We start from the raw sequence: 72,089 nt of genomic DNA, 5'->3' as shown, positions 1-72,089 counted from the left end.
GTTTTGTTTGTCATTTTTTAGACTATTATTAATCGATTTAAATTTATTGATAAGGGTAGGCGGTTCGTCCTATTCAGAAAAGTTATTATTATTATTATTATTATATTAATAATAATAATAATAGGTCTTTTATTTAAGGATAACCCTTCTAAAATCTATATGCAATGCAACTAAGTCAAAATATTACTTTGGTGTATGTATTTTCAGTTCGGTTGTTATTATACTTTTAAATGTTTAATTTTTAAATTTTGTACTTTTAATAAATCTTAAATTTAGTTTATATAATACTTCTTTTAAGTAGTCCATATAGTCAATTAATTATTAACTTTTTAATAATCATTATTAATATTTTCTTTTCAATTGTGAAAATATATTCATATAGTTTTTTTCTTACATGGAAATTATTATTATTATTTAACCAATTTTAATAAATTAATGACATTTTTTTTATAGAATATGAAAGTATATTCACATAGTATTTTTTTTTTCTTGTATGGAAATTATTGTTATTATTTAACAAATTTCAATAAATTAATGATTAAATTTAAGATTTATTAGAATTACAAGAATTAAATTTAAGAATTCGAAAATACTGACATTAAAAATAGACAATAAAATATAAAAGATAAAATAGAATGAAACCCAAAACATAGAAAGCAAAATGGTTATTGGATATTTATACTTCGAGTTTCGTTTACTTTTGAGTATCAAATTTTAATTATTCTTACAATCAAGTGTCGTTATAAGAAAAAGAATGTTGCTTTGGAGAAAGGTCCTTGAGGAAGTTTTTCACAATGTTTCCTTTTTGCAGTCTGGAACCAAGTTTCTTTTTTTTTGTGCAAACTTGGCGGTGAGGCTTTGTAAATCAAAAGAAGAGGTGCAAAGTGTGTAAGGCAAGGTTCGACGTTGTGCCCGAAGGGTTTCATTTTACAAAGATGGGATTTTCAGAGTGGTGGTGGAGAATCGGAAGTTACCATTTAGAGGTGGTTGGATTAGTGCTGTGATAGTTAAGGTTGATGTCTTAAATTTCGTGGGTCATGTAGTTTGTAATTGTAATATACAAACAGTTTATTATATTTTATTTGACATTGAGTAGTATTAACTCACAAAACCAATAAACTAACATCCGAAGTTATCTTCTGTAGCTTAAACATGTATGTAGATACATATAGGTGGATCATGTTTAAGTGATAACCTAAATGGACTGTATTATATGGATAAGGTTGGGTACCTTATCTTGTTGACACTACGTATACGACTCGCTTTGTAGATATTACAATTGTTGTAAAGTGCTACAAATGATCTAATCCTGATCATTCATGTAGAGACATGTGAGTGAGTTCTATATAAAGGGGTTTTATAAGACCAGACTATGAAATGAATAGTCTAATTATATAACACCGTTAATAATAGAGACTTACATTTCACCAGGATGACCATAGGTAACATGACCTAAATCCTGAGTGAATTATGAACTCCTGCCTATGAAGACGGTCATTTGATTTGTATTGGTGAGAGTGACTAGATCGCCGACTCAATAAGCCAACTATTTTGGGAATTCGTCTGATTGAGGAGCTGGGAACCAACTACACAAGATGAAATTCACTCATTCCCTAATGTCGAGGTAAGTAGATAAATTGCTCCTTTAAAGGCTGATTTCAAGATTTAAACAATGTAGCACCACACCCTCTCTTAGCCCGATATAGGTTTTGTCATAGTTTGACTATGACTTATTGTTCGTTAGAGAGATCAATAGTACTTAAGGAGTTAGATGTAACTATATGAGTGAAACGGTAATTTTGGCCCATTTGTACTTACGAGCAATTTGTGAAGGGTCACTACACTGTTGACTGGTTATATTCAATGGACATAGAAATATATATGTACTACGAAGAGTGTAGCCGTCGATCTTTAGTGGAGTGGCCAACAGTTAATGGATGTTGAGTAATTTAATTAAATGAGTTTAATTAATTGTCCAAGTACCATTAGAGCTTCAAATTACAGGTTCATAAGGTTCTCCTATAGCTCAACTCGGATTATTGAGAATTAATTTTGGATTAATTTGAATTATTCAAATTAATTGAAGGAATTAATTATATATAATATAATTAATATAATGTATTTGATACGTTATAATGTAAAGTTTATCTTAAGAGGAATTAAATATTTGAATATGATTCAAATACTAATTGTATGGATAAGATTCATATAAGTAAATTTAATATGAATTGAATTTATATTAAATGTCATGCATTATTGAGAGAAATACAAACTATAGATTATATTGTATTCGATACAATATTAAAACTATAGGTTTGTGTTATATTTGATATAGTATATAGTTTAATATATACTATATGATAAGGTAAATAATTTATTATTATAAATTATTTTTTAGTTAAATTAAATTAATTTTTTAAATTAATTGAGGAGGGAGTTATAACTCCCTTCCCATATTTTCTCTCAACTTTTATCGTGGTAGTGGGAGTGGTTTTACATCTTCTTCACAAAAGGGTGATCATAAAGAGTGGGTATGTGTTTTTTCTCCCAGAAAAATTTTCCTCTCAGAAATATTCTTCTCTTCCTCTTCCCAAAATATACAAAGCCTACACCTCCTATAATTCTCATCGGTAAGGAGAATACAGAGGATTACCTTTTACAAAGTTAGGTTGTCGTTTTTGCTCGTGACCATTTAGAGAAGAAATACGTGAAGGTTTTGGTTATTCAAGGATAAGTTATCTTCTAACCTTAATATCTCTTTCTATATGCATGCTATAAATTTTATTTGGATTGCATAATTTTTCTTTGAATTTGTATTCTACGAAAATTGGGAATTGGAAACAATCCGCACTCCACAGTGGACCTCACGGTTCCTTCATGAATATTCCCCCTCCCCTATTTTTCTTAGAATGAAACATTTTATTTCTTCGCTGGCTGATTTGTATGGTGGTTTGATGAAGGTTGAAGCTTTCAAAGAGGAGGATCGGTGGCTGAGAGAGTTTTGTTTTAAGGCCAAATGTAATGAGGATGACTTTATTTTGATGGTCTGCTACGTCAACTACAAGGACTTTTCTTTTCCGGTGAGACTTGGTGTTGATTGAAGTAGGGAATGAAGAGATTAGAGTTGTGTCTCAAGTCCACTGAAATTGGTAGGGGAAGTGTCCTTGACTCCGTCTTCTAGTCAATTAGCATAAGGGGAAAGCATTCATGTGATTAAGATGGGGAAGACGAAGGCCTTGGCAGTTGAGGAGTCTGATGGGTTGGGGACTAGAGACAGTGATGGATTGGGCCAAGTTATGAGTCCAAGCCTCGAGTATATTATGAATTCCTGTTCACGAGGGATTGTCCTTTGATTTGTATGGTGAGGGTGATCAGTACACTGACTCAATATGCCTACCATTTTGGGGACAAGATTGAGTGGGGAGCTAAGAATATAACAATACAAGATGGAATTCACTTTTTCCCGTCTTCAAAGTAAGTAGATGAGTGTTCCCTTAAGTGGTGTCTCTGGGATTTGAACAAAGGTCCCTACCCTCTCGTTGACCCGAGAGGGGTTTCTGTTTATTGGTTGGACTAGAGAAGCACCGATATTTAAAGAGTCAAAGGTAGTCCAAGGGTAAAACGGTAATTTGATCCAATTAGAGTTACAAACACTTGTGAAAGACTAACCTGCTGTTATTGGTCCATATCCATGGACACATAAATATATCTGTAGTAAGAAGAGTGTCGTTGTGGGTCTTTAGTGGAGTATACCCACAGTTAACGAATATTGATTAACTTGATTAATGAGTTTAGCCAATTAATCTTATATTGTTAGAGTTTCTGATCTACATGTCCCCTTGTTAACACATTAAAAGATACTAAAGAGAGATGATTTGAATTGTTCAAATCAATTTGAGGAAATTGTATATCAATATGATTAATATGTAATTGATAATGGATATGATCCTTAATTCAAATTAAACTGGAAAAAACATTTAAATAAGATTCAAATAATTAATTCATGTGAATTAGATTCATAGAGAATTAATTAATAGAGAGGTGTTACACATATACATATTATGTTTATGAAAATTAAATATATATTCTTTAGATTGGATTTATTGTATAAATAGTTATTTAATTAATTGTGCTAATTAATTAAATAAATATTCTTTAATTAATTACGCACAAGGAAAAATTGAAAAAAGACTAGGAGAAGGGGTTGACTCTTCTCTATATAAAGTCTTCTTTATAACCCTTTTGGAGACACATAACACACAGAACACAACAGAGTTGCAAACATTCATTGTGTAATTTTTCCTTAAGCCACAAAAGAAATCCTCTCTACTCTCTCAAAAGTTTTTCCTCTTCACCCTCTTCCAATAATTGGATACCACCTATCCTTTTATTGGAATTTTTTAGAATAACAAGGTTACTCTCGTGGTCATGTTCAAGATTTTTCGAGGAAACGTTCATGTTCAAGATCGTTGGAGGAGTCATTCATAACTTCGAGAGGACCGTTCTTGGAGCCTAGGAATCTACAAAGCTAAGGTTCTAACCTTTCCCTACAACATGCTATTTACATGTTTATTTTGTTTTAATTTACAGTTTTTGTTTATGTAAAAATCGATTTGCGGGATGCAAGACGCTCACAACACTTCCTCTGCAAAATCCGATCCCTTTAAGAAGAAATGTATAGAGAGTTCACCACTTTTTTTTTTTTTTTTTTTTTAAATTCATGTATGTTCATCTACTTACTAAGACCCTTTGTGATCCTATATATGAGAGAGATGAGGGAAGTTATTTTCGTAACTCCCTTCATCACGTAATATAACTTCATAACTCCCATAGAGTTATTTTAACTTAATTATATTAAAATAATATAATTAAATTAAAACATTATATTATATCTCATATAATAAAATCTATAGTTTATACTATACAATATATAATATGGTTTTTATATGAAACTCATTTATATAATTAATATTTGAATCATATTCAAATATTTATCTCTCTCGTACGTAATATAACTCCATAACTCCCATAGAGTTATTTTACCTTTAATCATATTAAAATAATATAATTAAATTAGAACATTATATTATATCTCATATAATAAAATCTATAGTTCATACTATACAATATATAATATGATCTAACTTTATGTTCTCTCATATAACCTATAGTTTTAATATGAATCATATTCATATTAATTTTAACCTATGGTTTTTATATGAATCTCATTTATATAATCAATATTTGAATCATATTCAAATATTTATCTCTCTCGCTAAACTTAATAATATAATATATCCATATACATTATATTAATTACATCTCATACAACTAATTCCCTTTAATTAGTTTGAACAATTCAAATTTAATCGAAAATTAATTAAATCTCATTTAACCCTTCTTGAGCTAGCAAGAGAGCCTTACAAATATACAAATTAAAAGCTCCAAGGATGTGAGAATAATTAATTAGACTATTTAATTAAAATAATCAACATTCATTAATTGTCGGTCACTCCGCTAAAGACCGATAGCTATACTCTTTGCATTGTAGATATATTTACGTGTGTATTGGATATAACCAATCAATAGTAAGATGACCCTTCACAAATTGCTCGTAACTACATGTGGGTTGAAATTATCGTTTTACCCCTATAGTTACATCTAACACCTTAAGTACCATTGATCTCTTTAATAAACAATTAGTTATAGTCCAACTATAAACTAAACCTCTCTCTGGCTAGTGAAAGAGTGAGACGCTTCATTATTCAAGACCCGGAATCAACCCTTTAAGGGAGCAATTCATCTACTTACCCTAACAACGAGAATGAGTGAATTTCATCTTGTGTAACTATGTTCTAGTTCCCCACTCGAATGAATACCCAAAATGGTAGAATATTAAGTCGATGAAACTAGTCAATCTCACCCATACAGATCAAAGTACCACCCTCATAGACAGGAGTTCACAACTCACTCAGGGTTAAGGTCAAGTTACTCATGGTCATCCTAGTGAAATGTCAGTTTCTGTAAGTAACGGTATTATAAAGAGAGACTAATCATTTCGTGATCCAGTCTTATACAAACTTTTTATATATAATACCATCACTCACATATCTCTACATGAATTATCAGGATCAAATCATTTATAACATTTTACAACAATTGTAACAATTACAAAGTGGATTGTATTCATAATGTCACCAGGATAAGGTACCCAACCTTATCCATCTACTACAGACCATTTAGGTTATTACTTAAACATGATTCACTTATATGTCACCATATACATAACCTAGGATCTTAGTTTTTAGATTTGGGTTAATGCAGACTAAATATCAAATAAAATAACACTTTACTTTATTAAATAAATAATTCATATACAAATAATTTAGAAACTATGAACCCGCAAGATTTAGGGCACCAACCCCAACATGAAATACCTCTTCTACACATCTTCTCCCAGTCTTGAAGAAAGGCAGCACGATCAAAAGGAGACATGATCACCAGTCGCCTCTACTATTCTCTTTGGACAAGGAGGATGGTGAGATCCTTTTTGGAAGTCAAGGAAAGGATATAATTTTTGTCAAATAAATTTTTATTTATTAAGTGTGAGAGCAAGAGAGTGAAAGAGATAGGTGAGATTTATTTTTAGAGAAACCTTCTGTATTGCTCAACCTTGACTCTTCCCCGTATTTAATACGTGAAGGGAGCTATAACTCCCCTCACTGTTAGGGTTGATGCCCTAAAGTCTCGTGTCCTGTAGTTTGTAAACAGTTTGTACGAACCTTGTGATATATAATATATGATATTTTACTCCACTTCTTGATTTTGCTCAATTGTTTGTTTTATTTGCTTTACCACAGACCAATAAACATAAAATCTATGGTTATCAATATGTAAATTAAGCATGTATGAGGTGACATACAAATGGATCATGTCTTAAGTGATATTCAAAATGGTCTATTGTATGTGGATATAGGAGGAAAACCTTATCCTTGGTAACGATACGGATGCGGCTTGCTTTGTGGAGTGGTCACAAGTGTTGTGACTTGTCATAAATGGTTTGATCTTGATCACGTGTAGGGGACATGCGAGCGGGGGTGTCCTATACAAAGAGTTTGTATAAGACCTAGGTACAAAGTGTTAACGTCTCGTTATATAACACCTTCATGACAGAGACTTCATTTCACTAGAATGACCATAGGTAACATGATCTCAATCCTGAGTGAGTTGAGAACTCTTGCCATTGAGGGCGGTCATTGATTTGTATGAGTGCAAGTAGCCAGGTCGCTGACTCAAACCTACCATTTTGGAGATTCATCTGATTTGGGAGCTGGGACCTCAGCTACACAAGATGAAATTCACTCATTCCCTGTAGTAGGGGCAAGTAGATAGATAGCTCCCTTAAGGGCTGATTCTAGGGCTTGAACGATGTAACGATATGGCGCCACACAACTTTAGGCCTGAGAGGTGTTCACACATAGTTGGACTATGTTGTACTGTTCATTAGAGGAAAGTCGAGTGGGACTTAAGAAGTGAAATGTAACTACAGGGGCAAAACGGTAAATTTGTCTAGTTGTACTTACGAGCATATGTGAAGGATCATCGTACTCATGATTGGTTATATCTGATGGACACATAATATATTTGTGGTAAAAAGAGTTTAGTTGTTGGTTTTTAGTGGAATGTCTGACAGTTAATTGATGGTGGATCTTGTGACTAAAGAGTTTAGTCAACTATTCACGTATCGTTGGAGCTTTGAGCCACAGGTTCATAAGGTCCCCTATGTAGCTTAGATAAAGTCGAGAATAAGTTTTTTAGTCAATTTGAAAATTTCAAATTGAAGAGGTAGTTCGATTATATATGATATAATTGAACTGGTTAATTATATATGATATAATTGACTAAATGTATGAGATACATTATTTTGGAGGAAATTAAATATAAATATGATTTATATCAAGTAAAGGAGAAATTATTATAGTAAATATATGATATAATCATATTAAGAATATAATATGATTATATTTATTTATTAATTAATTGGTTAATTATGTGATAATTGGCCGAAAACTTCTCCTCAATCGTGCATTAGTGGGAAAATCTTATTCGGTTATTGTAACTGAAGAATAAAATGAAAATTGGTTTTATTTTGCAAAGAGTTCAAAAAAATCGCAATAGGTGTAAAAACGTATCGATCGCTTAGCTAGGAGCCTATACGATAGTACCTTATTGTCTAAACGATCACACACCTTGCTACTAAACAATCGCACGCATTACGATCACTTAGCGTGTCGAGTTTTCTAAATGATCGCTTACTAATTACTAGACGATCTCTTAGTAAAACCTACACGATCGTGTAGCTTTCTCTAAACGATAAGCATCCGCTATACGATAACCTTCTCCCACTTGCTTGTCGTTCTACACGATCATCCCTTTCCTCCTCCCTCTACCAATTCCAGCAAAGAACACTCTTTGGATTCTTACTCCGAGAATACCAAGGGCTCTAAGTGGTGGTGTCGTCCCCGGTGCTGCTTGTTCGTTTGGTGCCGTTCGTGTAGACGATCGTGCTGCTGGTAGCCTACTGATTGCTGAGCAATAAAGAACGTAGAGGGTTGCTTCCGCTGGGCTGAGTTCAAAGTGAATACAGTTTTCAACTGGTACATGAACTCAATCTCTTGCATTTTATTTGTGAAAGCATGCCTATAATTAGTATTAAATTGCATACCTATTTGTTAGAATGTGTGTGTAGTATTTCGGTCATAATGAAATAGGAAAGATCCAAACACGCTCATGGATACTATTCTTTAAGAGTTCCTACACTCCCCACTAATCCACTCCCCTACAATGTAGATGAGTTTTTTTATAAAAAAAAAATAATTTACATAAATGTAATTTAATTAAATTAATTAAATCTAGTTTAATTAATCCAATTAAATATCATATAGTTAAATTAATGTACATATAAATCATATTCTAATGAACATAATCTCTCTTAACCTATATTTTTAATATAAGTCCCAATTCACATAATTTTAAACTATAGTTTAAATATAAATTTAATCCAGATTAAATTAATATTTAAATCTTATTAAATATTAATACTTTTATATTATATAGTTTAATTTGAATCTTAGTCAATATTAACTTTATAATATAATGTATCAATATACATTATATTAATTGTATCATATAAAATTTAATTCCCTTAAAAATAATTCGAACATTTTAAATTTCTTCCACTTTAAAATCCTTGTTGTAATCATTTGTGATATAGCAGAGGGACTTAATGGACCTACAATCATAAGCTCTTATAATAAGTGATTAATTAATTAAACTTTTTAATTAAATTAATCATCATTCATTAACTATGAGACATTCTACTAAAGACTCATAGTTGCACTTCTATGAAATGTAGTATATTTATGTGTCCATTGATTTAACGATATTATGTAAGTCAATTATTGATAGATTGTTTGCAATTACGGATAGGTCAGATTATCATTTTACCCCTGTAATTACCTATTGCACCTTAAGTACTATTGATTCTCTAATAAACCATTATATTTATGTCCAACCATAAACAAAGTCCCTCTCGGGCCAATGAAAGGGTGAAGCCTCATTGCTCAAGTCCTAGAGTTAGCATTTAAGAGAATAATCTATCTACTTTTACTAAAGTCAGGAATGAAGAATTCCTTCTTGTAAAGCTATGTTCTCAGCTCCTCACTCAGTATCGTCACCAAAATGGTAGGCATATTAAGTTGGCAGCTAAGACCACCCTTACCCATAAAAGTCAAAGAACGAACCTCCTGAGCAGCAGTTCATAACTCATTCAGGATTAAGATCGAGTTACATGGTCATTGTATGAAATATAAATCTCTTCAATTTAACGGTGTTACAACGAGAAATTATATTTTGTGGTTCGGTCTTACACAGATTCACTGTATAGATTCCCTCACTTACATGCCATTACATGAACAATTTTGATCAAATCATTTGTAACACTACAACAGTTGTATCAACAAAGTGGGTCGTATCCATAGTATTACTAGGATAAGGTACCCAATATTCTTCATATACTGTAGACCTTTTAGGTTATTCCTTGAATATGATCCACTTGTATGTCAACCACATACTGTTCAAGTTACATTATTGGATTTAAGTTATGCGAATAATAAATAACACGTCTATCTAATACTTTATTCATTCAAAAATTTGTTTACATTTTACAAACTACGCAATTTAGAACATAAATCCCCACGGGATGTTCGTGTTTGGAGTCCGAATCTTTTGGAGAGTTTTTCTTGTAAATCATTTTCTATGCTTTTTATTGGATCCATTTCCTATTGCTAAGTCAATTTTTAATGTTTTGTGGAGGATTAAAATTCCAAAGAAATTCAAGTTCTTTTCTTAGTAAGTCTTGCTTGGTCGTGTGAATATATTGGATGAGCTGGTGAGAAAGGTGTCTTCATTAAACAACTCGTTTGTTGTATTCTTTGTTGGAAGGTAGAGGAAACCCTTGATCACCTTCTATAGAAATGTTAGTTTGTGAATTTTGTTTGGAACGATCTTTTTCAAGAGTTTGAAATTTCGCTGGCTACGTAAAAGGATATTCACTTGATGATCGAGGAGTTCCTCCTCCATCTACCTTTCAAAGAGAGAAGCAATTGTCTTTTGTGGGAGGGGAAGTGTGTGGTTTTATGGGATCTTTGGGAGGAGAGAAACAATAGAGTGTTTCGTGGTATAGAGAATGACCTTAGGGAGGTTTGGTCTCTGGTGAGATTTCATGTTTCTCTTTGGATTTTGGTTTCGAAGACTTTATAATTATGCCATAAGCAACATCATTCTTAGTTGGAAACCCTTTCTCTAGTGGGTTTTCGTGGGTTTGATTTTTTTTTATATGTCCTTGTATTCTTTCATTTTGTTCTCAATGAAAACAGTTGCTTCTATAAAAGAAGATATACTAAAAAAATCAAGGAAATAAAAATTGATTATAAACTTAAATGAGTGGTTAAAAACTTAAAATATTGTTTTACTCGTTTTATTTAAAATTCTAAGGTTCAAAACTCGACCTTGATAAATATTTTTTTTTTTTTAAAAAAAGGTAATTACAAGTTTGGTCTCTCAAAATCAACTTTATGACTATTTCATCTCTAGAATTTAAAAAGTGTCTAACAAATTTATAAACTTTTAATTTAATGGTCAATAAGTCTCTCAAACTTTATAAATTATCTAACAAATCCTTCAACTTTCAATTTTATGTCCTACAATTTTTAAGGCTTGTTTGGTAACCATTTGATTTTTTATTTTTGTTTTTTAAAATTAAACCTATAACATCCACAATACTTACCATGATTTGCATCTTTATTAAATATAATGGTTGAATTCTCAACCAAATTTCAAAAACAAAAACAACTTTTCGAAAGCTACTTTTTTTAGTTCTCAAATTTAGCTTGATTTTTTAAACCATCGGTGAAAAGTAGATAATAAAGAAAGAAATTTGATGGTAAAAGGAGTGTCCTTAGGTTTAATTTTCAAAAACAAAAACAAAAAACAAATTGGTTGCCAAACGGACGCTAAATTTTTCAATTTTGTATTTAATAGATTCTTGTTCTATTCAACAACTTTAAAAAAAAAATCACAAACGAACTAAAAACAAAATTAAAAGTTCAAGAAGGCTAGTTAAACATACAATTCAACTATATATCTAATAGATTAGTTAACATTTAAAAGCCTTAAATATATTTGGGACCTATTAAACATAAAATTTAATGTCGAAAAACATATAAAATATATTTAAAATTTATAAATATATAAAAAACAAAATTAAAAGTTTTGAATCATACAAATTCATAATTTAACCTAAAATAAAAGTAATACAAAGAATTTAAAAGGAAAAATAAAGGGAAAATTATAAAAACCACCTCTCAAATATGGTGGTTGTTGTAATTGCACTCTCAAACTTTTAATTGTAAAAATTGGATCATAAATTTATAATAATTGTTGAAATTGGATCTATAAATGATAAAAATTGAACCCTAATATATAACCAAATCTTACTATTAGTAAAATTATGTAAATTTTAAGATTCAGTTTGAATAAAATTTAATATTTATATAAGTTTGAAGATACAATTTTCAAAATTGAAAATTTAACTGTATAATTAGAGATTACCACTATGATATAACGGTAGTTTTTACCATTTGTCGAAAAATAAAATAATAAACGGAGTTCAGAAATCAAGACGGGATTTAAACTTTTAATTATCAAACAAATAAACTAATAAGAAGAGGGAAAAAAAAAAAAAGGAAAAGGAAGGAAGGGACAAATCATGCAGCCGCATTTGTGAGAAAAGAAAAAAGAAAGAGAGAGCGGCTAATAGTATTCTTCATTTCATTCATTCATTCATTTGATTTGATCGAATCACATATTCTTCTCTCTAAAGCCTAACCCCAAAAAAAAAAAAAAAAAAATTCTTCTCTCTAAAGCCTAACCCCAAAAAAAAAAAAAAAAGGTTCCTTCCTCAAACTCTCTCCATCCATGGATTCCTTCTTCTTCCTCCCGCTATTTCCCGCTGTTTATTGGTACTGTTCTTTTCCTTCATCATCCATTTCATCATCTTCTTCTTCTTCAATTTTTTTTTTCTTTTTCTTTTTTCTCCGCTTCGCCGGTTTTATTATCCTTCCAGATTTCATGCTTGCAGGTCTCTGTTTGTTCATTTGCTCGTAATGTCGTGGATTCACTATACCTTCCGATTCTTCATCTGAGGGTAATCTCCTTAATCCTTTTCGTTTTTTTCCGTTTTCCGTTTTCCGTTTTGTTAATTTTTCATTCTTCTGGTTTTGTACTTGGATTCTTAATTTTTACCTTTTACTTCTGCTGGAATCGGAAATTATTTTTGTTCTACTTTCGTGTCTGACTTTGTGGTACTGTGAGGTTTTAGTTGTGGTTTTGGTTGAATTGCCTCCATCTGTTGGTTTTACAGGCATTGATGTGGAACTTCTTAGACCACATTTTGGTAATGATGTTGGGCTTCGGAAATTTGTGCCGCTATTGCTAAATTTTTGGATTGTAATTTTGTGTGTGTCAATAGTGGATATGATCTCTTTGACAATCGTGTCCGAGTTTTCCAGTTCTACTCATCGTCTTTCCCTACTCGTGTCGTTGACGGTTGGGTAGCTTTGCTATGTCCAATCATTCGAGTATTTTCGCTTCTTGGAAGATTAATTTGGCAGAGGAGTCTATAATTGCATGAGAACTGTTCATTGTTTGATTGCACTGTTGATTTTCAATCATAGGAGGGTTTTTGAAAGGATCCAAACGGGTGTTCGTTTTGGACTCAATCTGACCTAATTGAACCATGCTTGTACTTTTAGGCTGGGCAAACTTCAGGTTGTTCGAGTCATTTGTATAAATTTTTGCAGAAAACAGTGTAAGTTTTAGTATTTTAAGGAACCGTGTATATGTTTCCTCACAAGTTGGTAGGGTATTTTATTTTATGGAATACAATGATCCATGGATTTGAAGCAATTATTTCCTGGAAGATGTTAGAGTAGAACAACCTGTAAAAGTTATTCATCGGAGAATTAATAAGTCATGTGTATATATTAAGTAATTTCATCATAAGTTAATTGATTAAATATAATTTATAAATTTGAATCAATATGATTCACCCAAATTTTGGTTTACTAATCCATGCATGTTTATCTTATTCGAAGTCAAAACCAGTCTGACTCAAACCAAGCAGGATGGCACCTGGTACCTTTTTGACATTTGATTTTATGTTTTGATTTTCTTAACTCTGATGTACATCCTCGTCTATGTTGGTACTAGGAGCTGCTCTCGATCCATTAAGATCCAGTATGATGAGTATGGAGGAGAAAAGGAATTTGGTATATGAAATATCAGATCAGCCACATGCTTCTGAACTGCTTCAGTCCTGGAGTCGACATGAGATTTTAGAGATCCTGTGTGCAGAGATGGGAAAAGAGAGGAAATATACTGGATTAACAAAACTGAAAATAATTGAGAACCTTCTGAAAATTGTTGGTGAAAAGAAATCAGGGTCAACTGAGGATGTAACAGACCTCGACAGTCAGTCTTCTCCTTGTCTTTCCCCAAAGATTACTAAAAGGCAAAGAAAAATTGATCAGTCAGCAGGGGTACCTGTTCCTGTGAACCATATTCCAATCAGTAACACTAGGAATGACTCAAATATTGCAGTGTACTGCAGAAATTCGGCATGCAAAGCTACCTTAAATCAAGATGATATATTTTGCAAGAGGTGTTCATGCTGCATCTGTTATCAGTATGACGATAATAAGGATCCTAGTCTATGGTTAAGTTGCAGCTCTGATCCACCATTTCAAGACACTTCATGCGGTATGTCGTGCCATCTTGAATGTGCATTGAAACATGAAAAATCCGGGATTCCCAGAGGACAGCAGACTGGAATTGAAGGGACTTTTTGTTGTGTATCTTGTGGAAAAGTCAATGACTTGCTTGGGTAATTACTCTGACCTTTATATCTGGTTTCAAAATATTTTATATAAACATTCATTGAATTTGAAAGGATTTAAAAAAGTTTGCCTCTTATTTGATTGATCTTTAATTACTTGATTACTTTTTAAAAAAACATCGATTGATCTTTATTGAGATGAATCTAGTAATGTAATTTTAATATTAACTGCCTTAGTTATTGTATTGAAAGCGTCAAGCTATTGATTTTCATTCATTCTAAAGCCGATACCGAATCTGCCGTCACGTGAAGCTTTTGAAATATTCATGCTGCTGTTATGAGTTATGATGAATCTAATACTTAATATTTCTTCTTATCAAATAATAAACAAAATTATTTTAAAGAAAATATATTTTTAATCGTGTAGGAAAAGTACCAGAAAGATTTTTTTTAAAAAAATATTTTTATTGCTTCCCGAATAAAATTTTTGAGGGAAGTGATTAGGTCTTTTTGGATTGGATCATATAGGACAGCAAATCTTCTGGGTTGGTGGAGTTTGTTTTTGTTTTTTCTTTTTTAATTTGGACATGAGACGTGTGATTCTCTTTATCTTGAAGAATTGAAGTTGCTGGTGATTGTTGCTTCGTTTCCCTGGCTGTCGATGATTCAAGTTAAGAATTTAATTATGTTTCGTCCATAATGTATTAGAATTTGACCAAGTTTAGGCCGTTATTTCTACATATTTGCAGCCTTTCAGGCACTTTGAGATCGTAATGGAGTTTCACCTCGCCGAGATAATCTCTAATGTATCATCATAATCTTTTAACCATTTAGAGTCTGTTACTTATTCTGGGAAATGGGTATTTGATCGCATACCAACTGAGAATGCAATAAGAAGTCCTCTCCTCAAAGACCGACCAGTCCAACCCAAATGGAGACTATTAAGAGAGCTCAATAGTTAGATTGAATTAAAAAGAAGAAGAAGAATAGGAAGAACTTCTATAAATGCTGCATTATCTTAGAGTTAGAAAAAAGCTAGGATGCTATATGTCTTGCATCCGTCTAGACATCCTTTCAGCCATCCATTTTCTTCTTCCCATCCCCATGTAGTAATTTTGCCAATTGATAGGGTCTTAGTCATGCTGCTGAAAATCATAAAGGGTAAAATTTCGACACTATAAGTTCTAGTCAAACTGCAATGATCGAAGATGTAATGCTGGCCTTCTGCGTTATTATTGGAAAAGAGACCACTTTGGGGAGCGAGCAGCAGAGATGACATATGTCATATCAGATCTGTCAAAATAAGAAAATCAATGCAAAGGCATTATGTAAAACTAGACTTTCAACCGTTTTCAATTGTGAATTGGCATTATGTAAAACTAAGCTTACAAGGAGAAGAAGTCGTGAAGATTGCAATACTCATCTGTGGTTGTGGAGCATGATTTGAAGAGGTCCCAGATTGAACCATACAATACTCAACATGTCCTAATCCTAACTTTTATGTGCAAGTTCTATTTCATTTTCTTCTTCCAGATCTTTCAAAGTTTAGCCCTGAAATTTTTTTGAAATGCTACTGAGTGTTGTAGTTCACGAACTCTGTTCAAGGTCTTGCAACATCCTCAGATATTTCAATACCATAAATTGCCGGACTGCATTTGAATATTTATGTTTTACCATATCATGAATGACACTCAGATTAAAATTTCTAGGTGTTTGAGGAAACAATTGATGAAGGCAAAGGAAACCAGAAGGGTGGATATACTATGTTACCGCATCTCTTTAAGCAAAAAACTTTTGGGTGAAGGTGAAAAGTATCAAGACGTTTATCAGATTGTGGATGAGGCTGTGAAGAAACTTGAAGCTGAAGTGGGTCCCTTGACTGGTGTACCGGTTGGTACGGGCAGAGGAATAGTGAACAGGCTTTCTTCAGGACCAGAGGTTCAGAAACTCTGCACGATAGCCATTGATACACTGGACTTCTTGCTCTCCACGAAGATCTTACATCAGTTGCCCAGTTCCATGATACAAGGTAATTTATTGTATGTAAGGTTCCTAACTTTTTTACTCATCTCAATTTCTCTTTACTACAATTCTGGAATAGCCTCTATATGGCCACTTGGTGTACTCGTGCAGCTGCACTAAAAGTCTACAAGTAATTTTAGCGTGTAAGACAATTTTTCAATTGATTGCTGATACATTTTACTATCTTCTGCGTGCAATAGAACTAAAAAAGATGTATTAAAAACGATATTTGTGTTCTATTGTGCAGTGTGTTTCATTAAAGATTATTAAAAGAAAAATAAAATACAGTAAAAGTAACCTGTCTTTTGTCAATATTGCAGTTTCTAATTTGGTAGCTACAAACTTCTTAAGGTTTGAAGATGTTGATGCAACATTTGTTACGGTGGTCGTGGGCACTGAAGATGTTTCTTCTGGAAAAACTGCTGGTTACAGGCTATGGCATCGAAAGGCATGTGAAACAAATTACCCTATTGAACCAACTTGCACCTTGTCTCAACCCAATTTGAGGTTTGTCGTCCGAGGACTAACCCCATCTTCAGAATATTATTTCAAAGCCATTTCCTTTGATGGGACAGGAGATTTAGGGATGTGTGAAGTTCAAGTCTCAACTGCCACTGCTCGGGAGGACGACACAAGTTGCTTGGTGATTGAAAGAAGTCAGAGTCCTGTGACCAACTTCAGTGAGCTCTCTAATCCTTCTTCAGTAGAAGATGAAACTAACAATGTATTGCCCTGTAGCGACCAGAACGATTGTCAAACAGAGAGATATCTTTCTTATTGCAAGGATTCTAACAAGTCCATCACTGCTAACCTGTCTGAGGATGCAATAAACTGCACCACTGTCAGTGGAGGGGGAACAACAAAAGATTCTGTTTCTTTGTTGGATGAGGAACACGTTACAAGAAAAAGCGGCACGCTACCTGCTGCCAATGTTTCAAAACTTGAAGACAGACATTCTTCAGAGGTCCATATTATTGAAGATACAAGCATCAATAACGGGTCAAATACCGCCATTCAAAAAGGGAGTAAATGCACACCATTTGTTAGCAGCTCTGAGGCTGGATTGCCAGTTACTCCTTGCAAGATGGAAATACTCAAGGATGTTCTTGGAAGGAGTGGCCGATCAAAGTCCAGTGCCAAGGATCGAGATAATGGCTCGGGAAGAGAGGAACTCCGACATGGCAGCACATCTAAGAAGAGAAGTGTGGAGAGGCAAGATGCGGATTGTACGGCAAATGGTATTTCAGATAAGGATTTTGAGTATTATGTAAAATTGATTAGATGGCTAGAATGTGAAGGACACGTAGAGAAGAACTTCAGACAAAAATTCTTAACTTGGTACAGCCTGAGAGCCACGACACAAGAAGTTAGGATTGTGAAGGCCTTTGTTGATAACTTCATTGAAGATCCATCAGCTCTTGCAGAGCAACTTGTGGATACCTTTTCAGAATGCATTTCAAGCAAGAAAACATGTGCTGTGCCCGCTGGATTTTGTATGAAGCTTTGGCATTGATCATCTCGAAAAGCAACAAATTTAACAAGTCCTAGATTGGAATTCCATCAGTCGTAGGCATTCTTTAGATACTTTTTCTTTCATTTTCTTTCTCCATTTAAACTGTCATCAATTGAATTGGGCATCATCTGAGCTCTATTTTAGCATTTCTATGAAGATAAAATGTCATCCACATTCGCCATTTTAAACATTTCGAACAGATTTGTAGATGAGTATGATTTAACATTCTTACTTACTCATTGATACCATTTAGTAATTAATTTATGAAACTTGTTTATGGAGTTTTGAGTGCCTTCTCAATATGTTTATGATTCATTTATTTCATTAGACCATTAATTGCGAAAACGAACAGGCTTCAAATATTGATCATTCCAATAAAGGATCAAAAACCTCAAGACTCCCAATCACTATACGTCAAGACTAATTAAGAGGATGAACAACAAAGTGTCTGAATCAGAGTGCAAATTCTTATGCCAAAATTATTTTTTTTTTCTTTGATCGGTTTGGTATACTAACGTGTTGCCCATTTTCAGTTGTTTCAAAACGACCCTTCAAACTAACAGATTGAGGGGGTCATCAAATTGGGTGAATATGATTTGTGATCTATCTATCCAACATAGACGTGAGCTAAATCAACGTTTAAAATAGGACTCTCTTTAACTGAGGCCCCACCATCTCATTTTCATGCAAAAAAGAGCAATTACCATTGTATAATGATTCGTCACTCCTGCTTGTTCAACACTTTTTACAGTACACTAAAAGTTGTTAAGAAATTAGAGAGAAACAGGAGCACTATTGAATATGTCGAGAGTTGTTCCGAAACAAATAACCAATATTATTAGTATACGTTGGGGTATGCATTCTATGACAAGCACCAGGCACAGTGGCCTTGGTTTCAACTTGGCATCATCACTACTGTTGTAAAGCGATCGCATTTGTTTGCTGTAACTGACTGTAAGGATTCTCAGTGTCCGCACCACAGCGGGCCTTGGACCATCAACAACACTACGTGAAAAGCAACTAGTCTTAAGTTGGGGTACCAACTTCAATTCAATTGGTTTAAATTCAGTCTGTCAAAGCACCATCCATTTTCTACTGAGCTGATAGATGAAAATGACAAGGTTGTGAATACCAAAATAGGAAAAATATGCAATAGGGAAAATCCTCCAATTTCTACAATAGGAAAAAAAAATATTCCTCGTTCTATATTCGAACAATGTCTACAGAGTATCAATCAATCAACTCAGCACGACTTGCAAGGTTTCGTGAATACAATCTTACATACAGAAAATAGATCGGCTGGAGACTTCATCTGGGCTCTCCAGCGAAGTCTAGTAAACCCCATCCTGCAGAAAGCAAAAAGAGTTCATCTAGCTTCACATGAGTATTAACAAATTATAATAATAAATAAAAGAAAGGAACGAATAACTTCCTCCCCCCCCCCCCCCCCCAAAAAAAAAAAAAAAAATTCTATTACAAGGAACTGAGCTCTGATTGGGAGATGTGAAAGAACGTAAAGGGGCATACAAAAAAACAACCCACCAACAGAAAACTCCACGACTAACTACAAGAATAAACTCCAATCTAAAAGAATGAGACGATTAACAGCGGCCCAAAGATAGGATCTATTTTCGAACTCTTGAATCCTGCTATCGATGAACTATATTTGCGTAATCTTGACCTACACAAATATAGTTCGAGTAAGATCAACTCCCAGAAGTTGGGAACTAAAACTCTGCCTAAACCACTAGGTTCTCCCTCATGATACTCGAGCCTAGTATTTGGGATATATCAGAAACTTCAGATTAAGCCGGAAACACATCCAGTAACAAGATTCTATTACCAGAATATTCTCGAGCACATCACAATAGTCCGATCTGCATGCATCTCCCACCGCTCAATGATATCTCAGGAATAGTGTCAGTCTTGGTTGCTGCACTGAAATCAACGGGGAGACATACTCAGTTTTGTTATTTAACCATCCTTAGTAAGTTTTTTTTAATGAAAAACTAGATCATATTTCATATATCAGCAATTCTGAATATGTTCCTAAATTCATCACTTTTGAGCTCCCATCAACTGTTGGCTCAAATTACATAAACAAACATATAAGAAATTGACATGCCCAGCTACCATACACATAAGTTCAATGTAGGATCAATATCTTGATACAAGGAGCTTTGACCCTATAACACATCCAAAGAAGTACATCACAATGCTTCCTCAACTGGATTAAGAATTTTACGATTGTAGTTTCAAAATCTAAATGCCAAAATATGTTCAAAATCTAGCAAGTGGAGCATAAAAACACAGTGCACATTCTGCCTATTATGAGCATATGTCTTCTAGGGCTTAAGCAAGGCACAAGAAAAAGTGTTTTTTTTTTTTTTTGTGAGGTGCATTATACATGACAATACTACTTGAGAGAAAGCACAGTTGAAGTAAAAATATGGAAGGAAAAAAACCTCTAAACACAAGAAATTTTGCATTTAGCCTTACTAAATTTGATTTTTTTAATTAAAACAGAAGGAAAAACCCTAATTCTAACTACTTTTTAAAAATAATGAAAAAGCCCCAAAGGACAGGGCATTAAGTCGAGGCGAGCGCCAGACCTAAGCCTTGAGGCTTGGCGTGCGCCCGGGAGGATTTTTAAAACACGGCTAAAATCTGTACAAATACAAAAACACTCTTGTTCCAGTTGTTGCTCAAACTTCAAGGAAGAAGGCAGTGGACTAAGCTATTAAATTGTTGCAACAGTTCATTAGGTTCTTATCCACCCCAGTAATTACATTTGTTTTCAAATTGTAAGCGTAGCTAAGAAATCCCAAACACCATACGAAGACCATATGATAAAAAAATAATAAAACTGAGAAATAATACATCTACAATAGACTAACCTCGGTGACCTAGCCAAATCAATTAGCTACCGGGTCCGCTCGGCCGGCAACGGCCGGTTGAACCCGCCACGACGATTCATGTACTGCCTAGGCTGTCTCTTGGTAACTACCCTAACGCCACTCACATCAGCACCTGGGACAGGTTTGCCCTTGGTCGAATCGAAACCCACGGGAATACCTAATTTCTTCATCATTTCAATTTCATCCTCGTCAGCCATGGCCTCCTCCACTACTTCTCCGCCACCAACGCTATCTTTATTATTCTTCTGCTTGTGCTGCTCCTTCGCAATGCCATCAACGAAGTCAGAAACTGCTTTCTGCCGCTCCCTTTCATCGTCGGCAGTCAAATCCCGTCGATGACGCTTCCGAGCATGATCCGGGGAGGGCGAACGATGGCGGCGGCGATGTGAGCGTTCCTCAGGGGTACGAGAAAGAGACCGCGAACGGTGCCGGTCCGGTGAGCGGGTGCGAGAGCGTGTGTGGCGGGATCTGGCGCGGTCGGGAGTGTGTGACCTTTTACTCCGACCACGCTCCCTTTCACGTTCACGATCTTCTTGCTGTCTCTTATACACATCTAGATGTGTATAAGAGACAGCTTGAGGGCCAGCTGCGTAACAGCGTTGCAACGCTCCAACATACTCTCTGTCTCTGTCTCTGTCTCTATCTCTATCTCTATCTCTATCTCCATCTCTATCTCGCTCACGGTCGACCATGGCGGATTTGCAAGAATCTCTGATACTGTAAGGTCAGAGTGAAGGAAATGATTTGGCTATATGATTTGGGGTTTTGCAATTAGCGGAAAAGGCCCTTGGGTTACTCCAAAATTACCAAAGCAGCCCTTCGTTTGGTTCTCGTGTTGAAATGGGCCTCCACACAATTCGTGAGAAGGATTGGGCTATTTCCCTTGTTTCTGGGCTTCTCATTGGGCTTTTAGATGAATCGGAATTTGCCAGATCCAAATCCATCATACAACTCCGCTAACATGGCTGATTTTATCTAAACTATCTACCTTTATTTTTCTTTTTAATTCAAAACGACTAATGTTATAAGGTGTTCGCGAGCTGAGTACACTTCAATACTTAAGATGGTACATAGAGTATATATGAGGTTATTTATAAGGTCATTCATTTGACACTCACTAGGGATTACGTGTAATATCGATACTATCAAAATGGGTGTGACCCTCGAGGTTGTCAAGTGTCAATGACAACCCTTAATGTTTTCTTAACCAATTGAACTATGTTTAAGCTTTAGCTTTGTGTTAAGTTTTGAAATTATATTTAAAAATTAGTAAGCATTCTAAAGAAATCAAATAAACATCCGACACTTGATTGTTGTGAAGGGTTTTTTTTTTTTTTTTTTCCATTTCTTTATAGGTTAAGAAACCGTATAGAAGTTGAAGAAGAAATTTTTTTTTTTTTTTTTGTTCTCTTTGAAATCTATAGATAAAATCAAATTTTTTTAAAAAAAAAAATGTAAAATTTTAAAAACTAAAAATGTTGTGTAATTTTGAACAGGTAAAAGATTAAAAATAAAAGTAAAATGAGGAGAATTACCTAATTTAAAAAACATACCCAATATCGATAGAAAGCAGAATTCAAAACATACTCAATATCGATAGAAAGCAGAATTCAAAACATACCCAATATCGATAGAAAGCATGCCCAGAAGAATTCCTAACAAATAGAGAGAAAAGGAAATTGGACCTCCACGGCTAGTTAGTCTGCCCCGACCTCGGAGGCTAAAATCGAGGCCGATTAGGCCTTCACAACCAAAGAGCTCACCTCAATCTTGGAGGTCGAGACCAAGGCCGGTGAATCCTTCATAAGTGGCCAATCAGGATTGATCCTCTATTTTAGAACATCCCTGGTGGCACAAGTCCAATTCTTAAGTGTCTGATTTCCAAATAGGAAAATGAAGTGGAATCCTAAACCTAAAGGGATAAGGAAGACCCTTAAACTTCATTATAATCAGAGCATGACAGTATTGCAGAAGGAAAGTCCATCTCCTCCCTAAAACTGATTACTCTAATCTTTGTATTGAGATCCGACTTAAGTATAAGAGTATTTGTGGCAAACACCATAACAGTATGTTATTTTTCTTTTTTTAATTATTTTAAAGGTAAATTTTTCTCAAATTATAAATTTACTATTGGTGACATGTGAAAGTTAAGTGAGTTCGCCTGGTCGAATTTTGTCATCAACAATAAACAAATTAGAAATAAAACTCAGAATTGAGTAAAAAAGAAGGAAAAAAAGTATCATTATATGTAGGGGTAGGTTTATATGAAACAATGCCTTTAGATTTTTTTTTTTTTTTTTTTTTTTTAAAGAAAAAGGAAAATGGTGTATTGAAATTTGTATGTATATAAGTATGGGAATGGCCAAAGCATGCGTATACCGAGAATCGGGTAAACAAGGGCAGCTCAACCCCTACCCCATCTCCCACATGCTTGCCTTTTTTCTCCTTTTCTTTCTTGGGACCAAACCCAATAAAATTACTTTTTCAATACCCTAGAAAAATCTCTCTTACTTCTTTTTTACTTTTTTTTTTTTTTTTTTTTTTTTTTTTTTTTTTTTAAAAAAAAAGGGAAACTCATATATAATTAATTAAATATATAAGAACTAATTATGTACGTCATTGTTCGAGATAAATGTCCGACTCTATAATGTTTGATTATAAAAAAAAACTTGTAAGATTTTAATATTTCATGAGATCTCAAGTTTTTTATCTAAAAATTATCTATCTTCATAGTGTTTTAATGTCATTAGATTCATCCACGGTATCGTTTATCTAAATTTTAAACTTCTTTACAAATACTTCTACTTTTTAGTCAAACTAGAACTTTGATTAATGTCCGCATCTCATTATGAGAGAAGAAGAAGAATTATGGTATAAAAGTAGAGAACATCTTCATAAACATGAAAAATCTTATAGATGAAAATACGAAGAGATATATTGTCCTTGACCAATGATATTAGAGTAAAGAAGATGCATAAAATAGACGATTTTGTATTCAATGACCAATAATTAGATTAAGACAATAGAACTTTCTATTATTGAATGTGTGAGGAGTTCTTTGCATGTGAATATTCTACGACTAATTTAGGTGGAAGCTCTTAATCTCGTTGAGTATATGATTAAGTTGATTAAGAAATTAATTAATAGAATAAAGAAAAAGAAAAGAAAAGAAAGAAAAGGTGAAGTATGCATGGTGATGAGCTCGTGAAAAACTAAAAAAAAAAAAGGCTAAGGTTGTCACTTCCTTTTTCTTGATGTGTTGAAATTAGGTGTGTGTGTGTATAAAATTAATTAGTAGCATTCATTTTAAAAGGGTGAAAGGCTACTTTATCTTTGTTGGTGGGTGAGAAAAACATCCTTTTCTCTACCTTTATATCATCATATATTACTTGTAATTTTCATTTTTAGTTAATTTAAATACTATTTTAGTCTTTGTATTTTTTGTTTTGATTCATTTTGATTCTTATACTTCTTAAAATATTTATTTTCATCTTGTACTTTCAATTTTAGTTTATTTTAATCCTTGTACTATCAAAATGTGTTTTAGTCCTTATACTTACAATTTTTGTTATTTTAGTCCTTGAACTTTCAAAAAGTGTCTATATTGATCCCTTAAAAATGAAGTAAAAATGAAAATATTGAAAATATAAGGATTGGACCAAAATAAACATTTTGAAAGTACATGAACCAAAATGAACGAAAGTTGAAAGTACAATGACCAAAGTGAACATCTTGAAAGTATATGGATTAAAATGAACTAAAACTAAATATGCAGAGATCAAACTAGTTTTGTGTTTTTGCATTTATCTTTCTAAATAAATAAATAAATAAGTTAGTATATAGCTCAACGCTCATCGATTTGTACTTTTCTTGAGGTTGGAAACTCACATCTTCATATTTTTATTTCTACTCCAAAGAGAAAAAATGAAAATTAGTTAAAGTATAGTTTAAATCGATCGAGACATATATTCTTGACCAAAAGGTTAGAATTTGAATCTTCACTTTCACAGGTTAAGTTGAAAAATAAATCGAACAAAAATGAAGAAAACAAATATTTTATACTTAATATCCGGCGTCATATTTATTTATTTTTCTTTTTTCAATTTATTATACATGAAATTTTGATGGCTTTGATTCATATTTTTTTTTATAAAAAAAATGTAGGCTTTAAAAATCTAACCAATTCACAAAAGTGATAATTTTAAATTAATTTCAATATGATGTTGTGATTAAAAGATTTGAGGAAAATTTCCAATATATAATACAAAGGGACACAACTCCCATATATATATATATATATTCCCTAGTTTTTCATTTTTGGAATTTTCTAATTAAAGTTTTGTTTTTACAAAAATCAATTGAATTGAATATTTTCATTCATCTTTTCATAAAAAGACATTGAATAGGAACCCTATATTAAGGATCTTAAATAATTTGTTAATGTTTCTCAAAAACAGAATCATCCATGTGATATGAGTAAATAATTGGTTAAAAAGTGACCATTTCCAAATTTCCAAGTTTAGTCTTAAATCCACATGAGGCATATGGGCTGATCTGATTCTCATTAATCTACATAAAATTAACCTTTTTTTTTCCATTAAATATTCTACATAAGTTCAAGGTTTAGGTACTATGTTCTAAATTTAAATGTTTTCATCATTCTGTTCTATTGACCATAACCCAAATAGATTTGTATGATCCTTAAAAAAAAAATTGTCAAATTATAGTTTTAAATCGTGTCAATTTGAACATTGCTCTATAAAAATCTAATATTTATGTTTCTTTTGCGTAGTTTAGGTATTATGTTCATAAGAAAAATGACTGACATATTTTGATTTAAGTAGTTTAAGGATTCCATTTTGGTTTAGATCCAACAAAATGATTGATATATTTATAAAAAAAAATACATGAAATAGAAGTTTTAACCTTCAATCTCAAAAAAAGAAATATATGTCAATTACGGTTGAACTATACTCACTTTAAAAGATGAGTGAACTAATCCTAAAAAAAAAGTGAACTAAATATGACTAATTTTTTTTTTTATCTTACCAATAATAACATAGTTTAGCAATTTTTAATTGATTGTCGACATGATATAAGCATAACTCAACCGATTAGCCACATTTTATTTTAAAAAAATAGTGATTCAAATCTCTACTCTATTTCTAATTGTATGAAGTTTAATATATTATTCATCCTTGCTCCATCTCCTTATTTCTTTCTTTTCTTTATTATTATATTTGTTTCACTCTTGCTTTTTAAAAAAAATGAAAATTTCAAAAATTTAATAGTTTTTTTTTTAACATTTGGATAGAGGAATTTGAAAAAAAAAAAATCTGTGACTATTAATACATACATATGTCAATCGAGTTATATTTATTTTGATTTAAATATGAATGATTATCTTATGATACATGTACTTCGTTTAAAGTTTAAGAGTTTTCAATGCAGTGAAAAATAAAATTGAGATAAATACTATATCATATCAAATTCTAAAAATAATTAATACTTTATCCACTAACTAATAAGTCCAAGTAAAAACTGAACTAAAATTAAAATTAAATTAAAACATAATCAAGAAAGAGCGAAAGAAAAGGGAAAAAAATGGGTGTAGCAGAAGAGACAAAAGCAATCATGTGTCTAAAAAGTATATTTTAAAAACTAAATAAAAACCATGGAGAGTCCCACACGTACTCACTCACACCCATTATACTAACTCTTCATCAACTACAACACACAATACATTACACTTCTTCTCCTCCTTCTTCTTAAATTCATTTTTCTCAACCCCCAACTCAGACACAGAACACATCCACCATTTTTTTTTCTCTCTTCTTTCTTCTTCTTCTTCTTCTTTCTTTGCATGAACTCACACCATTCTCTTCATACTCCACAAAGAATGAAGTACATTAGAAGCAACAGCTTCAGACGCCTCTTCTCTCTTAAACGACGTAGTTTAGGAGACGAATCCCCAAACCCAGATGTCTCTCACAACACAGATTGCTTTGTTTCTCACCATTCTCCAAGACCCTTTTGGAAATGTTTCTCTTTTCAAGAAGTTTTTGAAGCCACCGATGGGTTCAGCTCAGGTACGGCCAAAAAAAGGGGGGGGGTTTTGGTTTGTGGGGGTGCTCTGTTTTTGGGTTTTTTTTCTCCAATCTAAATCGTATAAAGACTCTGTTTTTTAATGTGGGTATTAGAGAACTTAGTTGGAAAAGGAGGCTATGCAGAGGTCTATAGAGGAATTTTAAGCGATGGTGAAGAAATTGCAGTGAAAAGACTTACAAAAACCTCCATTGATGAGAGGAAAGAGAAGGAGTTTCTTACAGAAATTGGGACAATAGGACATGTTCAACACCAAAATGTTCTGTCTCTCTTAGGTTGTTGTATTGACAATGGCCTTTATCTCATTTTCCATTTCTCTTCAAGAGGTTCTGTGGCTTCTCTTCTTCATGGTAAACTTTTTTTTTTTCTTTTACATCCCCATTTGAAATTTTTGCCTTCCCATTTGCCAAATGAGCTTCAATAATGATGAAACTTCTGTTTTTGTAGATGATAATTTGGGTCCAATTGATTGGAAAACAAGGTTCAAAATAGCAATTGGAACAGCTAGAGGGCTTCATTATTTACACAAAGATTGCCAGAGAAGGATTATTCATAGAGATATTAAGTCTTCAAATATTCTATTAACTGCAGATTTTGAACCTCTGGTTTGTCATTCTTATCAATTGTTATTGTCTGAATTTAAGCTGCAATGTGTTCTTTTACATGGAATCTGATGTGTTTTTTGGTTTTTGTTTTCAAAGATTTCAGATTTTGGGTTGGCTAAATGGCTCCCAACTCAGTGGTCTCATCATTCAATTGCTCCTATTGAAGGGACCTTTGGGTAATTTAGCAGCAAGCTTTGACTTTTTTGGATCAAATTAATTGGAAAAGATGAAGTTTTGTTTTTTAAAAAAATAAAAAATAAATAAAAGGGCTTTGATTATCTGCAGGCACTTGGCCCCAGAATACTATATGCATGGGATTGTAGATGAGAAAACAGATGTGTTTGCTTTTGGAGTGTTTCTTTTAGAAGTTATCTCTGGAAGAAAGCCTGTTGATGGGTCTCACCAAAGCTTACACAGCTGGGTATGCTTAATTATTTGATCAAATATATTTCTCACTTTCCATTTTTGTGTTTGTTATCATGTGGATTCCACTTTTCACTATATATATATATATATTTCAAGTTTCATCTTCAAGAAAGAACAATCATTTCCTTGGCTTGTTTCTCAATCAAACTATTCGATCCAATTAAGAAAATGGTTATTGGTAGTCTTTGTGAGATTGAATTCCCTGTTCTTTTCTCTCTTTCCATTTGCGAACGGTTGGCAATCGTTTTCGCCTTTTGTTTTTCGAGAATATCCCTTCTCTTTTGGTTTCTTTAAGAGTTGAACTATATGAAGTTGTTGGTAATGTGGTTGTGCTGCTATAATCAGACACTACTTTTAAACAAACACAGGCCAAACCAATATTGAACCGGGGGGAGTATGAAAAGCTGGTAGATCCACGACTCGGGGGGGCCTACGACATTACACAGCTGAAAAGATTTTCCCTTGCAGCTTCTCTATGCATTCGAGAGTCTTCGTTGTGGCGACCCACCATGACCGAGGTAGCTAACTCTTTCCTTGCATCTATTATCAACCTCTTATGAAATTAATTGATCCTTGCAAGAATAATCTATATATTTGCAAGCTTGTCTTTTTTGTATTATAGTCATAAAGCTTTCTAATCATGGCCCTAAAATCATCATCAAATGCATCATCCTTCTCTAGATAATGTCGAAAATCTCTATATTATATCGTCCCGAAAGTGAAGTAGTTAGATGTTATAATTAAAATTTCTCTTTTGGACTCTTATAGGTTGTCTGCTTTCAAATTATGTAGTGAATTATAGATTCTTGTATAGAAATATTCTTCATTGACAGTAGTTAGGAAGTTTTGATCTTGAAGATCACAGCCTTCACAGTAGAAGGCAAAAAATTGGATTCCTTGTAGTGATGATTTTGAAGAAATATCAAGTGGGTACCTTTCATAAGAAATGAAATTACCCCAAGTAATGTTTCAACTATCCTACCTAACTTGAATTTCTAAGCTAGGAAATAAAAAGAAAGTAGCTTAATAAAACAATGCTTAAAATCACATTAATGAAAGATCTGATCTTGACTTTCATCCACATTCTTTCTCTTTCAACTGTTCATTAGTAAATGTGTTCTCAACCAGCTCAAAACAAGGGAAAAAGAAAAGAAACCGAACAATGCACTTTTTGTTAGGCTAGTCGTAGTTTCGTCACGTTAGCTCTGTTCATTTAGTTTCGAGATTTTCATAGACGATACTAAACCATAAGAAATTGGATAGCCTCCCCGACGCGATGATATAAGATTCTTTTTCATGGTTGTGCCAGCAAAGGCGAAGCCTAAGCAGAATGGTCTGTTTTTGAAATTGACAGGTACTCGACATTATGGAGGACCGGTATGTCGATACCGAGAGGTGGAAAATGCCAGAGGAAGAAGCAGAAGAGAAAGATGATTTCTGGGGGTTTGAGGACTTGGAATATGAATGGGACAGTTCCTTCTCTATTCAGTCCCCATAATTAAATGTAGGCCAGAATTGAAAGTCCATTCAGAGCTTGAAGTTTGATTAAACAATGTCCAAACCACACAATAGAGACAGTAAATTGTGTACATATAAAGGTAGATTGAACTGCTAATAATGCAAATCTTCTATTTATTAAAAAAGAGAAAAAAAAAAAAAAAAAATTGAGCACCTGCCAACTTGTTCTGCCATGTATTATTTAGATTCCAACTAGGACCAAACATGTCACACCATATTCTAAATTTAGAATTGGTTAATTTTGATGAATGAACTTGAACCACTTAAACCCATTTGTAGGTGGATCCATTCCAAGATTGAACACTAATATATATTTTTTTTAGTTCTACAGTATATGGAATGGGAGATTCGAACCTATGATTTTTTGTCGAGGATACGAGTATTCAAAAAATCTAATGACCTAAAAAACTTCATCAATCCAATTCAAGTCAACCGGTTCATATTGGATTGGGTTATCAACTCAATCTTCAAATAAATGAAAATTTTATGAGTTAAATTGGTTTATGAGTTTATTTAAAATAATTCAAATCAACTTGAGCTTAATATGATGTTTTTATTTACTATACAACTATTTTTACATATATTTATAGGATTGTTTTCAAATATAAAAAATGAACCAAAATATTTATAAAATATAACAAAATTTTAAAATATATCAATAATAGATAATGATAGATGAATAGACTTCTATCAGTGTCTATGTCTATTTATTTATCATTATCTATCATTGATAGATTCTAAAATTCTGCTATATTTTGTAAATATTTTTCATGTTTATATTTATTTTATTATTACATGATTTTTTTTTTGTTAATTTAATTTTTAACAACTCCTAGAAATAATATTTTAGCACTCTGGAAAGAAAATTTTTATAATATAAATTGAAATTGAGAGATTAATCTTAGGAAAATTATTTCAAATGGTAAAGTTGTTGAAAATATTTACAAGGGATAGCAAAATTTTATAACTATCAATGATAGACGTTGATACACATTGATAGACTTCTATCCGTGTTTATCAATGTCATAGTCTATCAGTGTCGTCTATTAACATTTATCATTGATAATTCTAAAATTTTGCTATATTTTGTAAATATTGTGGTTCATTTTTTTACATTTGAAAACAAACCTTAATCTTAATTCAGTATATAAAAATAATTAAATAAAAAAAATTACCTATTGATATTTTACTTATTTTTAAAACACAAATTTAAAGATCTCGTCTAATCCGAACCAACCAAACCCAAACGTTTCATGGTTGGGTTGAGTTGAGTTCATTATTTAACAAGAATTATTTGAGTTGAAATTTACAACTCGAATAATCGAGTGAGGTCTAAAACTTACTTCAATCTAACTTAACCCATGAATATCTGGTCAATGATATATATTTTATGTTAGTTAAACTATGTGAATTAACAGATTTTTTTATAAAAAAAAAAAAAAAAAAGAAAAAGAAAAAGTGTAGCTCATAAAGTTTTGATTTAGTCTTACCAGAAATCATTCTGAGCTTTGGAAATTGAACCTTTTAGAAATCATTGAAATGGATAGATGAAAACAAGAAATTTGTGGATGAAATTGAGGGCTTTCAGGCATTTAAGTCGATAATAATTGAGGGGTGGGGTTCATGGAACAAGTACATTTTTCATATAATGGATGTGTTTTTGCCCCCATCACCCACAATGCCTCTGCCTCGGTCCTAAACATTTTGAATTGAGTGAAAAAAATCTTTTGGTAAATTACAAAATAATACCTCTAAACTATGATGGTAGTTACGATTATCCCTTCTAATTTTTTATTACAAAAATTGAACTCTCAAATTTACAATAATTGTTAAAATTCATCCCGTTTCTAAGCTCCAATTTTAATACTTATATAACTTTAAAGATTCAATTTTTACAATTAAAAGTTTGAGGATATAATAACGACTACAACGATATTTTAGGGGTGCTATTGTAATTTGGTTTCTTTTTGTATGATTGTTTTTGTTTTTGTTTTAACAATTTTTGCATTCAAATCATTAAAAAAAAAAAAAAAAAAAATCAAATTCTGATGTACTGTTATTCCTGTGAGCAGGTTTAGGGCCCTACTTTACACAATTTGCAAATTGTAAATTTGTTTGCTTCTTCTACATAAGATGGTGTTATGATTTTCTCTATTTTTTAATTCATTATATAATTTATTTTATCTAGCTTGTACCTAAATTAAATATATAATATTATAACCAAATAATTTTTAAGACCTATTAGTTTAGATCATGTTAATGTTTAATAAGTTTCTTACTCATCACTCCTTGGTATTATTCTATCATTTGGTAAATTAATTAACATACTCATTGAATTATTGACCCATAATAGCACAATTCAAAACTGCTCAAATTATAATATTACTATCATTACTTATCCTAAGGAACTAACTTAATTATGGATTTTGAACAATAATACAGAGAAACAAATCAAATTCATCATGATTCATCTTATTCTTATTGCTGATACTAATCTTTTTTCAACTCAATAATTAACTAAAATTAAATTGGTGTGTCAAAATCAAATCTGACCCAGTTGATGTTAAATCATCAAAATGAAGTCATTAAAATGTATCAAAATTGGGAGTGTGATGGATTACCAAATGTACCTACATATAGAGACTTCTCACATATATAAAATAAGAAATTTTAAATTATGGAATAATAATAATAATAAAAGGGGAAAAATATGATAAGGCAATGGGTGGAGGTGGCATGATAAGGGTAGCCCTAGCCAACTCAACAACTCGGAGTTTTTATGGTATTTATTAAATAAATACAAAGTAGCTCTAAAGTTGGATGGTTATGGCCTCAAGTTATTTGTGGACAAAGTTTTTTATAGTTTTTATATATATGTATATTGTTTAATTTTATAGATTGTATTAAATATACTCACAAAAACTTTGGTATAAAATAATTTCTTGAAAAGGGAGGATTTTTATAATGTTTGTTTTAGTAGTTGCATTTTTGTGTCAAATGTCAGTTTATAATTAGTTATAATCACAAGCCAATACTTGATAAATAATGTGCTTGTATATTAGAGAAAATGAATAAAGATTCTTCTTCAATATGTCAAAATTTTTAATTAAATAATATGTGACTATAAGAGAGAGTTTGGCCAAGAATTTGTTTTGCATGTCATTAAATTTGTGAAGTTCAACCTACTAAAATGGTTTGCTTACCTTTATGAATTTGTTAAATTCATGAGTTAAAAAAAATCTAAACAATCGTGAGTACGAGCATAACCAAACTGTTAAAGTACGTACCTAATTTTCTCTTTGAAGCTGGGTTTAAATCCTCTCTTAAATTTGTTTTAAAAAGAATACTTCTAAAATTCACTCTCACAAAACTAAAAAAAATAACTATAAAAGAAAGAAAAAAATCTCACTCACAATACTTATCAATTATACCCTAAATAAATACACATGATTTCAAAAGTTGCTCGAACTAATTAAACAACCCCTCCCTCCATTGTCCTTTCGATATATATAACTTTTTTTAATAGTACAAGTTTTATATCGATTAAGTTACGTTCATTTTAACTTCTTTTGGTATGCATTTATTGAGTAGTATTTAACCCACCTTTAAAAATGAAATTAAGTCATTACCAGCCTTATTTTCCCTTGATACCCAATAGTTAGAATAAACCCTTTTGTTGTTTACCAAAATTAAAATAAAAGAGAATTCCAATTAAAAAAGTGGAGGGAGATCTTTTAGAGATGAAAGGCATGGGAGTAGTTTAACCTAAAAAGACAATAGAGGGTGGCTGGTCCAACGGCTACATAACAACATAAAAATTATAAAATACACAGAGGTTGCACTTGGCAGAATAGTGGAAAATTCCTTTGCTCAGAATTCAATGCAATTTATTGTTCTAAGTTGAACTACTACTACATGTAACATGGTTTTTAAAAGTGTGTTTTGATGACTCATTGATTATTGGGATTCCAACTGTTCATTATAATATCATTTTTAATTGCTTAGGAAATTAATCTTTCGAAGGTAACTGATATAATGAAAGTCAACCACATAAACATATGTAACATATATCTGAATAATGTGTTAATAATCATCACCAACCTTTGTATAAAATAGTTAACATTACCACTATAGTTATGTTTTATAATAAAATAATTATAAGATAAGATTCCGGATAATCTAAAGGGATAAATTAGCAAATTAAAAACACAACGCATACTAATTTACAAAATTTTCCAATACTCTTTCAAAATCCAAATTACACGCTCAAAATTGACCTATCTAACAAAAATTTCCGATGTTTCTTACTCTTCTGGAAGCAAATCCAATCTTTTGTATTGAAGATCTTCAAGTGAGCCAGAGAAGATGCTTCTTTTGGATTGTTTCACCTGAGGACAGCTTTTCCATCCCTGTTGTGTACTCGAATAGAAATCGGGAAATGGAAGGTTTCTGATTTGATGCCAACTGATTCTATCTTTGGATTGTACCGATCGAGTGAAATCCAGGAACTCGAGAAGCATATAATGTGATATGTTTCAGTTTATAGGATACCTGACTTGAAATTACTTGGTAGTAACGGTCCTCCTCTCCAATAATGATTCTAAAAATGCTGAACAAAGCTTACTCAGAGGTGGAAGTTCATGTGATGAGCCACTGAAGATGGTCTCCCAAGGCCTCTGTGATGGAATAGATGGGGCAGACATGGTCTGGTCCATCTTTGAGTCAAATTCTGGTAGTTCGCCATAGATAGCTTCATATCCAGATTTCCCTGTAATAATTTGATGCATTAATAATCATGAGTGACATGATTTTTCAAAATGAAATTAATGCTAGAGTAAAATATAATCTGCCAACTATGGGATAAAATGCGGAGTTTAAAATAATTCACTTAGAATGAAAATGGCACATGAGATCTCCTCAAGTCTTAACCAGATTCAAAGTAGGGATGTTCAAAACCCAATGACCCTAAAATCGATCCATGAAATCTAACCCATACGGTTTGAATTGGGTTATCAACTTATTTCGGTTGAGTTGGATTCGAATAAATGAAAACTTTATGGGTTGGATTGATTAATGGGTCACCTAAAATAACTTAAACCAACCCGAACTTGTTAAGTTTAAAATGTATATTTTTTTAACTTATGATGCAACTATATGTGCATATATTTATTTTAATTTTATTTAATTTAATGATTTTTATAGATAATGTATTCTCCAACAACTCCCAGAATTAATTTTTTAGCACTTTAGATAGAAAATTTTCATAATATAAACTGAAATTTAATGTTAATCTTAATTTGATATATGAAAATAATTAACAAAATTAATACATATTAACATTTTACTTCTTGTTAGAACAAAATATTTAAATAAATGACTCAAGTAACCCAAATCAACCTAACCTAAATATTTCATAGTTCGGTTGGGTTCAAGGGTTATTTAGGTTGAAGAAACTTACAATCCGAACAATTAAGTCGGGTCTAAAAAGTCTTTCAATCCAAACCAACTCAACCCAACCTAGAACACCCCATTTAAAGGTCCCTATTCCTGAAAATATATATTATTTATATATATATATAAAATTATACATTGCGCATGCACATTTACACAAAATAAGCAAACAAAAAACAATATCAGGTCAATGTGGGGTAAGGATTTTTTCCTAGAGAAAAGTGGATATTGTGAAGCAGACCTAGATGAGAAAATTAGGCCGTACAGCTATAGAGAATCACACTGTTGATACGATTGAAATAGAAAATAATATACCTCCTGTTTCTTCAAGGGCGTGATAACTTTCCCGCTTGGTCAAACTAAGCTCTTGTGCTTCTTTGCCAGATAGGTCAAATAGAGCATACTCGTGGTCACCATTGATATAGACAAGCCAAGGATGCCCAAATTTCCCATCTGAACTATTGTAAAATTTTTTGGATCGAAGAAAGGCAAGACCCCCTCCCTGAGCCTGCGGTGTACATCAAGACTAATTAATTATTAATTATAAATAAGTAATAATTAATAAGAGCGGGGGAAAACATGTAGAAAATACAGTACCTTCCTAACAGACCAGGTACTCTGGGGAACAGGATCATTGGCATTAAAATGCAATATCACTCCATCTCTCCCTTGGAATGTTGAGTCACTAAATTGCAACTGTACAGATTCGGGGATAAGGGCAAGTACAGCAAAAGAAGACATATCCACAGCACAGGCCAAAGCTGTAGATGCAAATCATGGGACAGCCAGGATTAGAATTTGGAACAAACTCTATGGTCATGGCTCAAATGTCCTTTAACCATAAACAAAAATAGATTTTTATGTAGATTACAGCTAACAGTTAATGAAATGATCAACATTCCAATGAAGGAGCTAACTGAAAGAAATGTATCTTCAATAATCAGGACCCATATACTTTCCTCATTCATTTTACAGAATACACACAAATAAGGCCACAAGGAAATGCTTGGATGTTTTAACAGAAGCCAAGTATTTCAAATTGCTCAAGAAAAACTTGAATCAATCCCAGTAGCCTAGCAGTTAGGTTCTGTCAAACTAGCATGTTTATAGTCCCAAAAGCACGCAGTTGCCAGTTAGTCGATTATCTGTCACAAGTTAACCTATTTGAATTCTTAAAAAGAAAAGTAGCCTTCACCCATTGCAGGCACTACACTGTTAAGACACAGCCTTTGGGGTCTAGAACTAATTAACATAAAATAGAAATAGAAACATGTTGTTTTGACATTATTAACATTCTACCTTCATCAAGAAGTTTTAGTGATAATTTTTTTCCTTGCTAATTTGTGAAATTAGTGTAGAAGTGAAGCAATCAACCAAGTTCGAGTTGAATTATGTCAATACTTAATTCAACTTAAAGGAGAAAAGAGATGAGAGCATTAAACCTTCTATATGAAGTTTGTATGACCAAGATATTGATAGTTTCGACACACTCCAGACAGACAGTTGTGGTCTTGAACCTTGTGAAACAGATACAAGGAACTCAGAGTCTCCCGCAAAGGAAAGATTCACGATCGGCTGTCCAAATTGAAAAAACTTGAATTCATGAGAGAGATGAATGCAGATGATAACATCGGAGGAGAGAATTTTTCTAATTACTAACATGGCACAGCATATCAACAGTTTAACTTGTTTCCTTTCTTTTATCATTAACGAAGGAAGTTCTTTTTTGTTAATTGATTGTTCAAATACAGTATTCAAGCTTTATTGACAGACTTAAAATGGAGAGAAGCTTCAGACCCACCACCAAATAACATTACACACTTGTCACAAAATGTAAATAACAAAAGAGAAGAAATCAAAACATTATGGATCCATTCACCTTTAGAGCTTTCAAAAGAAATTAAGCACAGGCATTTATGTAGAGAAACGCATGCTAAAATACTTCCAATTGAAATGCCGGCTGGACTAGGTCAAGTTTACCAGCTTATTGGGATTCACACTGTTATTTTAATGGGAATATAGGCAAATTCAAGAGAACTTTATGTACCGTAAAAGTCTCTCCAAGTACGGCAACGAGGATATTTTGCTCAGGGTCCCATAATGTAATGACAGTTTCTGCAGCAATGGCCAAAACAGAACCATCGGAAGAAAACGTGGCAGCAGTCATCGACTTCTTTCTGTTAAAGCGGAATCTTATATGAGAATTGGAAAAAGAACAACAAGCCATCACTTACAAACACCAGAGTAAAGTTTACATTACAATTTAGAAACATTTTAAGGAAGAAAAAAAATTCTAAATCCAACTTAAGCCTACATTTTTACAAATAAATAAAAGAAATATTTTGCCCCACCATTCAGAAAACAGAAAACCTAAGCAGAAAATAAAGAAATAAAGGAATCGGATGCATACTTGTAAGACCCAACTGAATGGCACATCCAACTTGAATTTTTCTCTCCCTGAACTTTCTGAAGTCCATCATTGCAAATCCATATCTAAACATAAACATAAAAATAAAATAAAATAAAATGAATTTTATTGCAGAAAATACTTCTGTGTGAAGTTATCTTTTTTTTCCAACGGTACCTTAAAGTCTCCACCATATGATGTACTGACAGCCATATGGCGATTAGGGTGGAAAGTGAGAGCAGAAATACCAGCATCCCTGTCAAATGGCAGTGCAAATTTCCATTCAGATTAAAGAACGGAAACAGCATTTTCTGCATCCAGCATCAAATACAAACGAGTGCTATGAAATTATGACCACAAGAACTTAACTCTTACGGTCTTACCATCATTAAGCTGTATTGACCAGGTATTAACTCATATAATAAAATAACCTTTGAAATAAAGTCTCATTGTGATTTTGGAAAAGGACCAAAAACAAACCTGTGTGGCTCATATACAACGGTTGACAAACTAAACCTTTTGTTTTCCAACTCTGAGTCCCAAAACTTGAGACAGGTGAAACCTCCAATACCACCCTCAGGACGTCTAACTTCAGCAGTACTCATTAAAGAGCCATCTAGGGAGAGAGCCACTACAGTAACAGCAACCTGCCACCCAACATTCAAGTATAATGATAACATCAGACACATAATTCCTACAGACATTATTTCCATAAAATGACACCAACATATAAGTTCACATACAGTGAGCTCTTCGACGGGTTGATGGTTCCTCTCACAAATTTGAACCTGCTAACATTATATGTAGAACAGTTAAGACTTAGATTTGCTTCTAAAATACTGTGACAAAAACTGAATGTTTTTAGATCTGAATTTGTATCTAAACATGAAGCCATGTGAAGACATATCTATGCGAAAAGAGCCACATCCTGTTCCATACCTACAACATTTGAAGTTCTGTACATGACGGCACAAATATCCGAGGTGCTGTTGGTTAGGCGACTCCTCACTTTGGTAAATAAGGTTACAAAGAACACTAAGATAACACTTTCAAAAAAGAGAATTACAATTTTCAAACTGTGTTGATAGTTCTCTTTCTCTATATTTTGTTTCCCCTCTCTTTCAGGCTTTGATAATTGGGATCTTTTTGTTTCTTCTTTGGCACTGGTGGATCAAGGTGAATTTAATGGCTTTGGTCCTTTTTATATGGGAACCTTTTTCTACTTTTGTTAGTCTTAATGAAAATGTGATTTTGAGACTACTAGAATATCAACCTAATAAAAAGAGCATTTCTGGTCTAAGAAAGTCTAATAAGCATATTATAGATAACATTGAAGGACATATCATTGCCTAATGAAACTCATGTCAATATAGATATTTATAAAGCGACACCACAAAAGGGATGCAAACAAATACATGTTAATACGTTATTACCCCAGTTTGTTAGCTAATTAAGTAATGAGTCATGTTATTACCCCAGTTCATTAGCTAATTAAGTAATGAGTACATTCTCACCTCACAAATTCCACAGTCATCAAACAGACTGTACAGTTGAATGCTATAGTTTTCTGAACGAAGGGCAACTAGACCACCATTTTGATTGAAGGCAAATCCATTATTAGAGCCTTGACAGACATCCAAAAACGAACAAGGAAGCTGAAAATAATGAAACACAATAAGTTGCAGTAGAATAAGGCTTGAAGAACATTTATAAACAAAAAAATAGCCATTATTTTCTAATAAGACTTATAGATAATGTGTAAGAGTTGAAATTACATACAGTTGTGCAATCATCAAACTTTATATGCCCAAAAAGAAGTAAGACACTAAGGCAATAACATAAGTGTATCTAACAAACCTTATAGAATAGTGAAAAGATTTCCTTAACCTACTTCAAGCCAGCATGACAGAAATATCAAATATCGATACGATCATATAAGACAACAATGAACTAGGAAAGCTACATTCTTCTAGCAAGGGCCACATTATTGGACATATAAAATCATAACGTACATGGAAAAACTACATACTATACTGAGAAAATGCTGATAAGAAGAAAATGTTGAAGAAAACAATAGTTTGTACAGAAAGACCCAGAATTGAAAGAAAATTTTTATATAGCTTTTCTATTTGGAGGCTTCTAAAGTGTATACCATTCTCCTATACACATCTCCATGGCACGCAAGGTGGCATAGTCAACATCTCTAACTCAAACAGTCTCATCCATTCCAACATTCGTTAACCACACACATTATGAACTATCAAGGCTGCTTCAATAAAAAGAGAATTCGTAGAAAGAATAAAAGATTGTTGAAACAAACCTTGATTCCAGATATGGACTTCAAGATTACCATAGAAGGCATTTTCAGTAAATGAATTTGATTGTCTGCACAAGATACCTAAAAACCTAGTTTCAGTTTCAAACAAAGGGACTAAAAAAAAACTGTGGCGAAATATACTTGGTTGTGAAAATAAAGATCTACTTACAGATGCAAGCAGAGGGTCTGGAGAATCAGTAAAATACAATAGTGGTGACCCAATTCGTGGCAGGAATTTTTTCTTCTCAGTGTCAAGTTGCCAAACCACAAGGACACCCTCCTTCCCACCTTAAATAAGATTTAAGAGTCATTAAGATCAAATCTAATTATGATAGGACGTAATAAGCAACCATTGTGAACAGATAAGAATAGTGGCATTAAAAGTAACATAATATGTCTACTTAGATTAATTCTATATCATCACATAATATCAAAATGAGGAAGATGATAGTGATTAAGACTTGCTAAATTACTACTCCCTCCCAAGATCTCATTGTCAAACTTGTAAATAAAATCACATTTTCTATTAAAAGTTCCCAGATGTATTCCCATTTGCAATTGTTATTTGTTAACATTTTACCTGAATAAAGATATGCCCCATCAGAGGAGAAAGATAGAACAATCACTTCAGAAGGATGCCAGTGCCGTGTCGAGCAAGAATCAGCATCATCATTTCCTCTTACTCCTGGTTTATCTTCATCACTGTCAAAGGATTTTTTGCCAGCTTCTTCACCGGAAACAGGAAATGTCCGATTACCGAACCCCCTCCATATTAAAATTCTCCCAGTCACATCACCTGCAGCTACTATTCTTTGGATTGGGTGAAATGCAAGAACCGTCAAGTCTTTTGTGTGATGCAGAGTAATTTTTTTAGCCCCTAAAGTTTCAGTCTCTGCTGCTTTTGGCACTTCCCATACGTGGATTTTGCGCTTATTTCGGATGCCAAAGAACCTCCCTGACGAGCTAATAGTTATATACTCAGGTTGATGAGTCTGTTAAGAGTGAGAACACATTACTCCAAGTGGAAAGTATACGTGTTAATAAAGTTCCAAACCTTTTGAAAACATCCATAGCACTCTACAATTTTATGCACAACTACTATGTTTTACACCCCAAATATACTTATGGATGTTTAACCCAATATAAGCACTAGCACATCTTAATGGATTTCACAGAACAACCACCCAACCCTATCATGTTTGTCCCAATTACTTCCCAAGCCAATAGCCTTGTACTTAAACATGTAGAGTAATACTAACATATACAAAACATATTATTTGAGTGAATAAATATTTGTTTTCGAATAAGCAACTATGAAAGCATTAGAGATAATGAAGAGAATATGAGTCAATTGCACCTCAGCCAAAATGACCCCAGCTGCCAAGCGAGACTTGGTTAAGTTACATTTAAGGAGTTGTCCTCTCACAGGCATTGGTTTCTGATCCTTCACTTGAATGTTTTCCACTGACACATACGCAAAAAGATCCTGAGACTTCACATCCTTCTCCAACAGTTGGCCTAACAAAGAAGGGATGACCTGAGGAAAAGAAAGCAAGCAAAATAAGCTATTCAATATTTAGTAACTCAAAGAAAGAACCAACACAGTTCGTTACAAAAAAGAGTATTGAGAACACACACATCACTGTTCCCGCCACACTTCATTGAACCGATATTACCATCCCAAGTCACAGATCATTGCACTACATATTGATTCTATGTTCCATCTCTAATTTTTTATAACCGCCAACTACAAAGTACCAAAATTTAAAATTAACAAAGTTCCATTACTTGTTCCAACTTCCTATAAGATATTAGGTGAAAACTGTCCCTAAAATATTCCGTATCATAAGCACGTGAAAGCAAATATTGTCACTTCTCTTAAGATACTAGGGAACAAAAAACTGTATAAAACAAGGTTCATTATCTTCTAATTTCGCGGAGTCTAGAGTCTAAAAGCAGCATCGTAGCATAATGAAAAGGAAAAGCTGAGAAACTCACTCCCCAACGAGCAGTTTTAAATCTAAATAATTTCAAAATCTAGACGTAAGTGTTTTCTTAGACCTTTTCCATACACGACACTGAGACTTATCAAATAAAGAACAAGCTAACCATGGAGTAAACAGGTAGCCGAATATCTACGGTCTTCATGAGCTCCGGCACCGAGAAATCCCAATAGCGAATTGTTCCATCGAGTGAGGTAGTCCAACAGAAGCACAAGATCTTACTTGCCGGACTAGACGCCGGCACCACGGTGACCGATGTCACCAAGGCCTTGTGACCCTCCAATGCAGCAATCTTAAGCAGAAGCAAAAGGGTCCAAAACAAATGACGTGTTAGAAGAATTGATATACAGCATAGAAACTGAGTACAGAAGCGAGGAAGAAGGTATTCACCTGCAAGCCAGTGGAGGTACTGAAAATGGAGACAGAGTTGGCGGTGCAGACGAGAAGCCGCTTGGCGTCATTGGAGAAAGCTGGAGAAGCTGAAACGTAGCTCTTCCCGCCGGTAATCATTGAACGGAGAGAGAGAAGCTGCGAGAATGACGATTGGTGAGTTTTCCTCCGCCAAAGCCCTAAAGCGACTATTAAACCTCTCTCTCTGTTTTCTCTTCAGCCGCCGTTGATGAGAAGTTTCTGTTGAACTATGCCCTCTTTTTCAAATTTACAAAAGAGACCCTTTTAAGTAATCTATTGGTTTCTCTCCCTCGTATATTTTACTAATTCCATACCAAGCTCTCTCTCTCTCTCTTTTTTTTTTTTAAAATAATAATGATAACTTCATTACATGACCCAATAAGTCGTCACAAACAAGGTACTAAAAAAAAGAAGAGGGAGAGAAAGAAAGAATGAACCCGACTTCGTTAAGAAGAGAGGACACCCAATTAGGATAATTAAAGTCCCAACAGACTTCTCTTGCAACCTCCCCATAAGTAAGGAGCCTGAAACCAAACCAGACAAGCGCAACAAACTTACAATAGAAAAAATCGACAAACACCCAAACCACAAGTGATCTCCAAAGAAGCTTCAACCACATTTTTTTAGTCTCAAATAGGTTAGTGGATGACTCGTTGAGAGTACGAATGATATTCATCAAGTTTAGCACCAAAAGATTATTCAACCTAGTGTAGGGAGATTTGAGCGATACATGAGCCAGGATTAGTGGTCCCCATGATGAAAGCTTGATTAATGTTGACATCTTAAAGAGCAGTGAAAGGAAAGTAGGGGTGGATTGGGTGATTTGTGACTCTCATAGCTCTCCTGTATGTGTTGGGAATAGATCATTTGATTATGAGCGACTCATTAAGATGTTGGAATAAGTAGTAGTTTTATACCTCCATCCATTGTGCGCAATTAAAATTTTCTTCTTTAATAATGATATATTATATTATATTTGGCCAAACATACTATTGCCAAATTAGAAGTGACACAATACATGTTAACCACCCAAGAGTTTTGTGATTTGGATCCTTCCACCTCCAATTGTACTAATTTTGACATTTCTCAAATCTTTTTTTTTTTTTAAATAAACTATTTCTCAAAATTATTCTTAATGTAGTAACAATTCTCTACCATATACATACATATATATAAAACAAAAAGGAAAAGAAATAGTACATATTATCGTGATGCTATGTAACACATAAAACTCAATTTCTGAAAAAAAAAAAAAAAAAAAAAACTAGAAAATAATAGAAAAGTTCACCTACCAATAAAACCTATATATCCCCCCAATAATTTAAGGCTAATTTTTTAAATGGTAAGACAATCGAAAGTATTTTCAAATATAGCAAAATGTCATTGTCTATGAGTGATAGATCGTGACAGATATCTATCAGACACAGATAGATTTCAATCTCGTTTTATCACGATCTGTCACTAATAGAGAGTGACATTTTGCTATATTTACAATTAAGTCAGTTTATTTTTCTTTATTTCAAAATAACTCGTAAATTAATAGCATATTGATTTTTTTATTGTTGAATATTAATTTGTTCGTGTAACAAAATAATTGAAATTTTCAATATCCATAATATATCTGAAATTTTCAAAAGATTAATGACAAAATTGATAATTATCTCAAAGATTGGGAGATGATTATGTTCCCCCTTTTTAGTTTAGTAAATCAAACTTGGTTTAATCATTATACATCTCACATTCTATTGCCTCAAACATTTTATGGTTTAAATCAAAGAGTTGTTTTCATCCTATTTGATGTTAAAGAAAAATAAGGTTTCATTTGATAATCATTTGATTTTTTGATTTTGAAAATCAAATTTTTAAGGCTACTTCCATCTATAAATTTCTTTGATTTGTTATATACATTTTTACCATTTTTAAAAAAAATCAAGTCAAATTTTAAGAACTAAAAGGAGAAACCATTTTTAAAAACTTGATTTTGTTTTTTAAATTTTGACATGAATTCAAATATTTCCCAAAGAAAGATGAAACCATTGTAAAAAAATTGAGAAAACAAACATGATTTACAAAAACCAAATAGTTATTGTATATGTGTATTTTTAAATGAACTATATTTGCAATGCTTGTAAAAATAAGACTTGTTTAACTTGATATAAATATACTACTTTGGTCTATTCCATAAATCTTGGTGATACTGCAATTTATGGTCTTGTAGCCAAACCTTACAATTAATTCTGGAACACAAATCTTAGTTAAAAGTACATCTTACCATTTAAGAAATGTTAAGACAAGCTTGTAGGATTACCTTCATTATAATGGCACATTTGATGAAATCTCAAATGACTTGGATGGTTGGAACCAAATATTGCCTTCAAACATTACCTTCACTATAATGGCACAAATAAACCGAAAAGGTAGCTCAAAATACATAAGCCAAAGGTTCAGCTTCAAAAGAACAAAAGAGAGATCAATGAGGGGAGAAATGAAGACGATGACGGTACATAACATTACATGGCTTACAACTACAACACGACCAAATTCTGTCGATTTTTGTATAAGGTAGATGGAATCACATTCCAAGAGCTGGCCACTTCATCAGGCATTGTATAAATAATCAGACCCACTTCCAGCCAATGCATAGATAGGTATAAATAGTTTCTCTACTGTCCAAAGATGGGGAGTATCCTACAAACATACAACAAGTTTGATTCTGGAAGCATACAAAAGGCGATATTAAAATAAAACCAAACATGTTGGCATGAAGAAATTAGTGAAGGACTTGGTTACGCAACAATATCACAAATTTTAGCACCTGTTACACGCTCTGGGCTTTGCTCGATGGTTCCTTTGCTTTCATGTCCCCATTTTCCTGGAGTCAGAGAAAAATGCTAAAATTCAAGATCTTACATACATATATATACAGATATAAGAAGTTGAATTTGATATAGAAAAATGCAGTTAAAGTTGAATTTGATATAGAATTAAATAAACTCTCATTTCACTTGGATGTGTGACGATATTGATCACGATCTGGTTAAACTCTAAAGGCATAAATAAACACCCTTTTTTTGCTAGACATTCAAATTAAATTTTGTAAGACCAAGTATTGAAGTAACTTGCAAAATTTTGAGATTGGTATGAAACAGCCCAAAATTTCTTTTTAAAAATCAAGTTTTCGATTTTTTTTTCTTTCATCATTACTTTTTCCTAATATCAAAAGTTTCCATGCTAACTTGTGCACATCTAGACAAGTCTCATGGACAACCATCTAGCCCTATTAAATTTGGTTGTAAAGGAAGCTTGTAGGATTCTCGGCCAATGGACCATGGTTTCTCACTCTAACTGTGAATGTACCAATTGCTCAAGGAAACTAAAACATGTTGCTTCAACAATTTGAGGCAGATGGTTTTGAGTTAAGAGTTGAAGTTGAGTCAGGCTTTTGGAGTTGTCCCTATGTTTCTTTGATTTGGTCCTGTTTCCTTCAGACTTTTGGTGTTAGTTGGCTCTGGAATTGCAAGTGTTTGTTGATGATGGAGGCAGTGCACTCCCCCCTCCCCTCTCCACGATAAGGGGCCAATCCTGTGGCAGTTTTCTTTTATCACTGTTATTTGAGGGTTGTGATTCAAGAGAAACAAGAGAATTTCTTGGGAGTTTAAGAAATCTTGAGGAGAGGTATAGTCCTTGTTACGTGAAACATCTTTCTTGGATGTCAGTAACTAAGTTCTTTGTGATCATTCTCTTAGTTTGATCCATTTAGATCGGACCCTTTTTTTGTATAGTTTTTTGGGTTGGGGGCATTTTGCTTCGCTGTCCTGTTTTCTTGTATGCCCTTTTGTGTTCTTCTTTCATTTGTTCTCAATGAAAGTTCCTCAATTAAAAAAGAAAACTGAATTGGTCTTTCCACCAAACTACCAGAAGTTGGAAATTCAATTTAAGATAGGTTTGGGGTTGTGTATGAATATGTCCAATTATTTTAGGGTTGAAAACATAATGGCTTTTTGGGATTTTTTTAATCAGAAAACCTGATTGAGATAATATGAAAGAATACAGAAGGACAAACTAGACAACTGAACAGAAGAAAATGCCCAGACCCATGCCTAACCATACAATAAATGGTTTATTGAGTTTTGGAATTGTGTAGCACAAGCTTTGAAGGTTTATTGAGATTTTCTACGTTATAGAACAGGGAAGTCAGAGTAAAAGCTTAGGTATAAGTATAACATCTAATCATAACTGATGAAAGTAAAATGCAAAAAGATGAACCAAATCATTTTGGGGAGTGGGAGGGCTTGAACCCATGCATATATATAATAGCTTTTTTTATATTTGGCAATCATTCGTGTCAACAATATCATAGGTAAAGCAATTATAGTTCCTTCTATTGCAAATAGAGAAAGGATACTTTACGAGTATACCAATAATGACATTATAACTACATTTAGATAGAGAAAAAAGAAATAAAATAAATAACTTAAAAGAAGACTTAATCTTGAAGGACAACCATCTCAACTAGTCTGGTATTTAATTGCTTGTTTCTTATTCATGCACCAAATTATACCATTTATCAAAGGCAAGAAAGAAATGTCCATCTTATTGTTTCCCTTTACTCTACAGAAGCATACAGGTTCACTTCGACCACAAATCTATAACACGGTTAGCCTCTTCGTCCTATTTATCTATCTCATAAAAACAAGAGTGGAAAGCAAATAAGTTCCACTAGTTAACCGTATGCATTCAATGAAAATAAATGAAATACTGAATGGAAAAGTAGAACAAGTTAGAGAGACACTTGACTTCAAAGTTACTTCAAATGTAAGTAGTGCAAGTTTGCTTCAATGCTACTTCATGTATGCGGTTTCAATCAATAACTATTACTATTTCAATTACGAATAGACCAAAATTATAGGCTAGGGATGAGAAAGAATAAGTGAAATGGACAATCAATGTTTTTCAAGATCAAACACCAGACCAACCTGCTTACATAAATAGACAAAATGGACAATCGATGTTAAGATTAAGGACAAATAAAAACACTAATTTAAAAAAACAATACACAAGAATATGTAATTGTACTAATAAATTTGAACAAATGCATACCATTCCCTTGCTCTCGTAATAATCATCTAGTGCCCACTGGTACTTAGATTGATTTAACCCGAACCAGCGTGCCAAATGGTCATCCAAGCTTGAATGTGCTGCAAAATTGCACCAAAACCTTTAATGTTTTGATCATTTACAAAAATAACGGCATGGCAGAAAATATTTGAATTATGAAGCAAAGTTTCACCACTAATTTTCTTCAGTTTCTTCTCTTCTTTCCCCCAATTTCCCAAACAATAACAGATTACTTACTTACAAACTAGCACACATTTAGCACAAGATGGAGTGGACCTTAAACAAAAGAGATCCTCCATCAATTTTTACAAGAAAACCACCTTTAAAATATCAACAGGAATTTCCAAAAAAAGAAAAAAGTATCAAATACAGAAGAACAAGACATGGTAGAGGAAATTCACAAGATAATACAGGGAGAAGAACTAACATTCACAAACATGTCTCCCCTGATTAGTAATAATGGAAACAATAAAATGAAAAAGAATAATAAAAAATATGACTATTCCATGAGAATCCTAGTCTAATTTCACATCAAAAAATAGGCTAAAACAATGCTAAACCCCCTGTAGCTACACTACACAGAATAAACTCATGAAATTTCATAATTTTCGAACTTATCAGCTTCCCTAGATAGATTTATCTCTACCACTATCAGAAAAAACAGAAAAATAGAAAGCGAATCTCGTTTTTATTTCCTGAAGCCCCAATATCCCAACATTAAATTCAAATAAAGCAAAAAAAGGAAACTCAAAGCAGAAACCCATTTTCCAGAACAGGACATCGCATCATAAGAATTACCATTCTGCACTTTAGAGACCGCATTTCTAAAGAATCCAGAGACGGACGCATTCCCATTAGGGGAAGCAGCAACAGAAACAGACTTATCGAACTGGTGAGGCGGAGGCTGAACCGGAGGCGGCTGAATGACCTTCTTAGGAGACTCAAACACCGGCTGCGGCTGAGAAGCCGGCGAAGGAGTGGCCGGTGGGGTCATGAAGACGGTATAGGGCCCAATTTTTCCGATCAAAGGGGGCGGCGTAGATTCGCTATTGATGGGCATTGTGGTGATTGGAAAAGAAAACGAGACGAGTGAATGGAAAGGGAAATGGAAATGGAAGAAGGGAAAAATCTTGGGGGTCAAGATGAAGAAAAAAGAAGAAGGAGCTTTTCGGAGTTGCAGAGAAAGTTGAAGAAGGAATTTTGCTTTACCTTGGCTTTAATTCGAGAGGGTATTTTGATTTTTTTGGCCACTGAAGGAACACTAACACAGAGTGTTCAAAGACTGGAGAACGGATCGCACGCAACCCGAGTTCAGTGTGTAAGCTCGTTGGATCTTTGTCTTTCTTCTCACTCTTCTCCTCGTTTGCCCCTCTTATTTCACTTAAATATCCCATTTGCCCCTTTCTTTTTTTTCTTTTTTGCTAAATTTTATGGAGTAGAAACTACACTTCCAGGGTTACATTTAACAATCCGTAATGAAAATAGATATAATTGTAACGAGATTTCATTGATAGATAAATTATAATAGACCACAATCGCAAATCTAATTAAATTGTTTTTATCTTTTTTATTTAAAATTATGAATATGTCATATTTACTATTACTGTTACGTTTTATGATCAAACAGTGATAGTAAATGTGATAAATCAATAATTCTCATGTTTGTAATGGTAACAATAACGATAACGATATTATCGTAGTTTTCAAACACAATTAGATTAAGCATCATTCGTTTATCAATCGATTTGTGTTTCTTTATTACAGATTTAGAGATAGACCTTACATGCCCGTACAATACGGAACACAAGCAAACAACACCATACATAATCAAATAGAGCCTACTTTCAGATTACCATTGATTTATTACGTTTTTCCTAAGGTAAATGTGGCCTTAGTTGCATTTGGGGAAGCGAGTTTTCAAACTCGACAATTTTACTTTTTAAATTTTTTTTTTTGTGGGTTTTTTTTTTTTTGGGGGGGGCTAATCACTAATGGCAAACTAACATGGCACACGAATTGTATTATAACATTATTTTCCCCATTTCTTTAATTAAACATTTTTTTTAAAAAAAAAATGTTAGTCTTTGGGGTTTTAAGTTAGTGTCTATTTGGATCATAAGGTTTCAAAAGAAACATTTTAGTCCTTAATGTCCATAAAATGGTTTTAAATAACCCCTGAATTAAAATATGGATAGCTCACTAATAGAGATGTGACATGACACTTAAGGGCTATTTGGGGCACTTAGATGATATAGAATGTATGGAGTTCTGATGTCTCGGGAATTCTGATGTATGAGGAGTTTTGATATTTGCTTTGGGTGTGTAGAGTTGTTATGTCTGAGTTCATATGTTTGTGTTTGGGTATGCAGAGTTCATATGTCAGTGCTATCTGGTTTAGTTTTTTGCACTATAAAATAATTTTCCTGTATGAACACTATTTTTTTATTCTTATAATTCAATCATTGTATCAATTCAGTTTTTTGTATTCAATTATTGTCTTTTAAATAATTCTTTATTATTGCTGTTAAAAAAAAACTTAGTCAAAATTTAAGATTAATCGTAAATAGTCTACGAAATACCAACATTTAAAAATAGAAATTTAATTCTAAGCCAGGGATGGACGTACCAATTTTTTTTTCTAAAACCTTTTTCCACATTTTAATTAATTAGTTAAATATATATAATCATGACTTGAATTTTGAAAAGAGTCTTCAAAAGCAAAATAATTAAAAAATTAAAATAAACGAGTGAAAGTAGTATTTATAAATTTAATTTTTAAAAACTATCAAGAACTAAATGGTTATGAATTGTCAGATAAATATTTTAGTTAATAGGCTTTTGAATAGTAGATTTTGAATATTGATGTTGTATATGAAGAGATTTTTTTATTTTTAAGAAATTGTGTACAAAGATTTAATCCAAAATATTGTGGTTTTTTTAATAGGCATTATACAAATAAATAATTGATATACTGAGCAAATAAAAATGAAAAATTGAATGACATAATTTATAGATAATAAATTATTGATACACTTTATCATAGGACACTGGAGGAAAAAATGATGTATGTAAATCAAAGGTAAAAATATGGGTGCATGGAACTAGAATGAAATACCATGGTTTCTTAATAAAATGAATGTAGTGGGGAAAAAATTACACCCGAAGTATAATGAAATAAACTCAAGAAAAGAATAAAGAAATAAAAATGTAAGTAGGTCATAGGAAGGGAGGAGAGAGTGATGAGAATAACGATCGAGTATGAAAAAGGAGGAGACATGGAAGTGGGGGTGGAGAAGGTTACTGTGCACATGTTAAAGAAGTAAAAGGGGAAGAAAGTATATTAGTGGGTCAAACGATGATATAGGGGTTATGAGCCCCCAAACAAACCCTTATTGTAGAAGTATATCAGCATGCAGCAGAAGCAACAAGGATCAATAAACATTATAATTCATTCATTTTGGCTTTAAATCTAAGTGTGCTCATAAAATACAAAGTGGGTTTCATGACATACCTTTTAAGAACACCTTGAATCACGATTCTCAGCTGCAAATCTTCTTCAAATCTCGTTGTGAACCACCTCAAGATCTTCCCTACTATTCTCTTTGAGATTTAAATTGAGTTGTGGGACTCAAAATAAGCTTGAATGAAAGAAATTTGGAAAAGAACTCATTGCTGCACCCACTTGAAGAACACATTCTTCAACTTTTTCTTTTCTTTTCTTTTCTTTTCTTTTTTTTGGTAAAAGTTCAACTGATGCATGCTACATTTCCACTTGAATCTTCTCTATTTATTGTAGAACTATCATGCAATGGAGAAGGCTGCATGAGGTGCAACTCATGCTTGGTGAATTGAAGCAAGAGTCTAGTGGATGTTAAGTGAGCTACTTGGCAGGTGAGTGGAGAAATCCAACTTTTTTCTTTTTTGTGTTTTTTCCAATTTTGATTTCAATTTTATTTTTAGAAGTTGATTTCCAAAATCAATTTTAGTTTTGAAAATTAAAACTTTATTAATTTTACAAAATTAATTTCAGAAATTAATTTTCTAATAAAATTAATAATAATTAATTAATTAAACAATTTAATTAATTCTAATGAATTTAATATCAAAGATTAAATTAATTTTACACAAATTCCACTTTCATGAATTTAATATTTAAATCATATTTAAATATTAATTAAATTATCTAATGATGTTTAATTCCAAAATTAAACGCGTAATTATATCTCATATAATTACTCATTCCCTTAATTCTAATTTGAACATTTCAAATTAACTTATCACACTACTTTAAAGCTAACCCATTTACGAGCTAGTAGGGAGACCTCGCGGATCTACAGATCATGGGCTCCAATGATCTAAGATTAATTGGCTAAACTCTTTATACCGAATTAACCTCAATTCGTTAACTAATGGGTCACTCCACTAAAACTCATAGTTGTACTCCCCTCACTGTAGATATATTATGTCCACTCAATATAACCATGATTAGTAAGTTAACCCTTCATATGTTATTCGTAATAACGACTAGGGTCAAATGTCTGTTTTACCCCTGAGATTACCTCTTGTTCCTTAAGTCACACTGATCCTCTAATGAACAATTAGTTTGTGATCCAATCAAAAAATCGAGTCTCCCTCAGGCAACGAGAGGATGAGGCCCCTTGTTCAAACCCAGAGTCAGCACTTAAGGGAACAACCTTTTCTACTATCCCTGAAAACGGGTAGGAGTGAATTCCACGGGTAGGAGTGAATTCCATCTTGCACCTTATGTCCCCAACTATGTACCCGGTCATACCCCTAAAATGGAGGTTTATTGAGCCGGCACTGTTGAGTCAACCCTCACCTATGCAAATATAAGGATAATCCCGAATAAACAGGAGTTCATAATTAGCTCAGGATTAAGGTCGGGTTACCTAGGTCATCGCTTTGAAATAGTCAGTCTTAAATAGTAAACAACATTATAAAGTAAGAGTGACTGATTTCGTGGTCTGATCTTATACAAAACCCATTGCACAGGACGCCTCCACTCCTCGTATCCTAACATGTACGAATTAGGATCATATCGTTTGTAGCACTTTACAACTCTTTGTAACAACTACAGAGTGTGCCACATCTGATAGTGTTATCAAAATAAGGCACCCAACCTCATTCATATATTATAAATCATTTTGACTATTTACTCGAACTTGATCCACGTTTATATCTCCACATAAAGTTCAAGTACTCATGTAATAGTCATGGATCTTTTAGTTTATTGGATTTGTTTCTAAAACGAAATAAGCAATACATATTTTCAATAACAACTTATTGAATTCTCATAATAAGTTTTATTGTTTACAAACCACGAGTTTTAGGATATAAAACCCAACAAACTCCCTCTTAGACTAAAACTCCAATGGTAACTTATATATTTAATATATAAAACTGTGTTTATGAGTTTTAAAGAGAAATACAATAAACAAGGGCATCACAAACCCATGGTTTACCATATGGTATCTCATACCCAATTTTTCTCCTACTTGCTCTAGATTATTAATCTAGTATTTCTAGTCTTACTAGGTGATTCTCAAATACTTTAGCCGAGAGAATCTTTGTAAACATGTTAATGTACAATAGACTTCTTATTAAACTACACGGGGAATGCATCTTATTCGCACAATATTTGTTTCTCAATAACGACGAGGAAGTCATACACTCCTTCCACTACATTGAGGTACTCAAGAAGTATTTGACTTGTCTAAACAACTTTTGTTTACAGTGTTAACTCGATAACTCTTTATTGATTTATGCATATTTTATGGAAACAAAAAATATAAGGTGATCTGGAACAACATTCCAATGATGTTGAGAAAACAATTTAAGGCAATTAAAAAGTTTTTCACTAGATTTCATGTTCTATCAAATAGATATAGAAATCTTAAATTTTCCATACTTTGATCCAATCGAAGTATTTTAGTTTTATTTTACCTAACAAGTTTTGTACACTCTGAACTTTTCAAGTGTTTAAACTTATCATTTAGGTTAAATAACTATTTGCTTTAATTGATTTCTAGTCGTTTTAAATATCTGAATATTTGCAAATGGCTTTTAACTAGGTTGATTCTTAACAGAAGTTGCTATGCGATAGAACAAACATAATTTTCGAAAAAAATGAACATTTCATTTACAACAAAAATATATACAATTTGTTCTTTACAAGATAACAAAAGCAGATAAGATTATCTCTAGCCAGCAACATCTCTCACTGGTTAAGCTGAGCAAGTAGTCCTCAATAACTAGTTTGTCTGTTTTGCTTTCTTTGCTCTCTTCTCAGCAAGGTACTGAGGGCAATTCCTCTTCCAGTGCCCTTTCTCGTTGCAGTGGAAACACTTTCCTTTGTCTACAACGTTAGCCTTGCCTTTTCTCCTAGTAGTTTTCTTCTCCCCCTTCCCTTTGCTCTTCTTAATAGGAATACTTTTTCTTTGTGAAGAGGAAGCAACATCAAGCTTATTGGAGGACATTCCTCTATTCTCAGCATAGTAACGTGTACTTCCGGTTCCAGACCTTTAGCTTTCATCATAGTTTGGTAAGTCTGTAGCTCATTCAGAAGAGTAGTCAAGTTGTATTCAATTTTATTCATAAGCACGTTCGTGTAGAACTGTAGAAAACTTTTCGGAAGAGATTCTAGAATAAAACTGACTTGACTTCTCTTGTCAACGAAAACGCCATTTACTTCCGCCACATTGAAGTGGATCATCTTGTCCAGGACATGTTCACGAATAGAGGCCCCCTCTTTCATGCGACAGTGGTAAACATACTTAATAGCATCATGCCTCAGGGAAAAGGACGGTTGTCTGAACATCCCTCGTAGAGATTCTATAATCTCTTTGGCAGTACCTATAACCTCATGTTTCTTTGCCAAAACATCAAATATGCTAGCAAAGATATAGGCACAGGCTTTATCATTCGCCCTGATTCATCTATCGTACGCATCCCGAACAGTTCGGTTTGCATTAGACCTTAGAATGGGAGGACAATCCTCTGTTAAGAAAAACTGTGAATTGTTTATCATCAACATAGTATTTAGATTCGATTTCTAAGTTGCATAATTATCCCCGATCAGTTTATCAGAGGCCAACAATTGTACTAGTGAACATGTCATTATGAAAAATATAAAAAAAATTTATAAGTGAATTGTTTTTAAATCTAATCAAGTTTTTAGCAAAGTAATAATATGCCCAAGATTATTTTTGCAACGATATTGTCGCAAGACATTCTTGACTAAACACTATCTCCAGAATAACTCATATTCTGATAGTCATTTAGCTAGCGTTTGCATTTTTTGTCAGAAATTACTAACTTTAGTAATGCTGTAAGTGTAACCCTCTGTTTTTAGACCTTAGAAGTCTGATCTCAACGATGCTCCCGAAATTGGAAAGTCAAAGTTGAAACCAACTTTAGAAATCCTATCAATTTCTAGAGTTTGAGTTGTTCCAAATCCTATGTTAAAACCCTTAGAGGGGATAGTTGTCATTAAACGACTAGCGAGGTCGACTTAAAGACGACAAACAGGTGCAACATAGGAATCTCACAGTTCAAACCAACAGAAGAGACCGTAGAATATGTTGATACATATCATTCACTCACTTACTATGAACTACTTTCCCCATTCACTTTGGTTTTGATCTCATGACAAACACTTTCCGAATGAAGCATTCGAGGTATAATCAATACGAAGTGTTGCAAGGATCTCACGGTGGGAATTATGAAGGGACGTGAGAATTGAAATCAACATATCATATATTTGATTTTCCATTGAACAACTTTCCTTATTCACCATGATCAATTTACGCCAACACTTTCCAAATGGAGTAGTCGAGGTATAATCGACACGAAGTGCCCATGAACCTTTCGGTGTGAACATCTTGGGAACGTGAAAATTTTAAAATCAAAACATCACAATTGATTTTAAGGTGAACAACTTCCCCCATTCACCTAAATCTCGATTCATTTAAACACTTTCCGAATGGAGCAGTCGTATAATCGACATGAAGTGCCACGTGAATTTTGATCGTGAACTCTTAGGGACGTGAGAGCTAAAAATAATCATATCATATAATGTCTATTAATCTCCCACGATTTTCACTGAAGTGTTCTAATAGCATATCGTATATGTTATTAAACTCCCACTAAAGTGTTCTAACATTAAATGGGGTATACGTTTCTTAGGTTTGTTTCGGCTAATTAAACAACCTAAGTCTAGGTGTCTATCCAATTATAACATGTATAATTGGATTTAACTTACGATGTCTGAGTGATAAACTAGTTTTAAAACCTCACATCACTCACGTATTGCTCACATAAAATCGGTTAACAACGCTCAATAATTCAGCCATAATCCTCGGGTAGGAGGTGTTGCATAGACAGTCAACTTAAATACCTCAAGCCTTCGATAGGATTATATACCGGTTGAGTTTGTAACTCAAGTTTTACAAGTTTAACGACCTATTTTAACTATTAAAACAAGTGGTTAACCTACGTGAGCATACAACTGTTCTTTGTTATGGATTTTAAATGTCTAACCCAATTTTATAACGGTTTACAAAATTTTAGACATGCTAAACATCCACAATATACATCAAAGGCATTCAATATTTAATATAACATTTATATCAAATAAAAGAAACCCTAAACATGCATATTATATATTATAACATTTTATAACATACTTTCAATGCATGTAACATACTTTCTATAGTGGGATTTTAAATCTACATGGCATACTGTATGCACATAAAAGATTTATTTAATTATAACATACATCACATATATAAATAATCAAACACATACTCATATGGTTTTAGTTTTGGCATTTTCAAGCAAACAAAAGCCTAAATATTACAAAAACAACAAGAAACAGCTCCAAATCGCTTCCGGACCGCTCAAACTGCTCCAAACTGGACCCAAACAGCTTGAACCGGACGTGAACCGCCTGAACCAAACTAGCCAAAACATTTTTGAAGCTGAACCAGAGTAGGTTTGAAGAAAACCAATCAAATCTTGATGGTCAAAACTCAGTCAATGGTTCAATACTCGTCAAACCGGTTCAAGAAAAACGCTACTCGCTCGTTGGTTTCGTTGAAACTCAGAAACTCACTACTCGACAGCTGGAAGTTGAACTCGTTCCTCGCTCCTTGCTGCAAGCTACTCGATCCTCGCTAAACTATGAGCAGCATTGCAACGCTGCCTGGGCAGAAGCTCACGATCTGGAAACTGCAACTCGACCTTCTTCACTTCTTTCTTCAATTACAACTTAATATCAACTCTAACGACTCCAAATAAATTACAGACTCTTGGCCACACATATAAGCTCATTAAACAAGAGCCAATTACAAATTTAATCAAGGAATCAAAGAGAATTTAAATGCCAAAACTTAGAAAATCATATTAGTGCACCTTTTTCATATAACTCATGAAAAAACACCCACCATGCCAAAATTAAACCAAATTGAATACTTAAATGATTCTCTGATACCAATTGTAGGAGTATATTAGCATCCAACAGAAGCAACAAGGATCAATAAACATTCTAATTCATTAATTTTGGCTTTAAATCTAAGCATGCTCATAAAATACAGAGTGGATTTCATGACATACCTATGAAAAACACCTTGAATCACGATTCTCAATTGCAAATCTTCTCCAAATCTCGTTGTGAACCACCTAAAGATCTTTCCTACTATTCTCTTGGAGCTTTAGATTGAGTTGTAAGACTCAAAATAAGCTTGAATGAAGAGAATTTGGAGAAGAACTTACTGTTGCACCCACTTGAAGAACACCTTCTTCAACTCAATTTTTTTTTTTTGTAAAAAATCAACTGATGCATGCTTCATTTCCACTCTAATCTTCTTTATTTATTGCAGGACTATCATGCAATGGAGAAGGCTGCATGAAGTGCAGCTCATGCTTGGTGAATTGAAGCAAGAGTTAAGTGGATGTTAAATGAACTATTTGGTAGGTGAGTGGAGAAATCCAACTTTTCTCTTTCTTTTTTTTTTTTTCCAATTTTGATTTCAATTTTATTTTTAGAAGTTGATTTCCAAAATCAATTTTAGTTTTGAAAATCAAAACTTTATTAATTTTACAAAATTAATTTCATAAATTAATTTTCTAATAAAATTAATAATAATTAATTAATTAAACAATTTAATTAATTCTAATTAATTTAATATCAAAGATTAAATTAATTTTCCACAAATTCCACTTTCATGAATTTAATATTTAAATCATATTTAAATATTAATTAAATCTCAAATTATGTTTAATTCCAAAATTAAATGCATAATTATATCTCATATAATTACTAATTCCCTTAATTCTAATTTGAACGTTTCAATTATCACGCTATTCTAAACCTAATCCATTTACGAGCTAGTATGGAGACCTCGCAGACTTACATATCATGGACTTCAACGATCCGAGATTAATTGGATAAACTCTTTACACCGAATTAATCCTCATTCGTTAACTGATGTGTCACTCCACTAAGGCTCATAGTTGCACTCCTCTCATTGTAGGTATATTATGTCCACTCGATATAACCATGATTAGTAAGTTAACCCTTCATAAGTTGTTCGTAATAACAGTTGGGGTCAAATGTTTGTTTTATCCCGAGATTGCCTCCTTACCTCCTGTTCCTTAAGTCCCACTTATCCTCTAATGAACAATTGATTTGTGGTCCGATCAACAAACCGAGTCCCTCTCGGGCCAACGAGAGGGTAGGGCCCCTTGTTCAAGACCTAAAGTCAGCACTTAAGGGAACAACCTCTCTACTATCCCTGGAAACAGGTAGGAGCGAATTCCATCTTGCACCCTATGTCCCCAGCTATCTACCCAGTTTTACCCTTGAAATGGAAGTTTATTGAGTCGGCGTTGTTGAGCCAACCCTCACCTATGAACTCTAAGAATAATCTCGAATAAACAGGAGTTCATAGTTAGCTCGGGATTAAGGTCAAATTACCTAGGTTATCGTTTTGAAATAGTTGGTCTTAAACAATAAATAACGTTATAATGTATGAGTGACTGATTTCGTAGTCCAATCTTGTACAAAACTCATTGCACAGGACACCCCTACTCTCATATCCTAACAGGTACGAATTAGGATCACATCGTTTGTAGCACTTTACAACTCTTTGTAACAACTACAGAGAGGGCCGTATCCGATAGTGTTACCAGAATAAGGCACTCAATCTCATTCATATACTATAGATCATTTTGACTATTTACTCAAACCTGATTCACTTTTATGTCTCCACATAAAGTTCAAGTACTCATGTAATAGTCATGGATCTTTTAGTTCATTGGATTTATTTCTAAAACGAAATAAGCAATACATATTTTCAATAACAACTTATTGAATTTTTAGAATAAGTTTTATTGTTTACAAACCACAAGTTTTAGGACATAAAACCTAACATTTATGTGTTAGATATGTTTTAATGACTTAGCAACTTTTATTAAATTTAGTTGATGTGACTTTTATCTTTTCCTCTTTTTCTCTCTTTCACTACCTTTTTCTTTTTTCCCTTCCCATGTTTTTTCCCTCAACGAATGCCCATCGATGAACTCAATTTCTAGGGCACTTGGCACAAATTCTTCCTCCTCCAGCAACTATCATTCTCTCAATACTATCTCAAGTTGCATTTTTCTGATTTTGCGCTATGTGTCACGAGGTAGATTTCAGGGATGAATTTTTGAAGGGATTGGAATTTCCCGCAACGGAAGCAATTGGACGCATTAATCTTTAAATGTCATTTTATATAATGCATAAAATTCAAAATGACGGAAACCATGAAAAAACATAAACTTAAGCATGCTTTCTACAGTGTAAATTAGAGAGAACGAAATTAAGAAATCACTTACCCGTTGAAGATCAATTCTTTGCGTTCCTTTTCAATCTGCGTCTTCTTCTCCCAATCCCACGAACATCACAACTGGACATCACCACGAGGTCCCGTTATTCTTAGGAACGAGGACTGTGCAGAGCTGTGGGCTTGCAAATAAGTTTAGCAGAAGGGAAGGAGAAAAGAATTGAGGGGAAAAAAAATACTCTGTAAACAACACAAAGAGAACAAGAAGAACCAAAGAGAGAGTGAGAGGGAGAAAACTTTCTCTCTCCACATTTGTTACGTGATAGAATGAGAGATTAAGGGGGTGAAGGAATTGTAACTCCCTCCTGTTTGTTAAAGTTAAAATAATTAAATTCAAATTCTAAATTTGAATTTAATATATATATATATATATATAATATACTAACAACTTTAATATATATTTAAGTTATATGTTATATGTGATAACCTATAGTTAATATTGTAGCACATGTAACATAAATTATAGTTTTATTACCTCTAAATAACATAAGGTATTAATATGAATCAAATTCATTTTTTATTTTAACCTATAGTTTTCATATGAATCGCATTCATATAAATAATAATTGAATCATATTCAAATTATAACACCTCTTAATAAAATATATAAGTTTAATATGAATCATATTCATATTAATTCTAACACATAGTTCCTATATGAATCATATTCATATAATTATATTTGAATCATATATTCAAACATTTATTTCTTTCATAAATGATACAAATTTAATATAATCATATCCACGTTAAATTATAACATATAGTTTTTATTGAATCATATAACTCCTTAAGTACCACTGATTCCTCTAATGAACAATTAGTCATAGCCCAACATTATGACCAAACACACCTCTCAACCCAGGAGAGAGTGAGGCGTCTCATTGTTCAAGCCCCAGAATCAGCCCTTGAGGGAGCAATTTATCTTCTTACCCTAACTATAGGGAATGAATGAATTTCTTCTTTGTGTAGCTGTGTTCCCAACTCTCACTATCCAGACGAATCTCTAAAATTGTAGGCTTATTGAGTCAACGAATCTGGCCACTCTCACTCATACAAAAAAAAAAAAAAAAATCGCTCTCATAGGTAGGAGTTCACAACTTACTCAAGATTAAAGTCAAGTCACTTATGGTCAACCTGGTGAAATGTAAGTATCTTCTAGCAACGATGTTATAAAACGAGACTTAACATTTCGTGGTTTGGTCTTTATACAAACTATTTTGTATAAGATACCCCCACTCACATGTCTCCACAAGAATGATCAAGATCAGATCATTTGTAGTACTTTACAAAATTTGTAACAACTACAAAGCGAACCATATCAGTAATGTTACCATGATAAGACACTCAACCTTTTCCATGTACTACAGACTATTTAGGTTATCACTTAAACATGATTCACCTGTTTGTCTACACATACATGTTTAAGTCATATCAGATAACTTTGGATCTTAGGTTAATGGATTATTGCATAAGTAATATAAAATTAATCAACCATTGATTCAACTAATATAAAACTATGAGGCTTTAGGACATATACCCCAACATTTTTCACCTCAACTCATGTGCCCTAAGGTTGCTCTCCTCAGTTCAACCTTTCCCTCTTCCAAAATGGTTCTTCATGTAGATTAATTTGCAAAATTAAATACTTTTATCCATTTCAGTTCGGCCATGATTCTCACATAACACTACTCACAAGATCCACGCACCTCGTACGCATGAGTAGATGCCGCTTAGGTGCATCTAAATGCGCTAAAATGACAAAGCTGAGTAGTAGAGTAATACTAGCTAGCATATGAGAAAACTCATTCCCAACCTTTTTCATTTACAATATGAATAATGAATATTTACAACCTAGTAGTGTATGCTATGAAACCATGACATGTTCGACTCTATAAAACTAGTGTTGGAACCTTCCATCAAGACTTCACCTTGATGGATTATAACATAGACAACTTGATCCTAAACTTGCAAGGAAGAACTTCCTCTTAAGGAATGTCTCCCAAGGAGGGATCCTTTGCAAATTAAGGAATTACTCCCACAAGGAATGAATTCTCTTTATAAGGATTGTCTTAGACAATCCTCGATATTATTCTATTATAGGCAAGGGGAGAGGAGATGGTTGGAGAGATTTGAGAAAGGAGTGGGCTAATGGGGTTTTACAACCACCCATGTTTCTATAATCGAGGAGTCCGTTCTTCATTACCTGGCAACCACCCACTACCTAGAGCAACTACCCCACTTACCATTGTTTTAGGAAACTACGCACTCACCATTATGTCAAGTAACTACCAACTTGCTCACTACATGGATAACTACCTATAATCTTGGATAACTATCCACTTTAACTAAATTGCACATTTTGTGCACCCTAAATGGTCATCCAGTCAACCAAGCTACTTGGTGCCAAAAATCGCATCTCTTGCGCACACGATGGCATGTCATGTATTATCACCCATCGCTTGGTGCAAGCCCATGATGTCTGCATGTCTAGCTAATGTTGCAAGTGTTCAGGACCCTTCTCCTTTAAATGCACTGTCGTCCATATAGACCATGCCCTTTGCTATGATAACATTGGTCCACTTTTGTTCTAAAGCTTCTTAAGTCAGAAAAATATCTATTTTTCTAGACTTCTTAATTAACAACATCTCTACAACCCTCGATCTTTGTCATTTTTCTTCAAATCTCGAAGGTTGTTCACCATTACACTCAGCCATGCCTTACTTAAATTCAAATTTAACAAAGAAGTGATATAGTCTCTTCCAATTAAGAATCCTTTCCACGTTTCGAACAATCCATGTGAAACTATCACCTTCAAACCCCATATCTTGTAGTTATCAATGATCGACGGCATCCTTTAACACTTTCATCGGGTACTCACTTCTAAGACGCATCCTTCCTTTTCAAAGAAGGAGCTTGGGTTATTGAAATCCCCTCTCACCAATCAAAGAGAATTACCAACCTCCACAAGACGATTTAGGAGCTTCCAAGAATCTTTCTTCAACCATCCATAAATGAGAGTTTACATCTTCCCTCACTTGCCATCTCATCAATATGACCCATCGGAGATGACAAAATCTCAACAAAAAGCTCATTTTTCCAAAGTAAAGACAACCCTCCACTCCTACCATACTAGAAACACTAAAACATAAACAACCTTCCATATCTAAATCATTCCCCCTTGGATATACAATTGGGTTTTAAATCTCATTTCCTTTGCCCATGGACCCATTTCTACAATTGTGACCCCATGGCCCATTAAGCTTCCTCACTTTGAATTTTGTCGATTTTCAGGGCCCAAATTCACTTTAGTTCTGAGGCCCAATTTTGGGATTGAGCATGCAGTCCAACGGTCACCCCAAACTTCGGGACTCCAGCACGTGCAAAACAGAATATAAAGAAAAATATTCGCTTTCAAAATTTCAATCATATTCTAAAATAGTTTAATCGGTATAGAGTTTTGATTCTCCCACATATTTTTCAATAATTTTTTTTGGTATTCATAAATCATAACTAAATTTTAAAAATTACAATTACAATGGTGTTAAATGGTAAATTTAACGATAACGTCTAATAAATATTAGATTTTTCATATAAGAAGTCGAATTTTATAAACTATCTAATTTAAAAGTGTCAAAAAAAAGTCTTAAAACTTTTAGCTTTTTGTTCAAAAGATCTTTGATATAATCAATATTTTTTCGTTTTATAATTAACAAATCTATTAGATATAAAGATAAATATTTAAAATTATGTCCAATTTGCCAACATGAACATAACTCAACCCAAATGAAACATATATTCTCTTTAGTGGGCTTTAGCTCTTCTTAATTTTATAGTTAACGGTGACTTATTTTGGTCGAGGAAGAATGTCGGTCTTATGGAATGTTGACTAATGAGCAAGATTCAATTTTAAAATGTTGACTAGAGGAAGAAGATTATTTAGATTTAGAATGAGGAAGTAAGATTATTTTGGTCCGTGGTTATTTTCTTGGTTTGAAGTTTTTTCATATTAATTCTTATGTTCCTAGTTTTTATTACTTTCTTTTATTTTCTATTTATTTATATGGTAGAAGTGTGATGTTTTTCTGGATACAAATGGGGATTGTGGATTGTGGCTAGTTGGAGAATTATTCTTACTTTTGAATTAGGTATAACTTGAACAAGAATTATTTTCTCTCAAATTGGCTCCTCTTAGGATGAATTAATTTGTCTATTTATAGAGGGGATGAATAATCCTAATCCTACACTATTTAGGATCTCATAGTCAAATTAAAAACCTAAAAATCAAATCAGATTAGAAATTATCTTATCTCATTTTTTAATGAAATATCTCACTATATGACAATCTAATTTAGAATCCATATTCTAATCTATAATCTAATTAAAGTAAGAAATTCACAGTCCAATTAAATTAGGGACATTTACGGAGAATGAAAGCTATAAAAGGGAGAGAGTGGTAAAACAACATGGCAATGAAAAATAACAAAATGAAGAGAAGGGAAATGGAAACGAGAAAAGAAACATATATATTGCACTAAAGATCAAGTGCTTTAATTATATTCCTTGAAGTGGTACAAACATTTATAGATAAAAAAGGATTAATGCTCTAACTATACTTCTAACACACTGACTTCTACTACTATCGTTGAGATTCTCCTTCAACATATATCTCCATGCAAGAGAACGCTTATTGGAAGGACAAGATGGTTGGATTATTAATCTCAAATTAATTGATATTTTGATGATAACAAACTTAATTTTATTGACGAGTATGAATACTATGCCAGTTGAGTTATGCTCTTGTTGATACCTAAATCGAAATTTAAGATGAAAAGATATAGTTGAAATAAATGTGAAGGTAAATATTTACAACATTGACATAGTAGCTTAATCGTCAAAATTGACTAATTAAATGATGATATGTGGAGCAATAGAGGGGTCAAAATTTGCTTTTTCTTTTGTTTAAAAAGAAAATATTGATTTTTGTAATAGATTTCTACCAAAAACAAAATATCCAATTGAAGGTTAATTTTAAACACAACCAGTCATACGTATACTTTTCTCTTTTGAGTGAAAAAAAGTCAAAGAGAGATAAATAAAAGAGTAATACTTGAATTCTACCTTTGAGTTATACTTGAGTCAAAGAGAGCTATTAAGTCTTACGAAAATATATGTGCGCCCAATTATTTTCGGTTAAAAATCTTTTAGTCCTTGAACTTTTGTAAAATAATAATTTAGATCATGTTCGATAATTATTTAATCTTTTATTTTTATTTTAAAAATTAAACATATTTTATCTATATTTTTTTATACTGATTTACATATTTCTTATCTACGAGGGCTAAATTCTTAGCTAAATTTTAAAAATAAAAACAACTTTTTAAAAACAATTTTTTTAGTTCTCAAAATCTGGCTTGGTTTTTTAAATCACTGGTAAAAAGTAGATAATAAGAAAAGAAATTTGAAGGTGAAAGTAGTGTTCATAGGCTCAAATTAAAAAAACAAAAAACAAAATGGTTATCAAACGGGACCTTAGTCTATGAATTTTGGTTTGTAACGATTTAGTCTCTAGATTTTCAGTTTTGTAATAATTTAGTTTTTGAACTTTACTACGTAACAATTTAGTCCTTATATTTTAAAATTTATAATAATTTAATCCCTAATGTAGCAATTGCGATTAAGATTTAATGGCATTTATGGCATAAATAAACCGATAAACTAATTAAACACTAAATATTTTTATAAAATACAAAATTTACATCATAAAATAATAAAAGTTGACATCTAATTTTGTTAATGAAAATTTGTCTCTTAAATGAAAAAGAAGACCCTTTGAGAATCCTACATTGCTAAGTTTAACAAGTGGAACCTCCTTTATAAACCCCCACCTTGTGTTGTGGGTTTGGCCATAAGAGGTATCTCATGTTTTAGAGGGGTGAGAAGATAGGCTTATGGTGGATATCTCCCATGCGCGTGTCGTCGTCGTTGTTTGGTCGGGCGAGGTGTGGAATTATTTTTATTTAAAAATAATAATAAATTTTATTCATTTATTATTATTATTATTATTATTATTTCTTTATTTTTATTTAAAATTAAAGAGTAAAAGAAAATTTCTCTAGCCAGTCTCTTCTTTCCTCCCATTCTCTTCTTCCTTTACAACCCTTAGTTTTCCAAGCATATCAATCTTGAAGGGTATGAGTTTCCCGACCGGTTCAAGTATAGTTCTGTTCGAGACAATTTTATTTGGGTTGTTTTATTTTAGGGATGACCTGACCATTGTTGAACTGCTTACATAAAGGGCAGAACCGCGAAACATCTTAAAGAGAGTGAGCTCTAAGACTCAGTCTGTAACCATTTTCTATTTTGCAGGTTCAATTCTGACATCCGACGTTGTTCGATCGTATTTGTCTTCTGTCTATCGGAGGTTGCCGTTCCAACAATATTAATATAACCGTCCATCTGCCGTTGTTCGATCATATGCTGAAGACGAACCTAAGAGACCCGATCCATTTCTGGAGTTGCGTTGTTTTGATTCCCAAGTTACAACACTCCGAATGGGTGGTCATGCTAAAACAACATCTCATGGTGCAACCTAATGGAGGAGACCGTAGGATGTATTGACACACTTTCTTCTTCTACTTACTATGAACAATCTCCTCTATTCACCTTACTATTGACCTATGTAAGCACTTCCCAAATGGAGGCTGCGCCCAGGGCGACACAAAGCCAAACATGAATCTCAAGGTGTGAACTCTTAGGGACGTGAGAGCTAAAAATAATATATAATATATATCATTAATCTCCCACTGAAGTGTTCTAGACAGTTTAAGTAAACTTTTACTTAGATATATTCTGGCTAATTAAATACAACCTAAGTCTAGGTATTTATCCAAGTATAACTCTTATACTGGATTTAACCTACGATGTCTAAGTGATAAACCTTTTATTAGCTCATATTGCTCACCCATTCTTATAAAATCGAGTTAACAAGACTCAAGAATCGGCTCGATCCCTATGTAGTAGGTGTCTGTCAACTTAAGTACCTTCAGCCTTAGACAGGATCTTGCCGGGTGAGTTTGTAATCAAAGTTTTACAATATAATGACCTATTTTAAATATCAAAACAAGTTGTCATTTGTTAACCCTGGGTGAACATACATTTATCTTTGTTATAGATTTTAAATGTCTAAATCATTTTATAACACTTATAACTAGACATTCTCCACAACATCCATCATACATTTTATAATTTAATATAATAATTTATATTCAATCTCATGAAATCCTACGCATGCATACTCTATATTATAACACTTATAGCATACTTTCAATGCGTACAACATGCTTTCCTATGGTGGGATTTTAAATGTACATGACATATTTTATGCACGAACAAGATTTAATTTAATTAAAACATACATTCATAATGCATAAAATATGTCATGTTTTAACTAAAATGGACTGGTTTTGGCATCCTAAGCAAGCAAAAAGCTAAATTATTACAATAATAAATCAACAATTGCGTCGAACTGCTCTCGAACAAGTTGAAAAAGAGTTGAACCGGACCTCAAAGCACTAAAATAGGCTGAACCAAACTAGAATGGGATGAACCAGGCCAAGCCGATCTAGTTGGATCGCTGCTCCTCATGCACGCGTGTTTCTGAAAATGCTAAAGAACAACGCTATGATGCTGTTGAAGGTGAAGGATCCCAAATTGAAGGGAACTGTGAGCGAAAGATTGATCATCTCAAATCTATTTTCACTGAATGTAAATTTTACAGTAAATAAAGAACTAGATATGCATTTATATAAATTATAGCATGCTATTAAAAGGTTTTAGAAACCTTATCTTTGAATAATTTTCTTCAAGAATCCATCGAACAACACACGAACGTCTTAAAGACTCTCTTAAAAAAAACTTCAATCAAGAGCACGAACACTACCACAAAGGCTTCCTTGGTATTCTTAGGTAGAGAACCTACGAGTAGTAGGCTCTGACTATTTTGGAATGAGGGAGTTTTAGTAGTAAGGAGAAAGGTTTGAAATTGTTCACCAACAACTCAAATTCGCACACAGAACTCTTCTATTGATTTCCTCACTATTAAAATCAATGATCAAATTGTGGAAGAAAGAGACTTTCTCCTGTCTTTCAGAAAATCTAATTCATATTAATAATATTTGAATCATATTCAAATATTTATTTCCTCTCACTAAAACTATAATGTATCAAATACATTATAACAATTATATCACATATAATTAAAATAACTTAATTATATCATATATAATAAAATCCCTCTATTAATTTGAAAAATTCAAATTAATCCAAAAACTGATTATCAATTAATCTTATTGAGCTACCAAGGGGACCTCATGGATCTGTAGCTTGAAGCTCCAATGGTACATGAATAATTAAACTCTTTAATTAAATTATTCACCATTCGTTAACTGTCGAACACTCCACTAAAGGCGGATAGGTGATAAATGGCAGAAATGCTAGTTATTATAAGCCTTTTTCTTAAAATCATGAGGGCTAATAAGTAGAAAATGCGGTGATAATACTTAGAATTTGCGAAAACCTGAGTTTTCCGTCAATTAGCACCTAGATCCTCACTGATCCCAATATTATGTGTTACTCCATGCCAAAGTGTCTATTTTTGTAGCTATCGCAGGAATCAAACGCATGCGTTTGAAATAAGCAAGCAAAGACAAATGCATGCACTGAAGCTAGGCGATCGCAAAGACAAACGCATGAGCTAAGCAATCGCAGACAAACGCATGCGCTGAAAGTTGGATCGCATGCGTCCATCGCATGGAAGTTGCGATGATCGTATGCGTCCATTGCATGGAAGTTTCGGTGATCGTATGCGTCCATTGCATGGAAGTTGCGGTGATCATATGCGTCTATTGCATGGAAAATGCAGTAATCGAATGCGTCCATCGCATGAAAGTTGCGGTGATCAAGCGAATGTGGTGATCAATTGAAAATTGCGCCCACAGAGTGACAACCATAATAGAAGGACGATCGCAAGATGGGTAGAACGCGTTGATACTTCAGCTGAATCAAGCTCGAACGCATGCCTTGGAAGTGTTAATAAGATAAGACGATGTGACATTGCCCATACCGCGACAAAAGCATCAGTGAGCCATAACACAATCATGATAGTTGTCGGCATTTAAACTCTATAAATAGCCTTTTGGACCTTCATTGTAAGACATCCGAGCTTCTGCCTCAAGGCAGAGGTTTGTGATCACAGATGAGAGCTTGAACGAGATTTTCAGTGAGAATTCTTCATCTCCACAGACCAGACCGAGTGACGACCGGAGCTTTCGCCGGAGATAGAGCTCGAGAGAGACATATCCACCATTCAACCGTGGCACCACCGGTAGCCTTGACGCAAAGTCTTTCCTTTCTCTTCTAATCTCTGTATTGTATTATATTTTAGCTTAAGATATTAAGACATTTTGTGATCAATGCAAATCTCGATTCCTTCATTGCTGTTTTCTTCATCTTCTTCATCTCTCTCATAGTTTATCTTCAGCGTTTATTTATCAAAAGCAATCACATGCTTAATCGTGTAGCCTAGAGATAGGACATATGAAGCAACCCACCGAGAGGTGTGCGTTGTGCGAGTATAGTGAGTTAATCCTCTTTGCTTGGTGAAAGGTTGTAGCAACGCTTATCTAAGAGATGTTGCATTGCTTGTCTATGAGTTAAATAGCCACGTCTAACTGCCTGAGAAGGTAAGAGATGGAACGCACTAAAGCAAAGTTCGCATTATTCCTAGAGATAGGCACAATCTTATGCTCGACGTAACCATGCACTATAGAGATATAGTCATGCGGCTGACCACCGAGAGGTGTGTGATGCATTAGTGCAATGAGCTGGGATTACTCGGGCGATTAAGATAATAAACATTACTACGCATTAATGGTTGTTGTGTCTCTACCTATTTTCATTGCAAGTCTTCGATTGCTCAATCTGTTTAGTTAAGAGTAGGACTAGTATGTAAATCCATTAAACTTCTTCTTTTTATTTTTATTCATCGCCTCAAACGCATTGCTTCACAAGAATTATTGAGTGACAAGTCCCTGTGTTCGACCTCGGATGACCCGAGAAACTTGCATTCTTGTTATACTTGGCGCGAGCATAAGAAAACTTGTGATAGGAACGTGTGGTCATTGTATGCTAGATTAACGCATCATCATTCTGACGCATGACCTTAGACGCATGGGTGCAAACGCATAAGCCATGTCTAATGCATGATTTCATGTACAATCCCATCCGTCCCTAATAAATAAATAAATTCTGCTTTCCTAATCAATCCCACAAGTTTTTGGCACCGTTGCCGGGGACTTGGCAGTTAATGTTTTGTGAAGTTTTTATGTTTTCGCAGGCATCCTTTCAATCTTAGGCATATTGTAGATTGTGCGATCAGGCTGCAAACAATATTTGAAGTATAGACGATGTGTCGAAAGTCAAATATTGACCCCAAGATAGAAAGGCTATCTGTCGCATGAGCTGAAAGTAATTTTAGGTGCATGTCAACCATCATGCGTCCAACAATTTCTGGAAGCTCCAATGGTCAGGGCAAAGCCCTTGACCCAAGCAGTTGAGAGCCATCTCCTGCATGGAAGACTCTTTACGGTGACAACACTTTAATTTCTTCAGGGACGTTTTGTGAAACCCGGATTTCCATTTTCTCTACTTAAGCAGGTGGGTAAGGAAATTAATTAAGTGAAAGTTAAATTCTATGTTAAAGTGAAGGAAATTTCTAAGTGTTGAATAGATTTTCCTTGAGTAGCTTTGAGTTAAGCTTAAATTGATGAAAAATTGACTAAGTGTTGGACTAGGCATTGCTATGCATTGACCATAAGATCTTGGAGAGATTATTTGGACAAAGGAAGAATTTGAAGTGGGAGTGACGCATGCCTTGGAGGTAGACCAACACGTTAGACCCAATGGATGCATTGGAAGAGTTGTGATGGATGTGTTAGTGGTGGTATGCGTTGGTGAAGGAAGGAAAATGGAAGTGATGCGTTGGTAGGTTGGATGGCACAAGGGCTGGAGGGTGGCATGCGTTGAGCAACCTCGGCCAAATGCCCAGCCATGCGTTGAGCAGCCTCAGCCAGATGCCCAGCCATGCGTCAAGCAGCCTCGGCCAAACTGCCCAGGCATGCGTCGATGTACCCAACCCATGCGTCGAGCACTGCGAGTCTGCTGAGCGCCCATGCGTGTGCCAAGCGCCATGCGTCGAGCGCTGCCGAGCGGCCATGCCCATGCGTTGATGCCTATGCAGCGAGCACCCTGTCGAATGACCATGCCCATGCGGCCAAGCACGCCCATGCATCGGTGGCCAGCACCTAAGCCACACGCCCATGGTCAAAGGGGTAGCGTCTATGCCAAGCACCTATGACCGCCATGCCGAGCATGCCTTGTGGTGATACCTAGTGAGCCCTGCGTCGAGGATGAGCGGCCACCCTATGCGTTGGTGATGGCTATGTTGGATTGCGATGGTAGTAAGTTGGCTTGCTATGCATTGATTAGAGGCTATGCGTTGATTATGGACTATGGGTTGAACATCCAAGAGTTGGACGCATATAAAGGATGAGATCACCTAAAAAATGTCATCAAACCATGTGTCTTCTTGGGAGGAAGCCTTAAGCCTTAAGAATTTAAGGTGATTGCATTAGATTGGAAGCTCATGTGTTGGCTACATAGGAGAAGGACACTTAGATTGCGTTGATCAAAGAATTGCGTTGTTGGTGTGAGGAGGAAACACTTAGACCTACAGCCAAGTAGGTGGTGTCAACTTTGGAGAAGGTTTGGATGCCTATAAATAGGGCCAAAAGATTCATTTTCAGATCAAAATTAAAAAATACAGTAAAAAGAGTGGGAGAGTTGGGAAAACCTTGCATTGAGGCCAAAATCCATGTTGATCATAGAATTTCAAAGAGGACGCATTGGACAGTGAAGTCTGGAAAACAACATCAACTTGGAACGAGAAGTTCTCTCAGAATACTCGTGCGTTTGATGTGATTCCAAAACCATCTGAAAGCTAAAAGAGTCTAGTTTTGTGGGGCTTCTGGAGAAGAATCTCCAAGGAATCGGGCTGGAAGCTGAGAAAAATACAGAAGGGTCAGGCTATCGGGTAAGCTGGGCCAGTATTGATGTTTTGAAGATTCCGGCTAAACATTGAGGAGTTATGAGCTAATATTTTATGGTAAGTTTCTGAGACATTTTAGAACATAGTTTCAGAAGGAAGTATTTTAAAATAAGGTCTGGAACTATGAGTAATCTAAGCTGATATTTGAATCTGGAATTTAGGGTTCAAAAAGGGAAACCAAGAAAACCTAAGGAGCTTCGGAAAGGAAAGTTCCTAATCAACCAAGGTGAGTGGTTATTGTGTGTTGTATTGTTGATATAATTTTTATATATAGGTAAATATATATAGGGGATAATGTTAAATTGGGATGATCAGGGATATATGTTTATATGATTACTATGCTTGTTGAGATATTGTTTGTATGTTTGTTTTGGAAACTGAAATTGTACCCGGGATACATAGTTAGCATGCTTGAAAAGGGTACTTGGGGGGAAAATATAGTCGGCTTTGGTCGGCGGGAATTGATAGTCGGTGACGACCGACGGGAAATATAGTCAAATTACCTAAGCATAGCTAGCGCGAAAATAGTCGATGTGCACATTGGCAGGATAATAGGGTACAGGGAAAGTTTCCACAGGAATTATTGTTGTCTTAGTATACATGTGAAAGTATTATTTTTATTATGTGATAACCAGCGGTCAAGCTGGGGTTGATTGTTTTAACCAGCGGTCAAGTTGGGGATTGTCTAGCGGTTTGGCTGAAAAATAATAATGAACTTGTGGTAATGTTCTTGTTGACTATGTATTCG

The 72,089-nt window shown here is 33.5% G+C and overlaps 5 protein-coding genes across 8 annotated transcripts; 2 read left to right on the top strand and 3 right to left on the bottom strand.

Annotated features, from left to right (window-relative positions):
- Window positions 1-12,469: 12,469 nt before the first annotated feature.
- LOC120070988 (VIN3-like protein 2) lies at window positions 12,470-18,271 on the top strand. Of its 2 annotated transcripts, none has more exons than XM_039022960.1 (5): window positions 12,470-12,581; window positions 12,701-12,766; window positions 13,831-14,503; window positions 16,165-16,484; window positions 16,798-18,271. In XM_039022960.1, exons 3-5 carry the CDS (start codon window positions 13,860-13,862, stop codon window positions 17,988-17,990), a joined length of 2,157 nt encoding a protein of 718 aa, XP_038878888.1. In that variant the 5' UTR covers window positions 12,470-12,581; window positions 12,701-12,766; window positions 13,831-13,859; the 3' UTR covers window positions 17,991-18,271. The 2 variants fall into 2 exon arrangements, with proteins under 2 accessions (XP_038878888.1, XP_038878887.1); XM_039022959.1 differs by having other exon boundaries at window positions 12,686-12,766.
- Window positions 18,272-18,801: 530 nt separating this feature from the next.
- On the bottom strand, window positions 18,802-21,600 carry LOC120071982 (U4/U6.U5 small nuclear ribonucleoprotein 27 kDa protein). The gene is made up of 3 exons (XM_039024412.1): window positions 20,888-21,600; window positions 19,834-19,928; window positions 18,802-19,336 (listed from the first exon to the last, which is right to left on the bottom strand). The coding sequence occupies exon 1, from the start codon at window positions 21,598-21,600 to the stop codon at window positions 20,914-20,916; it is 687 nt and encodes a 228-aa protein (XP_038880340.1). The 3' UTR covers window positions 18,802-19,336; window positions 19,834-19,928; window positions 20,888-20,913.
- Window positions 21,601-26,601: 5,001 nt separating this feature from the next.
- On the top strand, window positions 26,602-29,856 carry LOC120070808 (probable receptor-like serine/threonine-protein kinase At5g57670). The gene is made up of 7 exons (XM_039022691.1): window positions 26,602-26,997; window positions 27,109-27,363; window positions 27,461-27,618; window positions 27,715-27,794; window positions 27,904-28,039; window positions 28,413-28,562; window positions 29,399-29,856. Exons 1-7 carry the CDS (start codon window positions 26,772-26,774, stop codon window positions 29,540-29,542), a joined length of 1,149 nt encoding a protein of 382 aa, XP_038878619.1. The 5' UTR covers window positions 26,602-26,771; the 3' UTR covers window positions 29,543-29,856.
- A 3,881-nt stretch (window positions 29,857-33,737) lies between these two features.
- Window positions 33,738-42,405, bottom strand: LOC120071723 (WD repeat-containing protein 75). 2 transcript variants are annotated; one of them, XM_039024104.1, is made up of 16 exons: window positions 42,131-42,405; window positions 41,847-42,032; window positions 41,095-41,274; window positions 40,318-40,729; window positions 39,907-40,025; window positions 39,741-39,818; window positions 38,935-39,075; window positions 38,164-38,211; window positions 37,901-38,067; window positions 37,598-37,676; window positions 37,424-37,506; window positions 37,061-37,190; window positions 36,456-36,588; window positions 35,611-35,774; window positions 35,329-35,521; window positions 33,738-34,330 (listed from the first exon to the last, which is right to left on the bottom strand). In XM_039024104.1, the coding sequence occupies exons 1-16, from the start codon at window positions 42,248-42,250 to the stop codon at window positions 34,125-34,127; spliced, it is 2,439 nt and encodes an 812-aa protein (XP_038880032.1). In that variant the 5' UTR covers window positions 42,251-42,405; the 3' UTR covers window positions 33,738-34,124. The 2 variants fall into 2 exon arrangements, with proteins under 2 accessions (XP_038880032.1, XP_038880034.1); XM_039024106.1 differs by having other exon boundaries at window positions 38,164-38,208.
- Window positions 42,406-44,402: 1,997 nt separating this feature from the next.
- Window positions 44,403-48,619, bottom strand: LOC120070657. Of its 2 annotated transcripts, none has more exons than XM_039022490.1 (4): window positions 48,068-48,619; window positions 47,252-47,349; window positions 44,967-45,023; window positions 44,403-44,864 (listed from the first exon to the last, which is right to left on the bottom strand). In XM_039022490.1, exons 1-3 carry the CDS (start codon window positions 48,327-48,329, stop codon window positions 44,970-44,972), a joined length of 414 nt encoding a protein of 137 aa, XP_038878418.1. In that variant the 5' UTR covers window positions 48,330-48,619; the 3' UTR covers window positions 44,403-44,864; window positions 44,967-44,969. The 2 variants fall into 2 exon arrangements, with proteins under 2 accessions (XP_038878418.1, XP_038878417.1); XM_039022489.1 differs by having other exon boundaries at window positions 44,403-44,839.
- Between the last annotated feature and the right edge of the window lie 23,470 nt (window positions 48,620-72,089).

The sequence above is a fragment of the Benincasa hispida genome, chromosome 2 (genome assembly GCF_009727055.1).
Source record: "Benincasa hispida cultivar B227 chromosome 2, ASM972705v1, whole genome shotgun sequence".
Taxonomy (NCBI): domain Eukaryota; kingdom Viridiplantae; phylum Streptophyta; class Magnoliopsida; order Cucurbitales; family Cucurbitaceae; genus Benincasa; species Benincasa hispida.
Note: the sequence above shows the minus strand (reverse complement) of the source record. Positions and strands in the feature narration are given on the sequence as shown.

What these genes read in the sequence shown, in the direction of transcription:
- LOC120070988 (XM_039022960.1), top strand. Translation starts at nt 13,860, where the DNA reads ATGATGAGTATGGAGGAGAAAAGGAATTTGGTATATGAAATATCAGAT. An exon ending in AAAGTCAATGACTTGCTTGG is followed by an intron (nt 14,504 to 16,164) that starts GTAATTACTCTG and finishes TAAAATTTCTAG; the next exon opens with GTGTTTGAGGAAACAATTGA. An exon ending in GCCCAGTTCCATGATACAAG is followed by an intron (nt 16,485 to 16,797) that starts GTAATTTATTGT and finishes TCAATATTGCAG; the next exon opens with TTTCTAATTTGGTAGCTACA.
- LOC120071982 (XM_039024412.1), bottom strand. Translation starts at nt 21,600, where the DNA reads ATGGTCGACCGTGAGCGAGATAGAGATGGAGATAGAGATAGAGATAGA.
- LOC120070808 (XM_039022691.1), top strand. Translation starts at nt 26,772, where the DNA reads ATGAACTCACACCATTCTCTTCATACTCCACAAAGAATGAAGTACATT. An exon ending in CACCGATGGGTTCAGCTCAG is followed by an intron (nt 26,998 to 27,108) that starts GTACGGCCAAAA and finishes TGTGGGTATTAG; the next exon opens with AGAACTTAGTTGGAAAAGGA. An exon ending in TGTGGCTTCTCTTCTTCATG is followed by an intron (nt 27,364 to 27,460) that starts GTAAACTTTTTT and finishes CTGTTTTTGTAG; the next exon opens with ATGATAATTTGGGTCCAATT.
- LOC120071723 (XM_039024104.1), bottom strand. Translation starts at nt 42,250, where the DNA reads ATGATTACCGGCGGGAAGAGCTACGTTTCAGCTTCTCCAGCTTTCTCC. An exon ending in GTACCTCCACTGGCTTGCAG is followed by an intron (nt 42,033 to 42,130) that starts GTGAATACCTTC and finishes CTTCTGCTTAAG; the next exon opens with ATTGCTGCATTGGAGGGTCA. An exon ending in ATACAAACTTCATATAGAAG is followed by an intron (nt 35,775 to 36,455) that starts GTTTAATGCTCT and finishes TTGCATCTACAG; the next exon opens with CTTTGGCCTGTGCTGTGGAT.
- LOC120070657 (XM_039022490.1), bottom strand. Translation starts at nt 48,329, where the DNA reads ATGCCCATCAATAGCGAATCTACGCCGCCCCCTTTGATCGGAAAAATT. An exon ending in GGTCTCTAAAGTGCAGAATG is followed by an intron (nt 47,350 to 48,067) that starts GTAATTCTTATG and finishes GCAATTTTGCAG; the next exon opens with CACATTCAAGCTTGGATGAC. An exon ending in ATTACGAGAGCAAGGGAATG is followed by an intron (nt 45,024 to 47,251) that starts GTATGCATTTGT and finishes CTCTGACTCCAG; the next exon opens with GAAAATGGGGACATGAAAGC.